Source organism: Oxyura jamaicensis, chromosome 5 (genome assembly GCF_011077185.1).
Source record: "Oxyura jamaicensis isolate SHBP4307 breed ruddy duck chromosome 5, BPBGC_Ojam_1.0, whole genome shotgun sequence".
Taxonomy (NCBI): domain Eukaryota; kingdom Metazoa; phylum Chordata; class Aves; order Anseriformes; family Anatidae; genus Oxyura; species Oxyura jamaicensis.
In genome coordinates this window covers 37,624,131-37,690,601 of record NC_048897.1, presented here as the reverse complement: position 1 = coordinate 37,690,601, position 66,471 = coordinate 37,624,131, and the positions used below count along the sequence as shown (strand labels likewise).

The 66,471-nt window shown below is 42.4% G+C and overlaps 3 long non-coding RNA genes across 6 annotated transcripts in view; 1 reads left to right on the top strand and 2 right to left on the bottom strand.

The window, feature by feature from the left end:
• Window positions 1-12,164, bottom strand: part of LOC118167897 — a 45,805-nt gene extending 33,641 nt beyond the window's left edge. Inside the window, exons 1-3 of one of the 2 annotated variants that reach the window (XR_004751283.1) lie at window positions 11,985-12,164; window positions 11,596-11,809; window positions 8,130-8,243 (exon numbers count right to left, since the gene is read on the bottom strand). This is a non-coding gene — a long non-coding RNA (uncharacterized LOC118167897). Of the gene's footprint in view, window positions 1-8,129; window positions 8,244-8,395; window positions 8,431-11,595; window positions 11,810-11,984 lie in introns of those variants that run through there. The other variant, XR_004751284.1, reaches the window with a different exon arrangement.
• Window positions 12,165-24,505: 12,341 nt separating this feature from the next.
• Window positions 24,506-60,328, bottom strand: LOC118168486. Of its 3 annotated transcripts, none has more exons than XR_004751593.1 (3): window positions 59,925-60,328; window positions 30,639-30,794; window positions 24,506-24,722 (listed from the first exon to the last, which is right to left on the bottom strand). It is a non-coding gene; the product is annotated as an uncharacterized LOC118168486 (long non-coding RNA). The 3 variants fall into 3 exon arrangements; XR_004751595.1 differs by lacking the exon at window positions 59,925-60,328 and adding an exon at window positions 38,134-38,169; XR_004751594.1 differs by lacking the exon at window positions 59,925-60,328 and adding an exon at window positions 31,186-31,244.
• Window positions 39,377-40,628, top strand: LOC118168488. The gene is made up of 2 exons (XR_004751596.1): window positions 39,377-39,718; window positions 40,574-40,628. It is a non-coding gene; the product is annotated as an uncharacterized LOC118168488 (long non-coding RNA).
• Window positions 60,329-66,471: the final 6,143 nt, after the last annotated feature.

Here is a 66,471-nt window from a genome sequence, read left to right as displayed (position 1 = left end):
TCTTTCTTTCTTTCTTTCTTTCTTTCTTTCTTTCTTTCTTTCTTTCTCTCTTTCTCTCTTTCTTTCTTTCTTTCTTTCTTTCTTTCTTTCTTGACTTTCTGACTTTCTGACTTTCTTTCTTACTTTTCTTTTTTTTTTTTTTTTCTAAATGTCCTTTTTGAATTGGTTTCCAGCTGATCAGCCACCATGTGTACAAGTGTGTTGGGTTAATCCTCCCCATGTGCAGAACTTTGCGCTTCCCCTTACTGAACTTCATGAGAATCCTCTCTGCTCAGATCTCCAGCCTGTCCAGGTCCCTCTGAAAAGCAGTGCAACTATCTGGTGTACTAGGCATTCTTCCCAGGAAATAAATTGTGGGACTAGAAGAAACCATAAGCGGATATGCAAAGAGATTCAAGAGGTCTATTACCAGATCAGGAGGTCTATAGAAGATACACACTACAACAGCACCCAGGCTAGTCTGCCCACTAACTTTAGCCCACAAGTTCTTGCCTGGCTCCTGACAGGTCCCAAAGCAGAGTTCAACCCATTTTGGCTGTTCTCTCACAAAAGGGCAACTCCATCTCCCCACCTTCCCAATCTATCCTTCTTCAAAAGCTTGTATCCTTCTATTGCAGCACTCCAGTCATGTAAGCCATACCACCAAATCTCCAGGACCCTAATGAGGTCACACCCCTGTAACGTGCCAACAGAATTCTAATTCCTCCTCTAATTGTGGCTACTGGGGGCTATGACATCCAAAGTTCCAAATGTGCTGCTGTACATATGCTACACTGTGTGTGCTATGAGCAAATGCTCCATACTTGCTTTGGTAGAAGCTCGGGATTTTAGGAACAAAAATGGAAGTTACTCATGTTTTCCAAAAGTTGGCACACATTTTTTTAAACTACTGTACTAACCTAGGTGCGTATCTGCTTATAGTTTTCTCATTTCACTCATTTGTGCCTGGGTGAGTTAGTCAGTTCAAAGATCTATCCACAAAATGCAGCTGCTTTACTGTACATCTGGTTAACAACTATATTACTCCCTTTGGTTTTGTGAATGTGAAGATTTGTACAGCTCTTTCCACTCAATATTCAGGTACAGACTCCTGTAGGAAAAGTGTTTATAAGTTTAATATCTTGTTATAAAGAAAGTAGAATGAGAAAACTGCTCCAGAGAACAATCCTTACAAAGAAACTATGTATCAAAGATGACAAATAAATGAATGTGAGATCACAAGGGAATAATGTGATAAAAAGTCTAAGGCAATCCTTGGATGTACAATCAGGAACACACTGCAGAAGCTACCTTTGGATACATCTTTTACAGGACTGTCGCAAGACTAATTGCATACAGATCTTATGTCCTCATTTTAAGGAGAACTCTTTAGGATAGTACAGTAAAGAGCCACAGAGATGACTGTAGGTCCACAGAAAATTATTTTGTGTAGAGCCAAAGAGCTCTGTCTATGTATCAAAATAAAAATAAAAATAAAAAAATAATATTGAGGTTTGATTTGGTTCTAGGATAAGAGTACCTAAGGAAACCAGGTACCAAAGGGCTCTTCAAAACCAAATCTCTTACAATCAAAATCAAATACTAGAATCTCAGTCCAATGAATTAAAATGAAGAACAAAGAAAAAGTTTTAAGCAAGGAGTAAGGAGTGAACTACTATCGACAGTGGTAGATTTTCCAACATCTAACATTTTCCTAAGAATACTGAACTTCAAGATGAGATGTTTTGATCGAGTTGAAGTTATACTTGATTGTTGGAGGAATAACTTAGAAATTCAATGCTTGTGACATCCATCAGGGATATCAATGTTATGACCAAATGGTCCCTTAACAGAGTAAAATAACTTTGTAATTTCAGAGCTCACAGTCAGTCAAGTCTACCCGTTTTGTAAGAATTTGGACCATGAGTCTAATGAAGTCTTTGCATTTCCAAATATGATTTAAAAGCATTAAGTCACTCCTCAAAGATGATAAGCTCTGGAAAACACACAGCTTCAGATATTTGATCTCCTGAGAAGACAGATACACAAAGAATTTCTTACATAGTCATATCAACATTTCAGACAGGAGTTTTTCAAAAGACAGGTTGTTTGGTTCTTATACTTCAACTCTGTGATTCTGGTGTGTGTCAACTGCATTGTCTGAGCTTTCTGTGACATGCATGCACTGTAGATACAAAACACCTCAGCTCAAGCCTTTCCTCTTGTACATGAGGAGAAAACTGTGCATCAGAAATTGTTTCCTCTATTAGAGATCAACTGAGAGGACTCTGTACCAGAAAAGCCTATTGAAATTATTTTTCCATTCCCATCAGTGGAAGTATTTTTCCCTGAAATCAGTAGCAATGACATTACTGAGTATCAGTGAAGCGTGGCAAGGACAATGAAGCTTTCAGAGAACACTCTTCTTTTAGCTGCACTCACTGGGTAATGAATGTTAGTGTTCTTTGCCAAAGGGCATGGCATTTTTTGCAGCTCTCATTTCAGTAATTCTGCTATGATACTTGTGCTCATTTAAAAAAAAAAAAAAAAAGCAAGACAAGTCAAAATATTATAGGCTATATGAACGGTGCATCCCACATAACAGGATTGACTGAAAAGATGTCACTGAATGCCACTATTTATTAGTAGCATGGCTCCATGAAAGAATTATTATGTAGGATTTTTGTTCACTAATTATGTGCTAAATTACATTAAATTATCACAGTAGTGCCTCGTAATTACAGTTATTATGACAAACACCAAACAAATGAGTAAAGGAGTGACCTCTTTCATTTGAAAATAGGGAACATAAGTCTCTCACCAGTGCCAGCTTTCTGAATATGCAGCATTAGTGTCAATTTTCATTTGTGATTTGCAATTGGAAGGGCTTCTTCAATTAGCTTTTTTAAAGCCCACTGCTCAGTGAACGTCTCCCCTGTTTAGCTTACACAGGAATGGATAACACTGCTCCCACTGGCTGTCAGTCATTTCTTCATCCACCTTCCCAGTGGCCTCCCTTGCCTACGCAGTCTATGGCAAAGCATTCCAAAAGCCTCCTGAAGCCATCTCTCAGAATCTGTTTTTCAAAACCACATTAGAGTTATCCAATGTTAAATGACTTTTTGATTTTAAATGAATTTTTGATTTTAAATGAATTAAATTTTAAATGAATTTTTGATTAAAGTCATGTTTTACCTTTTATACCAATATCTAACTACTAAAAATCCAGGTTAAGTTTAAACTCATATTTGCCTACAGTGCAATTCTCATATCTTCACCTTTATCCAAAATACCTAATACAAGAGTTTGTCACAAATAGGATGCTAACTTAGACAGCCTGTGGATATAATTTATTGTGGTAATTTTTATGTTCCTCTGTCCCTTCAGAACTTGCCAACAAGGTTCCCCCATGCCATATCTAATCCACTGAAGAGTTAACAAGTCAGACTTATAAGAAATCAACGAGGAACCAGTCACCATTCCTACACAGCTTCCACCATTGGCTTGCCAGATATACACAAAACACATTACCTTTCCATTCTATTCAATGACTATTAGTAACATGATGAATAGTTTACTGGCATATTTGTTTCAGGGAATTGTGAAATTCCAATGAATGTGTATTGTTCCTACTGTTGAGATAAGGTTAGGTCATGTGGTAGTTACTAGCACAAATAAAAAGAATGACTATATGTGCCACACGGCAGTTCCTGAATGAATATTCCTTTATTGTAGGCACAGCAATGTTGTTACTTGACTGACCAGTCACCATTAACAACCACCCCAGTTTGAACTGCAGCTACACAGACAGTAATTACTGGTTGAATATAAAACTAACCTGGAAGAAACTTACTCAGCACAAGCAAAAAAAAGGTAAGCTAAACTCATCAGATGACATTTCTTATTAAAGATTTTGCAGAGGATCAACTAGATAAAAATCTAGCCAGGCTGAATTATATGCTCAGAAATAATACATACTACACATGGCAGGGGTATTTTGAATATTAGATTTTTTTTTATTTTTTTTTCTGAGAACCAAAGACTGGATGTCACGCTACAACTACTTTGAAATTTTGAAATCTATTAACCAAGTGCTTTCAACAAATACTCAATCCTCATCTAATTCCAGAGACTGTGAGTACTTCTATGCTTTAACAAAATTTTAATACAATAGTAAATTCCAGTTACAGGGCAAGTTTTATTTCAAAGTACTTTATAATCCATATGCACATGGGCGTATTTTTGTCCACTCTTCAAACACGGTTCCCTTTTAGCCTCTATTGGCTATTCAGACAGCACTGCATCATGGTTTTAGAGCAGGAAATGTTGAGGCTGTGAAACAAGTCTGGCATTTAACAGTATAAATCAGAATTTGGTGAAGATTCCAAGGCACGGTATAGAGAGCTTAAATAGAAAGCCAGCTGCCTGTACTCTCAGAGAGGAAAGACTTTGCTTTCATTTTATTTTTCGTCTACTTTGTTGTTTGTCTAAATGACAGCAACTCTTGAATGGCAGTACCCCTTAAAAACATGTTGAACTGAATCAAAGGAAAGAGGATCCAATACTGTTTCCTTCAGTGCCTGATTTACCCATTCAAGATTCATTTAGCTACAGATCTGACTAATTTTGCTTAATTCATCAAGATAGAGCCCCAGTTCATTGGCTCCAATCTATTTTGATCTACTATTTACAGAAAGAAGAAATCTCCTTCTTCCCTGTTCCTCTGCCCTGTGCTATACTGACAATTTATTGTGATCACATTCTTCAAGTTGTCAGCATCTGTAATATTTTATTTGTTTACAGGAAGATCTCTCTGAAGCAGAATAAACAGAGTTGGCCAGAGCTGACCAGAAGACTAGCTAGGGAATAGCTGGGGTTAAGTGGTACGGTTCCTATGATAATCCCATGTGGTATATTTGATATCTATTGATCATCAGTTTCTCTGAAGTGTGTACCTTTTATCATCCTCACAGAATCCCAGTTGGTACACATTAAAAATGCAGCCCTATGTCACTATTTTGTCTTCTATAGGACTGAAAGGGAATTAGACTTGTGAATAATAGCTAAATCCAACAGCACGCTTCATGGGTATACTGTAAGGTTGTATACAATACTCCTTATGCACATGCATACAGTTTTTCAGCTTGCTTATCTTACGGGTAGTGCCCTACTGCACTGAACTTGGCACACCAAGTCACTTCTCCTTCGAGAGATAATCAATGTAATTTCCCACTCTGCGGAAGTAATGCATTTAAAGATATGTTATTATTCTTGTAATAGAAGACGTAACTGAAAACATACCTGGTATTTCACTATCATAGTCAAGATGAGATGACCCAGTCATAACCTCCGTAAACACCATCTGACTCACCACTTTGTTAATTGGTTTCATCTACTCTGGTGCTATCAGCAACAAGTTTTTATGAAGCAGGGGTCAGAGTTACCATGTCACTCAACACTGTATTGCTGCATTATCCTCATCTAAACATGAATAGGGTTCATCCTTCATAGCCTCATTGGTCTATTTGTTTATTTGCAGACCATAATCAGATTACTCTAGTATGTTGTACTGCATACCTTCTTCCAGACTGGAATCAAAGGTAACTATTCAGCTGTCGTTTTGAATAGCTATATATAAAGACTGTTCTCAAGCATTTATAATTTGCACTTTCTGATTAGTGAAATATTATGAGTTATAGAACTCCCCCCAAACCTACATTTGTTCAGTTTGCTCTGCTGTCTGCTGTCTACATCAATCATGATCTGATTTTTTTTTTTTTTTTGGTGAGGGGTGGTCCTTCATTTGGGGACCCAGGAGTTGGACTCAATGATCCTTGTGGGTCCCTTCCAACTCAGATATTCTATGATTCTATGATTCTAATTTATTTGCTGACTTGAGGAAGCTATGGGTCTTTGGAGCTCCAAAAGCTTTTACAGAAGATATTTTTCTAATTCCATGTTTTATTTACTGATAATCTTAGTCAATCCTGCTTACTATCAGATTTTTTCTAAATACTTCCTTTCAGTATCCATACTTGAGTCACAGGTAAGGAAGGATAGTACATACTGCCCTTGTCCACGTTGTCAAATAACTGTTTGCAAAGAACAGTCCATCACTGACCTCATAAAGTAGTTTATTACTTGAAACGTTGCCAGGAATGTCTTTTTGATACTTAATACTGCAATGCCCCCAAAGGACACTACAGCAGCCAAGAGGCAGGTCTGTTAGCACTCAGCTGCAAAGACTAATAAAGAGAAACAAGTTCATTATTGTGCATCTGTAGCAACCCTGTTAATTTATGACCCTCACTTGAGTACTATTCAACAGGCAGTGTGGTGTCCGAGTTTGTGTGACGGTGAAGCAACAGCCTCCAAAGGACTAACCTATCAGTACTGTGAGGCAGGTTTGTTAACAGTGTTGGGGTCCAACTGTGCCGTGATGCTTGAGTTATCGCTCAAGACAGGAGGTGGCAGGGCAGAATCAAAGCATGCCACAGAAAGGAAAATGGAAAACTCACAGATATCTTTCCCATTTGGTACTATTCAGCTGATAAAGGCCCCAGTCCCCTTTCTATCATTTGCTACCTTTCAGAAAGGTTAAATGTTACGGTTTCCCAGCCATTAGCCCAATCAGCAGATATTTCAGGATAACAGAATTTATTTCAACTGACTGGAGGAACACATACTTCTATGCACCAGGCAACTTCAAAGAATATGATGTCAAATAGGGACAGCCTATTTCCAGTGATTTTGAAAAGTTCATAAATAGTAGGGCTATGCAGTCAAATCCAACTGAAAGCTCAGGAAGCAAAACATAAGGACGCTGTCTGAAAGTAGTGCACTGACAGCTCATCAGCTGAAGCATGCTAATGTGTCTGTGTTTGTCAAATGACTGATGTTTTCATAGCAGAAATGACTGACAGAGTGACATTGTCCATCACTTAAAGCCTCACTACCACAGGATTAGTTTCAATAGCTTTAACTGTTGTTGAAAGCACTTCTTCTGTTCCATTGAGAATGACACTGAAATGAATCTAGTTAGCAGTTTTTAGGCCACTGTTATACTGCATTCAGGATGCATTTTTTGTCTGTTTTGTTGTCGTTGTTGTTTTCTATCAGTAGTTCAAAAGTTGTGGGCTTAGAAATTTCCTTGTCTTTCTCCCAAACAATATCAACACAAGAACTAAGAAAACATAATCGTCAAAAAAAAAAAAAAAAAGGCAGAAAAAAAAAATGAGAACTAAACTCTTTGACAGATTTTACTTTCCAGTGTAATGGTACAGGTCCAAAACAGGTTGAAAGGAACTCCCCTATCCACTAACAAATGATAGGTGAATTACACAGTAATGGATATATTTAAGATTTGAAGTCTACCTGTTCTGGAACATCCCTATCTACAGTGAAATGTACTGAGAATTACTATCACACTTTAGGGTAAGAAATCCAAGAAAATAAAGAAAAAAAAGCTTTCATCCAGTTAAAATTGGTAAGGAGGGTAGTCAGATAAACAAAATAAAACCAGAAAACCACTCTTCAAATTGGCCAGGACACCAAGCCTATTGATTTTGCAGCTGTGAACATGCAAAGCCAGAAAGTCAGCGAGAGAGAGATTTTAAATACCACATCCCAAAGATAGCAGGCTCCAACTGTGCCAGGCCCTACAAACACTATACAGGACAGTCATTCAGGACAAACTCAAGTGCATGACTGCTAGGAACTTACACCTTGAACTTCTTTCTTCCAGTACGGTTCTCACACCCCCACTTTTCCCTTTAGAGAGATTTATATTCCTTCACTCCTTAAGTGTCAACCAGGGGTGCAGAATGAAGAACTGACAGCCCAGATGGCCATGAACAGGACAGCTGATGAATTAGAAGTAGTCTGGCTCTCTGAGGTCTGAGGGACTGGGGAGGTAGAGGTTTGTTTCAGCAGGAGGAGAATTAGACTAATCTTGTAAAACCCCAGTTTAATTTATTACACAGATTCACTTTGATCTTGCATGAAATGCAGGGGAAGCTTTGGGGATGCCAGGGCAGTCACTGAACAGTGTCAAAGAACAAAGAGGAATACCTAACTCTTGCAAATACTGACTAGCTTTGACAACAGGAGAAGTGACTACTCTACTTCTACAGATATTTACGATTACTCACCAGTTCTTTTCATTCTTCGGGTCTTTTTCCTTCTGTGTTCTTGTAGCTTACTCTCCCTCTGTTGGACTGATTCCCAAGGAGTGGCCTTTCTGCAGGTGTAGTGTTGTAACAGCTCTGAAATGTTAGTCACCATTTTATCAGTGTTAAAATGTTCTCAAGACTATCCCTCTAAGAGAACTGCCACTCAACACACTATCTAGTAATTCTCTATGATGCAGCAAGTCAGAAGATTAAATAAAACATTCCATTCATGTTGTTCATCTCACCTGTTTTGTACCCAATACTGGAGATCAGTCTGAGGTGTAAGGTGTTCATGTTTACATTGCAACAGGTCAGTAAATCTGCTCAACTTTCAGTAAGAAATGCCTTTGTTTGTGGTTCTCTTACAATACTCTGAACAATGGCCAAAGAACTCTACAGAGATATTTTTAAAGATTCGGTTCTGATTTAACTGATGCCATTGTAAATCAGGAATAACTCCACTAAGCTGATTTTATGTATGATTTAGTTCACATTTGCATGCAGTAAAGATGTGAGCCTTCTGAGTATTTAGGTAGAGGACGTAAGACACACTTATGACAAATCCCAAGTATGATAATGTACTTACTGGAGATACTGATGCCCATGTTATCTCAACTACATTGAGTAGCCCAGACTAGACTCTAAACCCACTGAAATCTCTTCAAATATTGCCATCAATATAACTGACTCAGGATTTCACAGAATACATATTTATTAGGGACTGCTGCTAAGAGAATTCTCATGTGTTTTAAATCACTCTGCAGTGGTGAATAATTAATACTCAGAAAAGGTTCAATATTTCTTTCTGCAAGGAGGCCAAGTCAGCAGCCTACTGGATGCTTCTCAAACATGAATAATCTCCTGTTTCAACAGCATTGCCTGTGCTTGCAGCAAAGAATTCCACACTCTCTCTTCCCTCCTTGCATCTGTAGTTTCTTCTAAGTTTACACTTAATAATGACACTAAAAATGGGAGTTACAGTTACCATATGTGTCTGCACACCAGAGGCAGCTGCTGTCAGTGTGGAAGCGGGAAGGAGGTCGAGAGATCCTGCATTGCCCTGGAAATTGTGGGTGCCAGGAGACAATTTTTATCCAGGAGAGTTTTTCAAAGAGAAGAGCATGGGAAATGGGAAGGGCAATGAAGAGGAACACTTGAGAGAGACAAGGCAAATATTCCCTAAAATTACAGCCGAATCTCCAGTAAATACTTTGCATCTCTAAGTGCCGCTTATGACCAACCACTTATTTTGCCATAGAGATACTCTGTGAGTGGGAGTAAAGCTAACCTCCATGACTGTGAGCAGAGGAAGGCATTAATATGCTCAGTTCAGATAAATTTTGTCTTCTGAAACTGATTAGGGAACCCTTCATTTGATGAGGATTCTTTTATAATTAGCCCTTCTCATTTAGGACACTGACAGCTAGCTTACTTCCTTCAGGTTCAGAATTAATGCCTAAAGTTTCTGTTTTGTAAGTTAAGCACACTCTGAAAACACAGTAAAAACTCCAGTTAAAGTAAAAAACACTGACTGACTTTTTATAGGATTGGAGAGCACAACTGCGGAGAATCCATGCATAATCCAAGGAGACCACCATGCTGCCTTATAATTGAAAGGTCATTTAATAGGGTTTTATCCTGTTATGTGGTAGCTTTTAAATGACACTTGTGTCCTGTTCAAGGCCCTGTCTCTCTGATATGCTGTATTATACACAACAATGTGATGGTCTCTTTGGAACAGTTAACTGTTTTGAAATATATGCTTTCAAGATAACTGCCCTTTTTGCTTCTACTTGTGGCTCAAGAGACATACAAATTTGAATGCTAAAAACAAACAAACAAACAAAAAAACATTATATGTTGTATTTAAAGGGATGGGAGACTAATTACTTGTGAGAAAATAGAAATAACAACCTGTCATAGAAATCTCATTGCCATTATTAAAAAGCATCACAAAATATTAGTCAGCTTTCAGTGACAGTTCAAATGGTGATGAATGTGCCAGAATTGGCTTACCCTGACAAACTAGACTGTTCAGGTACTGAATCAGAGAAGTAACTGCGGTGTGCACATGTGGGAGGGAGGTGTTCCAGTTACAGAGGGAAGATAAAACAATTTGAACAGCAACAAGAAAAACAGTGAGTGAGGCTCCCATTTAGTTTAATAGGATCTTGTGAATATAAAATTACCAAAATATTTCTGCCCCTCAATACACAAGATATCAGGCTATTAAAATGGAATACACTTTTTTTTTTTTTTTTTCTTTTCTCCACACAGGGGTATCATATAACTTATTGTCCCTTAAATAGCCTAGATCAAGATCACCAGATTTAAACACACAATTTACTTTCAATGCTTTTAGATCATAGATTCCACAGGGCACCGTTCTGGGTATGTTTTATAATTACCTTAACAGGTGTAGCTGTATATACGGGCTCCTTGCTTACTTTGTGGTGTTTTTCTGTTATGTCTAAAAAACAAAACCAGATTGCTCAGTTCCACTTCCTTGTTGAGAATACATCAGACGTTACAAAGTCACGAAACAAGATTTGATTACTGTGCATCTAGAGGGAAGCTGGAGACATCCTGAGGTATTTGATACAACCCATGTCCCTCCTGCCTTGTATGCCACAGTCCTTTCCCATTCCTCTGCCTTTGCAGGCCCAAGCCCAGGTCTGTTTGCCTAGACAAAAAGGCTCTTTGGGACATCGTGAGCTGCGCTTACAGTGCTGCAGTCTGTGTGGTAATGAACAGACTTCCAAGCAAGTAAGTGTGCGTTTGGTTTTCATCTTAAAGACTCTTAACAAAAATCTGAATGATTAAAATGTTTCCACCCTCCCCATGGTAAATATTTTGCAATTTTAAAAAATAATATAAAATTGTATCAAAGCAAAATTGGAAACCCAGAAGAAGCAAAGTAAGTCTATGAAGGAGTTTAGTTTTTTTGTTCCACAGCATTAAACTAAAATTAAAACTCTGCAGGGAACAGTAACCGACATTACTATATTTTTTAATTATTAGATACATCAACATATTGATTATATGAGCCTCAAGTGTATTCAGCTTGGTCTGGCTGTTTGGAGTTCACTGCTACTTAACTTGCAGATTCAATGAGGAAAAGGAGGTGTTTCTGAAGCAGGTGATAAAGCTCCAGTAAATTTAGAGCATTCTGTAGATAAGGTGAGAGCAAACTCCAGAGAAAACGAGAGCAAAGTATAAGGCTAAACTTGGCCCTGAGTTCTGCAATGGGAGCTCAGCACGATGATAGAGAATCATATTTTGCCCCAGGTAAATAATAGTCAGTATCTAAAAAATTTTAAAGCCATTATTCAGAGGCAAGTAATTATTGCCTCCAAATTCACTGGAGTTATGCTTGTTTTATGTGGCTGTATTTTGGGCTGGATCTGTCTTCTGAATTCTTTGTCCAGACCCCTGATGCCCTTACCTATCTGTCAGTCCAGTGATTTAGCAGGTATCAGCTTCCAGCTTGGCAGATTCCTCAGGTCCCAATTCAGTCCTGCCCAGACCTTGGCTCTTGCTCAGTGCTTATCTCTGCTTCTACTGTAGAGAGCCCTGAGGTCTTCCTCACTAAGTCATCCAGGCAAATAAGGGTTCTCTCAGCTCACACATCTGTGGTGTCCTTTGCTACCATGGTAAACCTGGAATCACAGAAACACCTGTCAAACCATGCGTGCATTCTGGGTGATGTATGCTAAAAAGGCAGCACTATGTTTCAGGCTTAAAAGTAACAGTGTGAGGACGTAGGGGGAGAAGATGAAAAAGGCCACACTGTCCTTTACCTTGTCAATTCTGCTATGAAAGACAAATCCTTACCTGATCCTACACAGGAAACAGATCAGCCAGTGAAGTGACAAATGCTGCTCAGATAGGTGGAAGAAATAACCAATGACTAGTGCAAATGATCACAAGGGCATACAAAATGAATTTTAGTAGTAGTCTAAATATGAACTGACATATTTGCATGTTATTTCACACACTCCCACAGAAATGACTCTGACTTTAATTATAACACTAAGATTGCACCCATGCTACAGTGAGACCAAGGATGTTCAAATTTAAGGCGAGAACAGTAGGGTCCCACTGCCCCAAATTCACTTTGCTATAAAGGGAATTCCATGAACAGAATGGAAACTCCTCCTGCAGTTTGGAGATGTCAGCAACATCTGAGAAGCATAATACATTGAGTTAGTCCAAAAAGCTTCATTTTCCTTAAAATTCCTTTTTGTTTTAATTTGCTAATTTTCTCTCTTATTCTGCCACCTGATTTTGCCACAATTCCAGCCAAATTCCGGTTCGAAGAATTCCATTTTGTCTATCTTATTTCTTCCTCTAGAATCTAGAACAGCTGCAGAGTTTTACCTAATAGAAGCCTGCATCTCTGAGAAGGTATCTCACAGGTGAGCTGTAAGAAAATTGCATTTATAAAGAAAATAAGCATCAGAAAAAGGATAGCTTTTATTTTGCAATATATACCATTACTATTTTTCTAAGCTTAAATTAATCAAGTTTACATGGTATTGATTACTGTTACCATAGGACCTGACAACCTTCTTTCCTATTTTATGGCTTTATTTTAGTGGCTCTCAAATCTACAAGTAGTTCCTAATCCTATGTCAAGTGACTTGCAAGTGGTCTATTGAGACACATTAAACAATTAAAACATGAAAATTTCAGTCAAATGTTGCAGATGAGGTAAATGTTATCCAACAGAAACTGCAAGTGTTGGTACTAATTTGGGGGCCAAAAGGTCTGGAGAGTTTTATATCAGTAAAATTCTGACAGCTTCAACAGGATGCTCCTGATTTATGCTGGAATAAATGAAAAATTAATCACCTTTCCAATTTATTACCTGAAGAAAGGCAAAATAATCTATCTTGTAATGTGTGGCTCACTATATTCTCAATCAGAAAAGTCGTCCTTGGAGTAATCCAGTGTAAAGCAATGCCAAACCTCAGCACAGCGTTAAGAAAGAGAAAATGTGTCTGCATTGCTGACCAGATGTTATTCCAGTTGCCTCCCCAATGAAGAACATCTTGCTTTGTTATTGCAAGGTCACTCATGTTTGTTACAGGTTTACATACACTTGTGTGTAGCCAAGGTGTTGGAGCAGATCACTCTTGGTGCTTTGTCCTCAGTGTGGTGAGATGCATCTCCTTTTGAAAACTGTAAGCTCCCTAGGCTTATGAATGTCACAAGGCCAGCTGCAGGAATTGCGGGATCACTGGCACACCAGCATTTCACCTCAACACTTCTGCCCCAGCACAGAAGGCACTTTCCTGCACACAGCTAATGAGCTTCTGGGAGCACTGGGAGCTCCATGGGACCCCTTCAGCTATGGGGCTGCCTCTACACCAGCACTGCTCTGCTGGCACCTGGCTTCTGTGCTCCTTGCACAGCCTGTGGCCCAGGAAGGAGCCACACACTGCCTTAGATATAACAGTGGACATCAGACGTTTTTTTAAAAAACCTGGATGTCCCCTACCTCAGTTGCCTTCCTGTGCCCTTGGTTCATATCAATTGTTTAGTTTTCTTCCTCAGTCAGGTTCTGTAAGGGCCTTCTAGCAAAACGAGTAATTACATATATGTGTGTACAGGATTATAGTGTGAGTGTGTGGAGCAGGGCTGATTGATGCACCCACGCACTGGCCACTCCCTTCAGACACTATTGCCAAGAAAAGAGCCCAAAATGGGGCCTGTTTCTTCATTGCCATGGCAACACCGGGTGGGGAAGCAGCATTTCCTACAAGGCAGCAGTGCTGAGCCTCTGCAAGAGGCTGCCAGGCTGTGAGTGCGCTGTGGCCAGGAGCAGGCCCTGCTGTGTGGCACCCCAGGCAGCCATCACCCCTCACCCTCGTTCCAGCCACCACCACGACCTCCCCTGTAGGCCCCCTGGTGCTCATGGCTGCCCCAGGCATTCTCTGGTGTAGGCCAGAGGAAAGCACAGCAGCTGCCCAGGAATGTGACAGAGCTGCAGGGCCACCCTGCAGGGATGGAGGGGCCCCAGGAGGCTGGCCTGCTGCCTCCTCTACCTGCTCTGCCTTCACCCCCACCCACCTGGAGTTGCTTTATGAAATGGGGAGCGGTGTACCTGAAAGAAAAACAACCAAACCAAATGAAAAAAAAAAAAAAAAAAAAAAAAAAAAAAAAAAAAAAAAAAGGTGAAAAGTGTTGCCAAGGTTTTGAGTCTGCTGTGCCTAGAGGCTTAGCAAGACTGGACTTTCTCTGAAATAATTGGTTTCCTCGCTGCAACTCTGGCAGCTAAGACTAACTCATTTTAAACAGCATGTAGGTTCACTTGAGTTATTTTTGCTTCCTCCTCTTACTTCTAAGTAGAATCTGACCACAGTAACGGAAACTTAAAACCTCATATTTGCTGTGAGGCATGTGCACAAATCTAAAACCTGGGTAAATAAGGAATAAAAGCTTATCCACTCTCTATTATATCAACCCATTTTTGTGTCCTTGAGAGTCTTATGATCACTGTAACAGCATAAGACTGAAACTGACTGTGACCAAGTATAAACACCTTTTTTTTTTTTTTTTTTTTTTAATTCAATTTTTTCTTCCTTGTGTGAACATGTATGGGTGTGGATGGTCTGGTAGTAGTGTGCAAAATGGGTGGTGAATTAAGAAAATACATTTTCACAGCTACCTCAGACACCACTGCAGCGAAAGCCTTCATAATGAGAGGTGTGTCTACAGAAAATGTCCAAGATATCCAGTGACCAAATATAAATTACCTGCTGAAAGCAAATCAGCTGCCTGTGCCTGTCAGTCACTTCTTAGAAATTGTTAACACCCACTGGGGCACCCTGAAGCTGAAGCTAAAGCTCTGCCCTTGTTCCCTCCAGAGGGAACCCACCCAGGAAAGAAACAGTAAGAGGCTTCACTGGACAACTTGGTACCAGGGAATTCAGATGTACAACAGAGATCTAAAGGAAACCAGACTTCATTCTCTCTCTCTTTGCAGTGTTTTTTTGTTAGTTTGCTTGATTGTTTTTTGTTTTGTTTTGTTTGTTTCTCTTCCTAGGCATCTATATTTATTTCTTATTTCATTAAGGTCATTAACTCATTTTCTTGCCTCTCTTTCTCCACGCTTTACCATCCCTCCTTGGCAAGGTCCTTCAGCATGGTCCTGACCCCCTACTGCCTGGACTCTCACCTCCCATGGGGCTTTTGCCCATGTTCTCCTCCAGTTATGCTAGCAACTACTTTCTCCTCAAATACAACTGTGCAAACATCATCTGGAACAACTCCTTTGTTAGAGAATGAAAACACAACTGTAATCTGTTTTACTGCTCAAAACTAATAAACTAGTTCTATAACAGAAACTACAGAAAGCACAAATTTCTAGGGATTTGTTCCTTGAAGTTGGTATATCTCATGTCTTATTAGACATAATAGGCACAAGCTCTGAGAAAAGTTGGCTCTAATTGCAGGAAATTCATATTTGCTTTTTCCTGTGTGAATTCTCTGCTGTATAAATCATGGGCTTCACAGTGCAATCCTTCTTCTCAACGGAGACTTTAACGGTGTCTCTCCCCTCCATATACATGAAAAATCATGTTGGGAATTCATAATATTTAAATTCCATGTCAACCGTGGCACACTGGCTGCATGGATTGGACATGGTTTAAAAAGCTAGTCAAGGTGAATCAAAAGACAGACACCTACCCACCTCAACTTTATTTTCCTTAGGAAATCCAGCTGACATCCAAGGCTGTTGGCTTGCCTAATGTGTCCCATAATAACAAAAGCAAAACTTCCCAGAGTTTGATGAAGGGACTGGACTAATGGCAGTCTTGTGCTGAGCTTCACTGATGGATTGTAACCCTCCCCTCAAAACGTAAGCTATATTGTTCCCAACTATTATGTATATTCTTTGGAAAAAGATACAAAAGTGTGGTTTGTAATAGCACAAAAGGCATCAAAATCACTACAATTGTCTTCTGGTTAAAATGGACAGCACTCAGTTCATAGCATTATATTTTATCCTGAACTTGAAAGGGGGAGAGAGAATCATGAAAGGTACCAACAGTGAATTCCTATCAACTTTATGCATGGCTCTGCCTAGTACATTTGAAAAAGTCATCCTCTTAGATGTCTAAATATAGCAGAAGGGTCAGGAATTACAAAGTGATTTTCTGATTAAAGATGCTTTAGATGTTTCTGAAAATAGATTTCTTATAAACACTATCCTTTGGCAAACAAATTAATGTACAACTTCTTTCTCAAAATGGGCATACAACTAAGAACTGATTATTTAGTCTTTTTCAGAAACCTGTTTTAAAATTTTCATCTTTGGCTTTCTATCAGAAAAGGTTTAGTCTCACAAATCAGTTGATTCTGGCTTCACTGAATCCTAATCATGCCCTGCCTCTGATACTTTACAGTTGTATTTTTGCTGCAGTGCTCCTGTTCAGGAGGACTGTATTTCCTCATATGTTTAAGTTCACTCTACATCCTTGCCCAGTAGTGCAGTTCAAGAAACACAGAGTCAGAGGAATTCTTTCATTGCAAGGAGTTTACACACCTTTTGATTTGAAACAAAAGATCAAGGACCGCTGACAACTGCATTTCACCAAGGTATCTTGTGGCATAAATGTCAAATCTATATAGCCAGATTTTTTCTGTAATATAAGGATTTCTTACATGTATTTTTAAAACTGGTAGAACACTGAAATGCTTGACCCCAATTCCTTGGCATTAGACAAAAGTTTAATATAGTTAATTTTCAACCATTTCTTAATGGCAGCCAAACCACAGTTTCTTCAATAAATAGTGACTATTTCCTGATTTCTTCCATCATCTTTCAATTATTTTTGTGAGAGAACAAAAGAATCAAATTATTTAAAGGCAGTGTACTGTCTGGTAATAGCTGCTGGCTGCTCCTTAGACTGATGAACAACTCTGGAGTGCAGCTAGGCACACAGTTGCCTGTCATGACTTACAAAAGGCTTATCATAGAACCATACTTACCAGGAATCACAGAATTTGTATAGACGAGTGGGATTTGCGGTCAAAACTTCCTCGCGAGGGGGAGTGGAGAGGCTGGTGACCTATTCTCCGTAAACACCAGTGATAGGACCTGCAGGAACGGGGTGAAGCTGAGGCAGGGGAAGTTCAGACTAGATATCAGGAGGAGATTTTTCACTGAGACGGTAGTTGTGCACTGGAACAGGCTCCCCAGTGAAGTAGTCACTGCACCAAGCCTGTATGAATTTAAGAAACGTTTGGACTGTGCACTTAGTCACATGGTCTAAACTTTTGGGTAGACCTGTGCGGTGCCAGGAGTTGGACTTGATGATTCTTATGGGTCCCTTCCAACTTGGAATATTCTATGATTCTATGATTATTAGAGCTGTTTAATGGTATCTCTTAACTAAGACAGCTGATGTAATTCCATCCAGTTACCTTTGCATTCAGGTTAGTATCCTGTGGTTGCATGAAGTCAAAAAACACATCCAGTTTATCACTGGGTATCTCTTGATCAAGCATATTTACCATGCCTACCATACTTCCATAGTTCTTCCCCAAATCACAGATCCCAGACAATGTTCTTGTTTGGTGCCATACTAAGAACAAATTGCCCTGCTAATCAGACTCCTCTCTTTATATAGCAGGGTTAGGTTTTTGCTTTATCATCTTTATAAGAAACCACATTTAGGCTATCAATGAAGATTCCCAAGGGCCTTTCAATAATCAGAGCTCAAGTTTCAGTCCTTCATTTTCTAATCATGGCCTTGCACTCAATATCAAAGGCAAAAGATACTAGAGTAGGTGTGGATCATATCGCTTCTGCTCACACCTTCTTTGGATGCTTAGCAATTATGATTAATCCCTTGCACCCCAATGTAAGTCCACATTTGGCTAAGCTACAGAAATAATCAGTTAAACACATTAAACATCTTTTTTTATAAAAAGGCTTCCTATCCTGCTCAATGCATTATTGAGAAGCACTCGTAACAATACTGTGTTTAGAATAATATACACTGACGCAATGTAGAAGAGACTACTGGAAGTCTATGAAATTCTGTTGCTTGAGTGCAGGAGGATAGACCCTTAAGTAGGTTTCACTGTATGGCACCAAGCTGTCACCCCAGTTTCAAGCAGTGTTCATTAAATCCTTTCAGATGGATACACAATGAACAAGTATTTACTACATTTTAGGTGGGAATTGTAACAGAAATTTGCTGCAAAAGGAATCGTGCAAGCAGGTTAGTCCAGCAGATCTCACAAAGGAAACAGCACGCTTACTTCCGAATCAAATAATCCCACCTTGTATAGGTGACTAAAGATGACTTAAAGATGTCACTGGTAAAAGGAGAGCTACCACTATGGCATTACACTGCTTCCACATCCATGGTTCATGTGGTAACACCTGGTAACAGCTGGACTGGAGCAGTGAGTAGCTTTCCAGTCCTTCTTGGGTACTGGGCACAGGCAAGTAAAGCTAATAATATTAGTTTTGCTCCCTTCCCCTCCTCCTTCCTTTCTTCTACTACAGAGTCCAGATAACCAGGACTCTGGCCAAGGGAAAGACATCTGCATTCAGCAACAGCATTGACAAACCTTTTCGCCTTTTGCTGACAAAGAGTGTGACCAAGAACAGCAGCGAGTTTAAGAAAAATTCCCATGAAAACTGCATAGATGCAAGCAGAAAAATGAAGAGCATTTTCTATCTAGCACACATTCAGCTCCTCAAGGAACATAACACCACACTGATGTGTTGTCAAATGTGGCAACTCCTCTGCAGAGATACTTGGGTAAGCTGAGTCAGTAAGTTTTATTTAACTGTCAGCCCTTTCTACTGCACTGTATCAAAGTCAAGAAACAAAGCTTTAACCTCATCTGACTCTCAGCAGACGCTGGCTTATGGGGCACTTCCGGCAGGGAGAACTTGAGAGGGTTTAGAGAAGAACACTAATGAAATTAGTAGCATATTAACAATGCCTGGTTTTCAGAATAAGCTGAGCCCATTCTAAGAAAGTGAAGTCCCTTCATGGAGTTGGACAGGAACAATCAATGACGTTTGGTTTTGGAGTTTTTCTCTCTGCAGGTCTATGTGCTTGCAGCTGAATTCTGAATGTTTGCATTTGGTTTTTGATGCCAAAATATAAGCTCACTTCAGTTTACTTTGTTTACATTTGCTTTCCAGGCAACCTGTTGAAACTCTCTGCCTCAAACAAAATAGATGACAGTGACAGTCACATAGCCAGGCTTTCCTGCTGAGAGGTAGAAAAATAGACTGTCCCACCAGTGTTTGAATCCATTTCTAGTGATGTATTTATAGGTGAAAAGGCAGAAAAACTGTCTCCACTCAAAAATACCAACTGACTATAAAAGTTTACAGCTTTCCATCCAGGAATTTTCCCCCTTCTTCTAACTACACTGCAGTTAGCATTATCTTGTACTGTCTCTCTCTACATGTACCCATTGCAAGGGTTGTTGCCAGCAACTAAGAAATCAAACAGTCTGACAGACTGTTCTCCACCCCTTTCCTCTATTAGGAGAGGAATGCTGGTTATAGATGGGTTAATTATTACATTCAACATTATCCTTTGGGAAAGCAATGACAGGGCACTCTCAAGACTGTTACTGCAGATAGACCCTTACAGCTCTTCCACTCACCCTACAGCTAGAAGCCCTTGAGTGGCTCCCTCCTGAGCAGCCTTTCTGAAGAATTTTTCAAGTGCAACTTTCTTCATTTTGGTGAAATCCTTTTCTTTCTGGCTAGGAAAGTTCTGAATTTCATTTAGTTTGTTTCTGTGTTCAGCTGTCTTAGGCTTCTAAACTGATAGCCTGCTGCTGCAGGTGCCATTTTGGAGACTAGATTCACATGCAGAAGACAAACTGTTTTCTCCTGAAAATTGTTCTTGCTCACTTGTTATTTATCTTCAGGCAAAAAAATAAAGTAATTCATACCACAAATCTGCAATTTTTTATATACATGAAAGACACAACATTAATCTTACCATGTTTCAACATCTAGATATGGATAACTTGCCTGCCTCAAAGGATTTTTGAGGTGTTGTGTAATTAAATGCATTACCAACATTAAAATACATTTTAACTTAAGCTGTCTCCAGCCTCTCTGAGTAGGATTGTATCATAACTAAACCATTCAGACACAGTCATTCCTTGCTTCAGAAATGATCTCTGGGTGATAGTTCAAGAGAAAGGAGAAAAACTAACACTCTAAAGCAATTTTATGTGGCTACGCATTGATCTAGTACAAGCTCAGTGGTGTTTTAAGACTGATCCAAACCTACCTAACTATGGATATAATAAATGATTATTCATAATAAAATGTTTTGCATACCTTCACTTTAAACAGGCATTGGGCACACATGCCTGCTTTGTTTTATGTTACAAGGTGGAGGACAGCAGAAAAAGAGGTCCTCCTCCTTAAATTACCGCATTGCCATTAATACTGAATGCATGGGGGTTACAAATCGTGCTCACCCTACCCACCAGCTGTTGTCTGTGCCCCCACAGCCCTGTGGCTATGGATGTCTCTGTGCTGGTCCCCTGGCAGAGACCCGACTCTACCTGGGTCTTGCGCTGCCGAGGCCGTGCCGGTGTGTCAGCCATGCCAGGCACAGCAGGCTGCACAGTCCAGCTCCTGCCCAGCCACACAAACACTTGGTATGTCTGCTGGTAAAGCACCTAGTGCAACCAGCCCCACTGCAGCAAAACACAGACATGAGCCACAAGTGCGCCCATCTCCTCCACACGTTTCAGCAACTCAGGAGCAGGCTGGGCCCTATGTAATAATAAAGTGACCCTGTTGCAAACCTTGCATCAATTCACAACTGGAAATTGCCATTTCTCCCACCACATTTCTGTCTGTGGTGGGCTCCCTCAGTGGGAGGGGGGGGGGGAGAGGGGAAGAGGGGCGATGCGCAGCCCCCTGCCCGTCACTGGATCCCAGCAGATCACTGGAGATGCCTGTTAGGAAGGCAGAGGGAGGCAGGAGGGAGGGCGGCTATGTGGCTATGTGGGGAGGCCAAGCCGGGGTGTGTTAGTGGGGGACAGAGGCCGTGGCGTGTTCCCCCTGCTGCCACGGCCGCTGCCTGCGCTGAGTCACTGCGCTCCCACCCCTGCACAGACACGTTTCTGAAATAGATGACTGGGAGTATGTGATTTCCATACCGATGAGGCTCCCTAACAGCACTCCCCAGCTCCTCTTTCCCCTCATGTTAGCAGGAATCTAACATGAAATGGATTATTAAAACCTGTGTAAAAAAGCACCTCAGGAGAGGCCACCACCTCTGCCTTAAGCAGACGTGGAGGGCAGTGAGGCACGGATGTGGCTGCCAGTTCTGTGGCCTCCTCACACAGGTCCCCTGCCTCTGCAGTGCAGCAGGGCTGGCAGAAGCATGGCACTGCTTCCTGGCTGGCAGATTTTTTAAAGTAGGTTGGAAATGTTTTTTTGCCTTCCTCCATTTCCTTTTCCAGCCCAGCACCTCCAAGGGTACCTCAGCCTGTGGGGCCAACAGCCCCACAGAGCCCTACAGAGAAACCTTACTGCCATGGCCACTAGCCTCCCACACCAGCCCCTCTGACTCTTCTGCCTTGGTTTAACCTCCATTTCTTCTTCTACTCCTTCCTTCCTTCCTTGTGGAGGAATGACAACAGCTAAATATTAGTATTTTAACACCTATTTTTGATCTTTTTGACAGCAAAAGAATTACTGTACCTTCTGTGGAAAGTTTTACAGATCCTTGTTTGGTTACAAAGGACATCTACAAAAACACAATCGCAGTGAGATTTCATAAAAAAAAAAAAAAAAAAAAAAAAAAAAAACAGTTTTATTGGTTTTCTTGCACAAAATAAGCTTCTACATGCTTCTGGCTTCCTGCCATACATAACCATTAATCTGAGTTTTTCCACTGCTTATGGTACAAGTTCTTGCTCACAGAAATCAGATCCTTGGTTATGTTTTCCTTTTGGCCACTGCTCTGTGCAATTGCTTCAGTTCCTTAAATCATCTTGCTCAAAAAAGGGGCCTTGATGCTAAATGTCAAACAAATAACGAGGCAGAGGACAGTATTTTAAAAATTCTCAGGTGCTTGTGAATATGAAGTAGCATCAAGGAGAATTTTCAGAGAGAAAGTGCTTAGAGAGAAGCCTTGCTCCTGGCTCGTAGAAAGCTCAAATGCTTTGGTGGGACACAGAGGTCAGGTGGAAGGTCTCCATGTCCTGCTAGAGCAGGCAAAATTATTAAAGAAAGCTTTCTGGTGTAGTTTTGACAGTTATGAATAGGAAATGCACTTCTGTGAATATTCTGTATCACTTAATTAAAATGAGCTATTTTTGTGAACGATTTTGACCATGAACCTTTTCCTTGAATATTCATTGACAATGTGAGGAAAGGCATGAGCAGAATTTATGGAAATTCATTTAAAATCTGAATGACTATGCTTGAGATTTTTTTATTATATTCATTAAATATTTGTTACGTATTTTTTATTTTTAATGTTGGTTTGATTATCTAAAGATAGAAACAGATGCATAGACACTCACATCACATAATAACTGTTCAGTTATAACTATAACTAATTATTCACATTATATGAGAGATCCCTCTAGATATTTTCTTAAGTGAGTTTGCATCAGTCACAATATGAAAACCATTGGCAATCCATTTGAACGGTAACAGTTTCTGCCCCAGGTCTGGTCCCAGTGTACATTTCTAAAGGCACAGAAGGACCAGGGGTGAGTCACTAGGAAACAAAGAACAATCCCCGCTACATACTCATGCTTTATGATGCCCAGCAAAGATGGCAGGAATTAAAGGAAAAGCACTACAAGGAGAAAAAAAAACTGTAGCATATGTTGCTCAGGAGACTGTGTGCCGATTTGGGCTGTGGAAACTACTCTAATGCATGCCTCTTCTGGTCCCTGATACAGCCTGAAATCCTCAGGCACAGTGATGCCTTAAACTTTCTCCAGATCCCTAGGCAATGAAACGATTACCCTAAAGCTTCTTTGCCTCTGGAGATGAACCATGGTCCCAGCCCAAGAATCTTCTCCTAGAGCACTGGAATAACGCTTAGAAGAACTAAGCAGAAATCCCAGGGCATTTGAACAGATCCTGGAGGACTCAGACATTGAGTTAGGACAAAGACAAAGCATTCTGATCTCACTCTATTAAACTGTACTCTTTCAGAGCCTGAAATAGCAGAGCAATGCCTGCGGATACAATGGTGAAGCCTCTACTGGGATTACAATGCATCGGTTATTTCATTATTTCTAAAAATATTTAAAAGAAGACCAGTCTCAACACAGCTTGGTACAAAAAAAAAAAAAAAAAAGGATTATATTTGTGCTTTTATCTTATTATATTAAATGTGTTGGTATATGTACATATTGTCTATTTTTCTCTCATTTCATTATTCAGAGATTATTAATCTCTTTAGGTATCCATATAGTACTCAGGACTTCACAGGATTATTTAGGCCCATGTGCATCAGGCCTGGGTTTATAGGAAGCATAGCCCAGGGATGCTTCTGTGAGCTAGGGTGCTACACAGGGTACACAGGGTGCTAGCATTGCATTTGACAGTAGCCAAAGGGAGGACATCTTGGACATTGCTCATTTACCTAATTTCCAGAAAATATTTTTCATGCAGAACAAGAATTCAATACAAAACTAAAGGAACATAGTAAAATAAAGCACTAAAAGAGGGACTTCACCTGAGAATATCTCTCATTGTACTCTCATCGTTGGTTTCTTTACTTTTCTAAAGACACAGTAATATTTGTTCTTCTCAGTGCCTGCAGAGGTGGCCAAAGCCATTAGTGACAGTGAAGGGTGTCCAAGGGAGGTGCCATGGGAGGGCAAAATGTGCTGTAGACCATTCTAGTCCTGGTAACTTGCCAGCACACAGGTCAGGAATGGGTCTGAAGTCTGTGCCTGTGATGTTAGTACTGCTGTTCCCTTTTAGATTTTGGGCCACACCTGGTCCCATTCCCATATGATGAGTAGGAGTCCTTTCCAACAGAAAGCAGTCATGGAGGCAGACTTGTGCTTTGGTTTCTCTGCATGGAAAGAAAAGAATAAGGCACAGAAGAATCATAGAATATCCCCAGGTTGGAAGGGACCCACAAGGACTATTGAGTCCAACTCCTGGCTCCACACAGGACCACCCAAAAATCAGACCCTATGTCTGAGAGTGTTGTCTAAACACTTCTTGAAATCCAGCAGGCTCGGTGCCATGACCACTGCCCTGAGGACCCTGTCCCTGTGCCCGACCACCCTCTGGGTGCAGAACCTTTCCCTAACAACCCATCCTGCCCCTTCCCTGTCCCAGCTCCATGCCATTCCCTCGGGTCCTGTCGCTGTCCCCAGAGAGCAGAGCTCAGTGCCTGCCCCTCCGCTCCTCTTGTGAGGGAGCTGCAGGCCGCCATGAGGCCTCCCCTCAGCCTGCTCTGCTCTGGGCTGAGCAGCCTGAAGAATGAGATGTTGAACTCTGTGCATTTCCCCATGTTTCCTGGAGGGCAGGTACATGGCATTAACTGTCATGCAGGAGGTGGACTCTTCATCCTGAAAAGCAGAGAAGACAAATTACATTCTGACATGAATGACAAAAATATCCATGATTGTATTAGACAGAATTAAAAATACATAAAAGGGTAATTAATTCCCATGTTTAAAATACTAAGTAAGAGTAGAAGAATCCTCTCTTATTGGCAGATTATTCTATAGCAAATCAATACATTATCCTGTGACTTCCTCTGAGGGAACTGATCTTTGGATGGGGATATTCTCAGAAGCAGGGTACTGGCTAGTATCAGCTCTGCTGAAGAGTGCAAATCCTTATTTCTAAAATGGAAGGGGGTGTCACTATTTATCTATGATTTCTGTCTATATTGTACTGTTCAAAAGTCAAACCACAGACTTTATCAGGCTGATGAGCATGTGTTCAGACAGGCATGCTGGTTGCTACTTAAAGCCTTTCAATTCCCAGGGATGAACTGAACATATTTACCAAGGTTAAACAGGTTTGACTGCAATCATTCTGTCTGTCTCTAACATGTTATATGATTGCAAAAGAACACAGAATGTGAATTCTTATGTATTCTAGCACCCTAGCTATATATATATATATTCTGAGGCTCAGTAAAGCTTCTCACAGATGGAATCAGACAGGGAGAAACACACAGAAATTTAGAGCAGCTTAAGTTCCTGCCTTGCACATCTGCAGCTCTAGGTAGTGAAGAGACTGAATTCTGAGCCTATTGTCCATCTCTCCTGCACCTGCTGCCTGTCAGAGGAGCTTTTGGCACTACACCAGCACCTCAGAGCTTTCTCAAAATCGAGGCACGCAAGATGTGAAGTCACTTTGGAAAATCTTGGCACTGGAGGAACCAGAAATATACCAACATATAAATGTAGAAAAGGAATAGACCTGGCTGTGCTGTACAGAAAGCTTCTGCTTTGAACTAGAAGGTCCTTTCCTTTTCTATCAAGATACTCTCCAAAACAAGTATAGTTAGAATGACTTGTTACATCTCTAATATGGTTGTACAGAACATTTTTATTCAGCTCCCTGATAAAATCAGTGTTTATCTGATAAGGATACCAAATAACCTCATCTAAGATCCATGCTTTATCATTACAATAATATCTATCATCTGAATTGTGTATTGTCCGCTGCATCAAATAAGTACTTTACTATTTTTTAAATTCTTATTCTCACAAAGACCTTTTAAGGGAAATGAAAGCTGTATTTTACTAATGTGTAGAGGTTAAGTATTATATCCAAGGTCACCCAATTCTGTAGGTGGCTGGGAGCATTTTGATGATCTAAGTTAGTGCTCTAATCAGTGAACAGCTTTTCCAGAAAAACATATAGCCTCCTAAGTTGTGCAGAAAAATAAGTGTTAAAATGTAGTAATCTGCAAATAGCTTCAGTTGTTGTTCTCCTTCATGAGTAATCAAAGCAGGTAAAACAAAGGTAAGTTCCCTACAGCCAGCTTTCAATGAAATCTGTTTTAGGAAAAATGAGAGCTGTCAAAGGAAAATGAGACCTATGCAACTTCTAGGAGCTTCTGGAAGCTGTGGTTGTATGCTTGCATTGTGTGTTGCTATAGTAATGCCCCTTTCCGATTCAAAATCTGCCCTGTGCTAAGATCCCCAGCACAATAATGGGCTTTGTGAATGCTAACCCTTTGTCTTTCCATTGTACAAATAATCGGGTAGCCCAATGCCAGATGTGCTGTACCTAGCATCCTACTAAGAACAAACCGAAGACAGAGAAGTTATTTCCTTCACAAACATGGTATTTGAAAACTAGGAATTTTTAGGAAGAGAGGACAATAACCAAAGATCAGTGGCCACTTAGTGCCTCACTTACTCAGATAGTCCTTTGGGACATTTTCCATTTCCAGACAACACAAACTGCATCCTGTGACAGGCGATGATGGACACTCCAGATCGCTATAGCTACCTGGCACTGCCAGCATGTTCTTACTCATCGCTGATGGTTTGCATAATGTGTTACCGTAGCACTGCCAGTGAGCACTGCAATAAATGGCAGAAAGAAGACTTCACTGAGCTGCTCTGTGCCAACAGGGAAGGTGTCTCCCCAGACCAGCATGGAATCATCTATAGCCAGACCCTCTGACCAAAGAAACTCCGCTATGACTTTGGTCCTGTTGCACACACTTATTATAATTTGTTTTTGTTTGTTTGTTTGTTTGTTTGTTTGCTATTAGGCCCTTTTGTGATATTTAGGCCCTACCTGGGGACTGTTGTTGTCTTTGATGCCTTTTGACTGATGAGGATCCCTGCTGAGGGATATTGTGAAGGCACTGTGTGCTTTCCCTCATGATGTGCACTTCCAAATGTGTTGTGATGTAGGGCTGGGTTTGGTGTTAGTATATGCGCTGTCCTTGCATAGCAGAGCTGAGCATAAGGCACAAGAGGATCTTACCAAGTTTTGTGCTGTTCTGGTGAGGATGGACCACGATTCCTAAAGTAAGCTGTCCCTGGTGAGCAAATATGCAGGATAAAGTACAGAGATTAGCTCACAACAGAAAATGGTACTTCAGAGAACTACTGGATAATTAGTAACTTGGAGGTTGTAGACCTCATATACTTTCCAGATAAAAAACCCTAACCTTCTGGGTTCCTTCTCTCTATGGATAGGTTTAGCCTCTTGTGAACAGCTTGTACCAACAGGGAGCCTGGCATGGAGTGCTAAGAGAAGTATCTGTATCACATAGTGGCACTGTGTGTATGCTGTCCATGCACTTTGAAGTTGCCATGTTAGCTGCAGGATGTATCATGTCTCTTCTATGGCTCCTAAAAAGCTCTGGCTGATACTTGAATTTGTTCCTGTGGAGGCAGGGATTACATTACCAACATTATTCTTAGGTTGCCCCCAGTGCGATACCCACTGTTCCCACTAATCCCATCATTGGCAAAAGCTGTAGATAAAAACTATTTCTCTCATGGAAGTGCCAGGAAGAAATGTCCATGGAGGCCATGGACAAACTTAGTCCTTGGTCCTGAATTTCAGATGCTCGAGTCCATGAGGCTTCACAGGTGGGGGCTAACCCCAGCAGGCTGAGGCCTACCACCACGAGTGAAAGAACTGGTTGCTATGGTCAGTCAAAGAAGAACTTGCATTTACATGTTTCTCTTCACCACAAGGATTTCCTTGTCACCTGGATTTCAGCACAACATTGGTGCCACTGTCCTTCTCTGCTGAAGAGACTGTCACTTCTCCGCTGAAGAGCAGGAGCTTTTTATTAGTGGAAAGTATGCCATGCTGTGCCTTGGGACAGGCTGCAATACTGGTGGTGGGTAAAACTGCCACAGGGAGACTGTTACCATTTTAAATGTGACCTGTCCACTAATACCAGCTGATAGAAAACCACATGTAATATTCGTGGGTGGTCAAGACCACAGCTGTGCATTTCATAGGCTGTAATGCTTTACTGCTGTCCAAATACTCCGTACAACTTTAGGTATTTGACAATAATCGTACACTCAGACTCTGCTAATTATCTACACCTCATTCTTTCAAAGGGCTGTTCGCTGTGAACGCCATGCAACAAAACACATCTTCAAGGAGGTGAATAAAAATTAAAAGATTTCGTATTATATCGTTTTCCTTAAAGTGAATGGAATTGTGCATGTACTGAATGCAAGAACATGTCTCTGCTCTATCTTGTTTCCGTTATTATTTTTGCCTCTCTTTATTGTAGCTTTTTTTTTGCTACAAACTGTTTGCCTTGTACTTCTGCCTGTTGTTGAGAAGAAAGTCCTGACAATGCAGCCTAATACTTCAGGATCTTTCTAGGTTTATAAATCCCAGTTTATGACAAGGGCACTTTACTAAATAATGTAAAAAAGAAAAAATGCTGTCAAATGCCCTTAATAACTGGGTATGTCCCTTTCAACATATTTCTTTCTATTTGTCAGCTGGAAAGGATAAAATATGGCAGATTTTTTTTTTTTATTTGACACACAATAGGCTCTGAGTGACTTGTTATGTAAATTACATTTCATTTAAGTTCAGCTTTAGAATAAAGAAAGACTAGTAACTATTTAAATGAAGAAGGAAACGTAAAGGTTTTTGGGAAATACTATTCAATGAACAAGACCCCCTAGCAAAGAGAGTATAGTATGGTGCAGGGGGAGCATTAAAAATCTGACCAGAAAGTCTATCTGGGTCATGTGTTTTTAATTGAAAAATAAAAATTTGGAATGTAACAGAGAAAAATGTCTCCTCTCAAAAAAATAAATCCTCACATCACCCAGTCCAACCATAATAAATTAAGCTAACAGCTTTAGAAATATCTCTGAGTCTGTCATGAGGCTGTGTTACTAATAGGTTGTTGAGACAGGCTTTTTCTGAAAAATCTTTCGTGAACCTGCTGCACAAGCCCTTTTCAAAATAAGAAAGTCTACTTCCCTGAGGACATAGGTATTAGACAGCACTGCAAAACTGCACATTGCACTCAGCATTATCCACAGCCCACTGACCCTCCCACCCCCCTGCTTGCTTCTTTGTGCCTGCTTAAAGCTCTCCCCAGGATGTCTGTGCTGATGATGGGAGACGAGGGGAGGCTGGAGGAGGCATGATGAAGGTTTTGCCCCAAATTTGCTATTTTTTCTGCCAGTGGTTCATCTGATGTTTACTGCAAAGGTAGCACTGAGTATGTGAGGCTCTACTGTGTAGGATAGACAAGGCTCCTGGTACAAGCAATTGGCAGAGTTTTAGCTTCATTAATCATAACCCATTCATGTCAGTAGTAAAACTCTTTGTGACCTCAGTGGAGCCAGATTTCAATCCAGACAGACTAAGCCTGATCAAAGCAAGTCTACATGAGACAATGCTTAAATCATCAGCAGAAACTAGCTGACCATGAATCCTTCTTGACCAGATGAAAGAAATAGCGACAAATTTTGAGTCAATGCCTGTAAAGGCAAGGGTTCAGTCTTGTGCTCTGTTGCACTGGGAATTCATGAATTTCCACTCAGTCCTGCAAAATGAATCATTGTGTGGCATTAGGCAGATCATCTAACTGCCATCTAGTACAAGTTTTCCACCCATAAAGTGGGAACAGTTAAATCTGAGCATGTCATTTATTGCTCAGAGAATCAACAACATGGCTTGAACCTTGTCTGGTGTAGATGACAGGCTATACAAGATCTCTTCAAGCTAAGCCTTTGGTCAGTACCTTGCTGTTGAGGTTCAAGTTCTGCAGAAGATACAGCTAAATGATACCTGTGGATTTGAATTTGTAGAGAAGGCAGCTGTGCACATACGCAATATCAGAACAGAATTCAGGCCACATTATGTTAGTATCTTCAGCTAATCTGGTCTTCACTTAGCAGTTAATAAGAAATCATTCTGGAAAGGTACATGCTCATTGCTATTGGCATTCAGATTCTTTTCTTTCTGGTTCATTTTGCCAGCATAGCCTAAATGTTTGAGACTGTGCATGCAGGAAGGAACTGCAGTTGAGAAAAATATTAAAAATACCTTGGCAAGCCCTGACTTTTTTTTTTTTTTTTTTTTTTTTTTTACAGAATTGTCAAAAGTCAAAGAAGATTATGAGGTTAAATTGTGGATTTTAACCTCAATTCCTGTCTTTATTAACACACCAGTTACAGATTTTTGCACTCTAGTGGTCCATGGTCCACTGAAGTGAAAGCTCTAATGGTGTTCAGCTGAAGCCCAGCATTATATATTTTCTACCCTTTAAAATGAAAACATGTCACTCTAAAGCAGTCAACATTCTCATCTTCCCATATGCATCTGTTTATGAATAACATCCTCCCCTTTGATAGCTTAAGAATGAGTGTGAAATCCCCAGTCACTTTCCTTTGTTTGTTTGTTTGTTTGTGTTTTTTTTTGTGTTTTTTTTTTTTGTTTGTTTGTTTTTGTCTGAATGAGGCATTTAATCTGGCATTAAATATACAGACTCAGTTGCTCTCAGTTACCTGCTGGTATAAATTCTTCATATCTCACTGGATCCCAGGGACTGTTTTTCCTGCATCACAATGGTGTGATTTCACTGATGTCAGTGCTGCAGCAGCAGGGCCATCAGGAGCTCTGCTGGCTCAGGTACCACATGTGAACAAGGGTTTCTCTCTGATCTAAATCGAACACAGACCACAATTAACACCACTGACAGCAGCTAGATTATACATGCACAACACCACCTCAGTCAGTCCCTCCAGTCTACACTGTGCACGTAACAAAACAGCTCCATCAGTTGTGTTTCAGTAATGTATTATTAAAATGCATTCTACAGTGTATAAAACAAATATGAAAACAGAGCAGGAAGTGCAGGGAAAGATTTACAACAGCTGAATATTATCATTGATAATCCTGGTCCTAAAAAATGATGGAAAGATCTCTTTCCTTTACAGAGCTTTAAGCCCTCCATCTTACCCCTCCTTTGCCAACAGCACTAAAAAAGTGAGTGAATACCCAGAAGTAGGTCATGATTGCTAATATCCAAGGATACCAGGTTTCTGTGGTTACCTTAGCGCTCCCTCCCTTCCTCCCTCTCTATCCCTCCCTCCAAGCAAAGTGCAGCCCCCGTACCGCTGCTCCACACCATTGCTGCATCATTGACTGCAAAACCACTGCTCCTGATTTACACCCGCACCTCAAAGAGTCTGCACCCATGGTGCCTGTGCAAAGAAAGCCGGGAGCTGTGGAGCACCGGGGCCAGGTGCCACGCTGTGTCTGTCACGCTGTCTGTCCCCTGCCATGCTGCATCAGCACCTTGGCTGGGTGACAGACAGGACGTGATGGCAGAGACCGGCACCCCAGGACCTACAGCACCTGGTGGGGTGGCAGGTGGGAATAGGTGGTGTGATGAGTAAGAGGGTACCCCCTCGTCCCAGAACATCATGGAGAGTCAAACTGAGAAATTAGGTGCCATGCTACCGCATCACTGCAGCCCCGATGCCCTCATGCGTGGCTGAAGGGGATGTTTCTCTAGCACGTCTTCCAGCTAGGATGACACAGAATAGGCTTAGGCTGCGGACACAGAAACAGAGAGGCAAGGCTCGAGGCATAAACACAAAGCAAATCACACCGTGGCAGCTGTGTACAAAACGGGCCGGCTGTGCATTTGAAAGCGTGAGAAAGGAGCAGGCTGTGCACAGAAAGGCAGGCTTCTGAGATGTGACAATTTTAGCACTGATTCATCATGGGGTAAATTTGCCACAAGTGGGGCTGGGCCACAGCATTTAAAGGGCCCTGCACTGGCTCCCATTTGGGCAGGCTTTGTACCAGGCTTTTGCTCAAATGGGATATTCTTTTTTTTTTTTTTTTTTTTTTTTTTTTGACAGGTCTCATGGGGTTCTAGAAATTGCTAAGACAGACAGCCTGGCAGCTGCAGCTCATTTTCAGAAGTTCTATAAAGCACAGTGACTATTAAACAGTCTGATTCTAAATTTGGGACTTATTTACCCTTATTTTTTGTTGATACCAAGGTTCTTGCCCACCAGCTCCCTTGTTAAATACTCAGGGTGTGCCCTGAGCAATGGAAGGCATACTGGTCAAAACAAATGTGTTTGCATCCTTACGAGCAGAGCTTCTGCTGGTACATACCACTGTGGCCCGGGGGTGGATATTTTAGCAGCATAACACTAGAAGCAACTGAATTCAGTCATGATTTGCAAATATTCGTGTAATGCTTGTTTAATCCAGAAGAGTCCAGACATCATCTACTCTATACCAAGCAGTTCCCATCACCCTACTAGACACCCTCTGACTGTACTTGCAAAGAACTCTCTCAGTTTTAACCATTTTACGTACCCGCTGAGTGCCACATTTAAGCAACTTTCCACTGTCAAATTAACACTTCTCTTCTGCCCAATTCACATGAAACTCGCATAACCCTCATAGCTGCCTGTTGCTGTAAGCCCCCAAATTACCCTTGGAAGTCAGTCCTGGTTGAAACTGAAGCTGTAAGTGTTTTAACTTTTAATTACACTCATTCAACATATGCATTGGCAGACCTCCAGGATTTGGGCCCTGCATGCTAACTGCTCTGCAGAAGAGAAGCTGGTAAAGAAGGAAGTCATCGGATAAAGTGGCTATAGTAAAAATACCAAACTCTTGTGCATACATAGGCTATTCATTGAATTCTAGACAAAAAAAAAAAAAAAAAGGACTACCAGATTATATCACAAACGGTATAATCTGCACACAAACATATATATATACCATATATATAGTATAAACATAAATATATATGTAATCTATATAGTATAATCTGTATCACAAACAATATAATCTGCACTGAATCACAAAATAAGTTTTAAAAAATGTGTTTAACTGAACATTTTGGAAAGGAGTTTAGCCGTGATCTGACATATCCACTGATGGAGAATTTGGCATGAAACTTAAAGTTTGTTCCAGTCATAAATCATTCCTACTGTTAAAAAACAAATTATGCCAGATTTTTCATTTAAATTTGTCTGGTCAGCTTCAGTTTGCAACTATTGTTTCTTATTATGCTTTTCTCCGATAAATTAAAGAGTTCTTTAGTACCTAGTATTTTCTCACCATGGAGGTACTCACACTGTAATCAAGCCACTTCTCAATCCTCTTTTTGATAATCTTAACAGGTTAAGCACTCTGAGTCTCTTACTATAAAGTATTATCTCAAACGGTAATTCTAATTTTCTCAAAGCATTTTTGGAAGTCTTTTCTGCAACCTCATCATTTCTTCAATATTCTGCTGAAGATGTGGACATTAGGACATTGTCCAGTAGCCCACTAGAGGTGTCACCAAAGCCATTTGCAAAAATGACTTTACTGCAAATTGTTATTCCTCTCTCTACTCATCCAAGAATCACATTTAGCCCTCTTTTTAAAATTAACATGTCAGCCAATGAGTCTCCAATCCAATTCTTTATGGAGTTTTATTTGTAAATTGTCTAGGTATACTGACTGAAAGTGTTAGCTAAGTCATACACACATCTCCAGCTTCTGGAAGTCAAGTAACCACTTCAAGGATGCATTTTTCCATCCACATGCCTATAACATACAAGAATACAATTGTACGTGCCTGTCTGTCTGTCCCTTCTCAGCCAATGTGTCACCTTCCCCCAATGCCTCAGAGCATCCCAGATCTGTACTTCCAACCCTCAACTTGCAGTCTTCAGTGATAATGCAGCTTTTCAGTTTGCATGGTTCTGGCACAACAATGAGTCTCTGCATCTCAACCAAGACTTCCAGAGAGGAGGCCATGGGCTCCCCTTTCACAGAGCACAGAACAAAGTCATGCGTGTGGAGGGAGCCACCTTCCAGACAGACATGGTGAGGAGCTGGACAGAGGGCCAAAATGCACAGCAGTCGCAGCAGATGATGAAACCAGAGGTGGCAGCCATGCAGGCAGGGAGGAACTGCTGAGCTGGCTGCCTTTTTGAGCAAACCCTCCTTTTTTCACCAACATCAGCCTTTGTTTTTCAGCTTGTCACTTACTGCCATACCTTTTCCTCCACACTACTTTCACGTACAAAGTCTTTTCTCCTACTGCTTTTTATTCCCAGTCGACTCATTCCCACTTAAGTTCACTCTCCCCTGCCAAAGCTCTTTAAACCCTTCCTGGAAACAACATTTCTCCTGTTGCTTTCCCACCCTGGCTCTTGTGTGTCACCCCCTTGTGACCTCCTCCTCCAGGACACTTGAACACCTCTGGGGCAGCGACCGCTTGGAGCTGTGTTCACCCACCCTTGTGCAACGCGGCTCTGGTGCTTGGTAATTTTTTTAGCCAATACCCTAATAGAGGTGACTAATTGTGGCAGCACTGTGATGTCTAGTAGGAGAGACTGATGAAATAATTGTGTAGCGGGGATGAAGCAGCCGGGCTGATGGTGAAGCAGAGCAGGCATTAGCTGTGCCAGGCTTACATAACATTGCAGGCTGAGTGAGAAGCACCCAGAAGGAATTCACTCCTTATCTCACCCCTTCCTCCCCCTTTATTATAAAAAATAAAAAATAAAAGATTTCCTTTATTGCTGCTGCATGGCTGGGTGCAGGTCCCTGGGCTCTCGGTGGGGCAGGAGGCACAGCCCAGCCGCCGCTCCGCACTGGCGCAGGACTCGCTCCAGCTCTGATCCCACACGGTTTGCTGGGCACGGAGTCAGGTGTCACTGCTAAAAAATGGTTCTCTGCCTTCTGATTCATGATGGCTTTTTTTCATGTCTTGCAGTGGATGAGAAATATAATTTGAGTTTCAATATATGGCTGGGGGTGCCTTTCTTCTCTCGTTAATTAGTTATGACCCTCGCCTGGTACTGACGCTTATGTCGCTTTAGATGGCTGATATCTGCTAACCACCTTTCCGAAAGATTACAAAAGAGCCATGAGAATGAGAACGGGGGGATGGATAGATGGATGGACGGATGAGGGATGCCTCTATTACAAGGAGCAAGCACAGAAAGCTTGGATTAGGGTGAACAGCTGGTGCATATTCAATAATCAACTGCTCTGAAAGAAAAGCCTATTTTTTCTCATCCCATGGCATTAGAGAACAGGATACCAGAGCTGCCAGCCTTACAATTGAAATCTGCCCACACAGAATAGCAAATTCCCCTTGGCTTGCATTTAAATGCTCCTGGCTCATTATAACTCCATACAGCCTTTAATACATACATGTGGTCGGCATATTATCCTGCAAACAGAGCGCTGCACTGCTTCTCTCAGCATGTCGCTGCCTTCATTTCAACACCAAAGGGAGGGATGGGGCGGGGGGAGAGAAAGGAGGACAGGCAGCTTATCGAGTTTACAGCTGCTGCTGAGAATATTGGTTTGATCCTCGCTGCTGGTTAGGATTCGTTTCCGCAACAGGCATGAGGTCGGGGTGCTGAGCATCGTTTGAACGGGCTCAGGAGGTCATTCTTTGGGACGGCCCCTTGGGAACAACAGAGCCTGCGAAGGAGCTGGCGGGCCGCAGGGAGCCGTGCCGGTCAGCACCCTTGGGTGTCAGCATCCAGAGGGGAGGAGCAGAGTTGGTACATAAGCCTCTGACTGAAAAGCAGGCAGGGCTGTTTTTGGCTGTTTATCCCCAGGTACTTTGGTGATGCTAAACATGGCAGGGCTAGCAAGGCTTCCTCCAACCCTACTACCTACGTTGGCAGCAGCAGCTATAGTTCACTCTTCTTCCACTTCTTGACCACATGCCTCCATATGAGCCCAGGGAGCAAGCCCTGGGGGCAGAGATAAACCTGGTGCTGTGCCTGTGTGGTGTCTGAGCCCTTCTGCAGACCTGCCCAGGTTCCTGGGGATGGGCTGTGGTCCAGAGAGCAGAAGTCAACCTGCATGTGACGGTGACAAATGGGACACCAGACAGCTGTCAAGCAGGAACATTTTTCACTTCACCCTACCAGATGTGAACAAGAGGTGAGAGGCTCTATACATCATGCTTGATCCCACGAGCCAGACAGTCTCTTGGCTTCTCAGGAAAAGTAGAAGAAATGTTCTAAATGCCCTCGGTATTTCGGATCATCAGGATAACAACAATGACCAGAAATGGTCCAGCAACTTTGATCCATAGCAGGGTTCTGAATATTCAGAGAGAGAGCCCAAAAACTTGGACCACAGTTTCCCATTCGAACACCCTATTAATAATCATGTCATATTCCTGTTCATTCAGTGGCCTGGTTTTTGAGGGAAAACACTGCTCATCCCTGCTGCCTGAAATGCAAGAAGAATGGAAGGGTCTGCATTAAAATGTGTCAGCCTGAGTCCCTCCTGTGCTTCTTGCAGAAAGGAAAGGAAGATATTAATGCAGATGATTTTGTTACATAAATACATGTTGTATCAGGGCCATTTTTAGCATTTGTGGGGGTGTGAAGAACTTCTCCAAGCTGCGTATCTATTTCATAGGATTCAGCTGAACTGAGGAAAAGGACAGAGAGTTTTAAGGTAAACTATCAAGATACATTTTATTTAAACCCACGCAATTCTGTACAGGGCTCCACATGACAGAAAAAAGATTTCTCTAGCGCCTTTCTGGCCTTAGTAGTGCTTTTTAATGCTTTGTAACAGAAAGACCTCTTAATATAATTGGATGAAATTAAGGACAAATTTGTCATCAAATTTCAAATAATAAGTCTGCCATTTGGCTTCAGAGATTTTCAGTTTCTTTAAATTCCACATGGCTACAGCATTCAATTAAAATGGAATTTTAAAATCCAGAAACCTAATTTGCAGTTTAATCTCAAAGTAATTTAGACTTCAAATGGATATATTTCTAGTCAGGAAAGAGCCCATTTTTGTATGAAGAATAAAATCTGGGGGCATTTTTAGCAAACCAGGTTCACAAAAAAAAAAAAAAAAAAAAAAAAAAAAAAAACTCTTTATTTATGAGCAGTTCTCTGTCATCCCTCCCACCTCAGCCTCGTGCTCCTCCCATCCCTGGGCTGTGTGGCTCACGCTCTCCCTGGTGTGCCCGTCAGTGCAGCAGGCAGACAGCTACCTGCAGCCCCTGGTATGGCCGTGCCAGCTAGGGATGTGTTACACCCACCCCAAAATGGGCCCAAGTTCAGCTGCGGGCATAAGCTGAGGGTGGCTGGGACTGGCACGTGCAAAAGTGGATTTTGCAGTCCTTCCACATTGGAAGTGTCCAGCAACTGAAGCAGCAAGGAGATCCTCAGAGTTTTTTTGCCTGTTCTGAAAAAAACATAAATCATTTTATCTCCATGGTTATTTGAGAACATATTCCTTCTGGACAGGGACGCAGCTTTGGGGGACTGTTTTACTTAGAGGAAGACATTGTCAAAGAGAAGTTTTCATGGGATTAACTAGTGCCACAGTTTTTGTTTCTCAGGCTACAAAGGATCATGTTGTTTTGAAAGGACAAGTAAAGCAAAAGACACAAAAATCTAGCTTTATAAATCATCTGAGCTTGGCAATTTGACTGATTTCTGAATAGAGTCTACACTCTGTATTTCTTAGATCTCACCATGCAATCCACATGGTAGATCCCTGCTGGGTCACTGATAGCTACAAAGTGCTCAAAACTAGAGGGAAGAGAAGGGGTTACCTAAAAATAAATCTAATTTAGCACTTGGCGTATTCACAGCATCCTTGACCCAGAGTATTTTACAAACATGGTAAAGAATGTTAGTCTCATTTCATAAAATCAGACAAAGATAAGAGTCCTTTTTGGACACTTCACATTCTGGACACTTCACACTTCAGGAACTCAAGTTTTCTGCAACAGAGGTCAAGTTTTTCAAACTACCCTAAATTCACCCTGAATCTGCTGCCCCCTTTAATTTACTCCTCCAAGAGATTCATTCAAAGCCACCCTCTGAACTGGTGGTTTAAGTGGAAAAGAAGTCAAGAATTAATTTTGGTATTTGTGGTGCTTTCTGGTGAAAAGACAGAGAAGACTCAGACCCCCCCATATGCTCCCAATTTGCCCCTCCGTACTCCACCCACTCATTCTGTTAATCAGTTTACCGTGGATTTACTTTAGAGGGACTCAACTCCAGCTCCTGTCCTGCTGCTAAGGGGAGAAAGATTTACAATTATTGCTCAGCATTCATCAAAGAAGGAGACAAGATAAATGCAATATATCATAGTGGTAAGGATTCTTGGATGACCCTGTAGACTCTGGGGCCCAACTTCAGTGGCAGTATTAACAGCAGGAGGTGATTCAGGAATTCACAGAGATTTCAGAGAGGTCATAATCTGTGGGGAGCAATAAAACTGCTAAAACTATCCTTTGCAGAGGCTGACTGCCCCAGATCACGTTTTCTCTTTTTGGAGAAAGAAATAAATGAAGATCTTTGGGATACGCATCTTGAGACAAAGAGTAACATCCATTTACAGTAATGCAATCAGCATGAGAGAAAACCAAAGTAAAATAAGGAAGGTGTCGTCATTAGGAACACTCGAACCTGGTACAAAATAAGATATACATTGGAAAGACACTTCCATTACCAACTGTGAGGGCAGCTGAATGGATGGGATAATACACTGAGGCAGGTCTTTTCTACCTTTTGTTTCCATTAGAAACATAGTATGTCTATAAGACATAGGTTTTCTCTAAGTGCTTGCCATCTATCTTTTACATGTTTCCAGTATCAACAGAACAACATCACAGAAGCTCTTTTCAGCTGAGACTAAAGAGGAGTTTGCAAAATCAAGACCTCACCAAGCAAGTCACAGTGGCAAGCAGGTTAAAAATTAACTGGAGCTGCAAACAATTAAGCCATTCTCTCCAAGTGCTACTCTGCATTACAAAAGAGAAAGTAAGCAAAATACAGAAAGGAGGGAGAATGCAGTTCAGTGCCTTCAGCATGTGGCTGGGAAGCAGGAACAGATCAACACTGGCCTTCGTGAAGGTTTCACTGAATTCAGTATCTGTAGCTACAGTCCAACGATCCAACGATCCCGGACCAGCCAGGAGCCAGCACTGTGGACATGACAATACCCCCAGCACCAGGCACCTCACCAGTGTTCTTCTAGTCATGGCAGTAATGGAGGCATCTCTGATGGGTGAATCAACATGGCTAAAATTCATATTTAACTGTGGAAATACCTATTTCCTTCCCACCTGAGAAGTTTAAGTTAGGGCTTAAGTCTTTGAAGCTCTCCGGTACCTCTAAGTAGGAGAAAGAAATTGGGTACTTCAGGAGGTGCTTTTGGCTTTGTTCCTACAGTCATTTTTCTTAGCAACAACAACATAAGAAGAAATCTCCATCTCCTCTTTCCCCAGACCTGTACCCTCGCAGGGGAAGCAATGGGGTGAACTAGATTGCTGCCCCTATCTGGGTTAAAAGAAGCCCTGCCAAAAACAAATAAACAAACAAACAAACAAAATGCACAGATATTGGATAAACCTAATCAGCTTAGTGGAGGGAATAAGAAATGCTCTGACAGTGGGATCATTTGTTCTCCAGAGACATAAATCATCCTCGTGGGTTTATACTAAGAATACAGAGGTGAACTGAACCCATTCTGGAGAGCCTTGAAAGATTTCTCAGGGGCCAAGAAAGTAAGAAGAACAGCATGAGACACCAAAGGGAAAAAGAAACAGCAGGTAAGTCAAAAATTCGTAGTAGAACTATAAGAAGAGGAATGACCTCCACTCTTCTTCCCTCATCTCTCATCCTTAGAAGGAGAGGGTAAAAAAAAAGTTTACTGTGTTATCTTAGCTCTTTTTCAACAGACACAATGGACTGTGTTTTGTTGCTGTAAACCTACTGCCACCAATGGTCCTATTTGTTCTAATGCATTGCTTTGCTCACAGCACTGTACAAAAATCATATGATAAAGACAAAGGCACAGACACAGTATTTATTTAATCATGTTAATACATTGCTTACCTACTGAGTGATGTTTCTGTGCACACACACACGAGTTCAGAACTGAAACTTCCCTTAGATAAATGTCCTCCTCTTTATTCTCATATATATACACTAGACCCTTAACCTAGACATTGATATATACATATAAACATACATCATGTTGTTTTGCTAGTGCCATACATGGCTGTATGCACGCATCTTTGCCTGCTCAAACAGGATCTGCAGCCTAGCTGTATTTGATAAATATTGCCTAATTCTGTTTGATAAATGCTCCCTCTAAGACCTTTCCTCTATAACATGAGAAGTCAATGCCCTAATTTTAAGTTACCCTTTGAAAGCGAGCCAATATTCAGATGGATATTGACTCTGGGCCTGCTGGTTGTTCTGCAGCAGTGTTTGGAAGGCTGCTGTTTTAATGAATGTGCTAACATTTGATATACACACTAACAAAATCAATAGCACTATTTTTAAAAAGCGTGTGGCTTTCCTAAGTACACTGTCACTACCCCGTTGTGCAGAAGTTTACTAGAAACCTCCCCGTATGACTAAATTGATGCATCTGTCTCATTTCTCTACTTGCTTGCCAGGATGTATAACACCAGATTTCAAGGACTTTCAAAGTCAGCCTCTGCAGCAGAAAAATAATAATAATAATAATAAAAAAAATCTGTGCTTACTTAAGTTTGAAGTAGATGTGGTAACCAGTACTTGAAACTCCCATGTAAGTGTCAAATTTTCCTCATTTCTTCCCTGCTGTTGTCACAGAAGAGACTTAGGGAACCTAACACAGGTTTTCACATCAGAATTTCCTGGTTTTGTGGTTTCTGAAAGAACTGGGTGACTATGGGCAAAGAATAAAATGTATTTCTAGCTATTGTTGAACAAAGTCATCCCTGCTCTTTTGTCTTCAGTAGGCAAATAGACTGAGGTCTTTGAATCTAAACCTTGAATCTGCTGTAGCCCATCTACAGTCACCCTGTTTTCCTAGCAGCTACTGAAAATACCCAATCTATGGGAGTGAACAGGCTAGAAACCTCTGAGGGAGTCTGTGAGAAGCAAACCCAGATGAAAGCCAGATGCTGTGTATATTCAAGCACTTTGAGTCACGTTGACTTAACTCTAGCTCTGAAAATGTGTCTTCTCTTTAAGGAACTGATTCAATGCCATAGTATGTGAGCATATATTTGAACTGGAGACTAAATATAGCACTAAAAAAGTGAGCACTTAGGGCAAGATAGAAGATCAAACAGGTTAGACTAATAATAAGTTCAAAATGCCTTCCTTCTCTGAAAAGTTTCATACTGTAGGATTATAGAACTATGTGAATCAATCAAAGTTAGTTATTTCCATCATTTGAATCTTCACTGCTACTTAGTTGCCAAAAATGGCATCACCCTCCTCAAAAGGAATAGCAATTGCTTTGTATGCATTTCTATGTGTCTGCATTTCTATGTGTCTGTATGTGGCTGGAGAAGAAGCAAAGAAACTACACTAGAGGAAAAAATGAAATTTTAAGTGAAAAAGGTTTCCTTTTTCTTCCATTTAGAGCAAGCATTCACCATGAGAGGGAAAATATGTTTTATATATATATATATAAATTTTACCAAAGTACATTTCAACAGTGAGGCTCCAGAAAAAAACATAATACTGGGAAATTCCTACAGCACACAGGTAAAACTGGTAAAAGAACTGTAGATTAGATAAGGCATTCTTATCAGAGATTCAGGGGATATTCACTAAGTGAAAAGGCTGGTAATATGAAGCTTTCCAAATTAAAACAAAGACAGCAGAAGTCATCGCTACAGCCTGTTATCCAAGTAAAGAGTTGAATCAAAGTGTAGATTCAAAGGCAGACTGGGTGTTTTAATGCATTAAAAGTGTAGAATAAGCACAAAACTGAAGAGTTTTGGGGGGACATAAATCATGTTCCATGCAATATCTCCCCACAGGGCATCAGGCAGATGACCTCCTGCAGATAAATACCTTCTGTGTTGTTGCTTCTTGCCTTGCCCTCCTAAATGCCTGGTGGCAGGCCTGGCCAGAGGAAACACTGGGTGATAGTCACCAGTTCATCACAGCACCTCCTACCTCCTGAAAACACTCCTCTGTCCTCGGAGAAGGAGATAACTCAGACTACACAGACAGTTTTAACAAGGGGTTTCATGCCCCTCTGGTGAGGAGCACCCAGAGGCTCGGGGCCGTGCTGCTCTCCAGGCTGCCCACACCCCACAGAAACAGTGGGGGCACGCCAGTGAGCCCCTGCCACAGCCAGACTGTTGCTGTGTGTGTGCAGCCCATTGGCAGCTGGCACAGCTAGCAGGGCAAACCACGAGCTTCTTGAGCTCTCATGAGCTGCTTGGACCGTACTTGGGTGAAAGCCTGTGCTGAAATCTTCTGCCTTGCTAGGGAGCTGAAAGACATGATGGTGATGCCATTGCTGCAGCAGTCAGCTTGGGCCTGCTGTGATCCTACGTATCTAAATGTCATTACCCCCATTTTAAGGAGTCACTTGAGATAAACAGTAATAAAATGAATTATCCAATGTATCTGTATTGAGGGAGGAAATGATGCCAGCATTTCTGAGCCCCAGTGAACTGCTGTTACCCTACCTTCCCTCCCTCAGAGGCATTGCAAAATTAGACTGAAGTGGTCTTTCTGCATCTATAAGTATCTGATACTGGGAATGCAGAGAAGAAAAAACTATTCTCCCCTGCACACACAAGCAATATCATGTAAACAGGGAAGAGTGGGAAGGCAATCTCCACCGCAGGCCTTTCTAATAAAACTGTGCTTGTGAAACTACAACCCAACAAGGCAGGAGACTACAGAAAACCATCTATAGATCCACAACTCATTTGGACCCCACATGATTCAAACTGAAACACTAGCCACATACAAAAAGCCCCCAGGCTGGTGGCTGGAAAGGCGCTATGCCATGATGCTGTGTGAACAGCAGAGCAGTGGGATGGTCAGGTTTCAAGGCAGCATTGACCACATCTGGGCAAAAGACCCCAGCAGGTGAGGGGACACCTGCAGAGGCAGAATGTCTCAGTGTGGTGGCAGGTTGTAGCAGCAGCAAGGACTGCAGACAAACATACCTATAGCTACACCTGGATCGGCTCACTGAGTTGCAAACATTTGCTGAATTCTTCCCCGCACTCTTCTGTCTCATATTATTTAATCTGCCTCAGTAAATGAAGCCTTTAACAAAAAAGTCCAACTATTACAGACTGTTCTGTGGCCTGGGCATCACATCAGGGTGTCTAGCACACACATATTAGGTTAGCTTCTGGGCAGGGATTCATCAAATCTAACCTGATTGAGAAGCAACTAATTTTTTTTTTAAGCTGACATGCCTTTCCACATGTAGGCAATATAAATGTGCACATTTCTGTGCAGATCAGTAGAAAATATCACCCAGAACAGCAGCCCTGCTGACTTTTCGAGCTCCTTCCACTCCTCAGGCGGTTTGTTCAACCATGATTCATTTTAAGCAGATGATTTCCACCATGCTGGACATTTTCTTCCTCTTTTATTATAAGATTTTTCCAACTATTGAGGATGTCTTAGCAACATGCAAATTTTTTTGTGTGTGTATGGATACATCCTGCAGGTTGTAATGATACCACTGGATTATTGTAACCAAAGAAGTTCCAGAAAGGAAAGAGCTTCATTATTTATAGGCTCAGGTCTTTATGAGAAGTACATCACAGCTGACAAGCGTTTCTCTAAGACCTGGTACTTTACCATTGCTACAAGAGAACTAATAACACCAGAAGGCATTAACGCATCTTACCCAAAATCATAGATCTGATTAAAGCACTAAGAACATTTCCTTCAGGATCAGTTAACACACTCTGTAGAGTGAAACACCTGATAACAGCAGTAACAGCCATCCAATACAGCGAGCCAAGCCTCCAGGCCTGATATTGGGAAGAGCTGAGGCATTCTCTGGCCCAAACTAATGCAGATTCATGTATGTGTGTGTAAAAAAAGTCAGCAGGAAGCTGTATGGGCACAGAATACAGGTAGATCTGGAGTGTGTGGAAATGGCCTGGATGTTGTGTAGTATTTCTATAATAATCAGACAAACAAGATTGTGTGTGCATTTAATGCAAATAACATGTTTTTGCTTAAGAATAAACCTTGTCCAAAACATTTTTTTATTATTATTTTTTTTTTGAGAAGGTGTTGAGAGGGAACAGCCTGTAAGGGCTCTGAAGACTTACCAGTCATTCAGAGGAGAGGAACCACGGTGCCCAATGGATATCTGGTCACATCCTCCTGCCTGTGCTGCACTTCCAGCTGGCAGCCATTTCACCTGCTACTTGATGGTGAGAGGGTACCCAAACTGTTGTTAGGTTCTGTGGGATGGCTGGGGCATGCACTGCCTTGGAGTGGGCAGGACAGCAGGATGCACCCCATGCCGCAGTGCTGGTTGTTGAATCTAAAATCTACAAGGAAGAAAGAAAAGCCCTGGGTTTCTGCTAGACAAGGCATTTTAATTTGAACAAACACAAGTGACAGATGCTTTGGAAGTTTCCACTTTGTATTCTGCTTTTATCTTAAAGTCTTAAGAACTTATTTTTCCAAAAAGAGAAAACCCAGAGAATACTGATCAAGAAGGGGAAACATAAATGTTTCTAATATCCCCTTCACTCAGCTGTTTATACTGTTTTTACACGGGCATGTCTGTAGGTACATGTCATGTCTAATGGACAGATTTCACCAGAAGGAGCTAAACTTCATCACTGTGGCAATTAAGGAAAGCTCCAGCAGGATCATCCCAAAGCTGAAGCAATCCACAGGACTCCTTAAATCTGTTCCACACAGCCTGTGAGCAGTGCATGGATGCTGTTGCTCTTTAACAGCCTGAACCCATCTAATGGCTGTTTCCTTGGGCATAGCTGCTCTCTGGACAGCTTTGGAAATGCTCCTCTTTGTCCTGGCCAATAAAAATAATAAAAAAAAATAAATGAAATTTAGAAAAAGCCAACAGTGAATAGTTTTGTGGCAGTTCAGCATGCTGAGAAGGCTGGGCACCAAAGCTGGTTAGCACTGGAGTGGTCTGAGGAAGGAGGCAGGGCCCCGTGGCAAGGGTGGGAGGGAGAACATGACCATGGCAACTGGCTGAGATAATGGCAGAGGTTGTTGTGGAATCACAGGCTGAGCTGTGAAAAGCAATACTTTTCTTTCTGTGAAATGAAGGCACTAATGCCAACTAATAGAGCTGTGGCAACTTTTCAGGTGTTTGCCAGTGACCTAAACATCTACTGCTATACTGCAGTAGAAGAAAAAAATGATTTGGTCTGTCTAGCATCTAAATTACTTGTTTTCTTGTTAACTGACCAACTTCTTGAAAGATATGCTTTCTTCTCACAGAACAGCATATTGTGAAACCCTAGCAGTTCTTCTGCAAGCTGTAAAATACAGTCACTGCAAGTGGGCACCAGTGCAAATGAAGCAGCCAGTGCCAGGAAGCATTGCACCCCCTACCAAATAGCCCCTCTTTGTATTACCTATACATTCAAACCTGTTCTCTGCAAGCTGCATGTCTGGTACAGGTTCAAATCAGACACTGACAGTGCTGGTGGTACTGCAGAGGAAACCTGCCACTGTGCTGTACCACCTCAGAGCACCCCTGCTGAACACCAGAGGACCGGACTCCAAAAACGATGGGTACTCCCAGCTGGCAGCAACACCAGGGCATTATGCAGGCATTTGGACATCCCGTGGCATTGCAGGACATCCCATGGCACCTCCTTATCTCAGTGAATTTAACCTCACAAGACCCTTCCCTATTGCATCATAGATTACCCTGAACAGAAGCCAGGTGTGTTGCAGGCAAGCAGCCTGCTAAGGCACGAGTGTGTCAGTGGCCCAGCAGCGAGGGGAAAAGCTGTGTCCTCCTGCAGCCCCTGCTTCTCTGCCCTGAGGGGTCAGCCCCGCTGCTGCTGCCTGCACACTTCAATAGCCCCATTCAGATGTACCAGAGCAGGATTTGCCCTTGCCCTGTTCTGCCAAATGGATGTAACGGCAACAGAGAAAATGCACAGAGAGGATTTTCCAGCCTGTCATCAGAGCAGAAAAAATGAAACAGGAAAAAAAAAAAAAAAGGGGGGGGGGGGGGGGGAGAAGTGTAAAAGAGAAAGTCAAAATGAAAGCAAACAGGGGAGGTTGAATGGAAATACATCTCCTAAGTCTTCAGTCCAGGTTCCTCCCTATTGCAGCAACTGTCTCATGTAAATCTCCTTAAGCTCAATCTCACACTTATTTGACTTCTTTTGAACCCCCCTACTCCCATTGGAAAGCTATTTTGGAAACCCACTCCTCTCGTGGCTAGAAGCCTTTTAATTTCCAGCCTAATTTTATTCATAGCCATATGTCCATCTGTTCTTGTGCCAGCTTTGTACCGTAGCTTAAATAGTTCTTCTCCCTCGACAATGTTAACCTCTCAGTTCTGGTTTCCTGCTTAGCTTAAGTTGATCCTATGTGTGAGCTGCTGCCAAGCAGGCATTCCCTCACCTGCCTCCACCCGGTGGCATGGGCCGATCCTGCATCTCTGCCCGTAATATCATGGTCACACTGCCTCCTCCATGCTGGCACCAGTGCTGCTGCTGACCAGTGCTACCGCTAGTGCTTATGCTGCTGCTGACCAGATGATCAGCCAGTCTAGAAAGCTCACCTAGCTGAAAATTAACTCAAAAAAGATCCCTCCCGGATCCCACTGTTATCCAAGCATTGGCCCAAGGAAAAATACAAAGCACAGGAAGAGAAAGGTCAAAAATATGGTGGAAAAAAAAAAAAAAAAAAAAAAAAAATAATAAAAAAAACAGCTTGGCAGCTTGGATATTGATTGGTTTAAACTGGTGGTAAATCCATATCTAAGGACAGCAAAAGTTCATTCTTACCCTTTCACATTGCCAGGTAGGAAGTCACACTTCTAATCTCTTCTTGTCAGGTAGTTTGTCTGAGCCCCAGAAGGGCTCTGCATTTGCTCCTTTTGTAGTCAATCCCACTGTAGCATGGGATGAACAGACCTCACGCTATTCTGGAGAAGACCTCAATGGTGTCCTCTTCATTGGCATTCATACTCGCCTTTCTGGGTTAGAGAAAACTAAGCTTATTTGTTCTCAGATTGCAAGTTGTTTTTTGTTGCTGTTGTGCTGGTGTTTTTTTGTTGTTGTTTTTTGTTTGTTTGTATGTTTTCCATTGAGAAGGAGAACAAAAAGATAGGAGAGATCCAAGGAGGAGGACAGAGGAAGAGGACGTAGCCATTATCTGGGATAAAAGCAGGGCCCAAAGTCAGTCAGTTTGTCAGTTTGTCAGTCCTGGGGCTTCATGGTGCTGAGCCCTGCCCAAACATGCTCTCCGGACCTTTACTGTCCCCAGAGAAGTCCCTGTGTAATTAAAAGCCTTTCCTTGGGCTGTGGTGTGAACAGGGAGGTGATGCTGACAAACCGGGCAATCGCAGTGCCTTGGCTAGTGGCTCCCTCACACCAGACAGATGCTTCTGTCCTTAAGCACAAGAACTGTCTGACCTTTCACACTTGCAGTCAGGCGTATGTTTATGCATGTTGTTGACATGGAGCCTCCAAGTCCCTTCAGATGGTATTTTGTAAAATGCAAGAGGTAAACAAATGAAACAGATCTCTGAAGAGTAATAGGAGGAAACAGAGAGAGAAAAATTTCTCTCTAGAGAAAAAAAGAGAAAAGGAGACCAAGCATTCTTAAAATGATTTTCCATTTGACCTGTGACAGATTCTCTGGTCCTTGCTGCCTGGTCCGTCATCACCCTCTCCCACGCCCGCCGTGGTGCAGCACGAGTGACATTTCTCCCTGGGCCCTTTGTTTTCAAGAAGGATGTATAGTTCCCTGAGCACCTCTGAGAATTCAGCACTGAATCACTTCACACCTGATGGCAAAAATATGCACAGACAGGATGTTCCTCAGCCAGAAGGGCGTCCCTCTGCCTAGCAGCTGAACTGTGTAAATCCCATAGCTGCTTTGACGCAGCAACCTGGCCCCAGGAGCTATAAAATCAGGCCTGCCTGAGGCCGCAGACCGGCAGCACAATGAATCTGCAGCCTCCATGTGCAGAAGCTTCCTCTGGAACACGTCAATCACACGTGAAAAACACAACCACTTCCTTCCTTCCCCCTCACAACACGGCCTGGCCCAGGGCCGTGAGCCCAGCGGCCTCTGTCAGAAAGGGGCATGCAAGTGTTGGGCAGGACTCCTGCAAAGAGACAAACTTCCTGGTGGTGCTGTGATATCTGGGCTGGTTAGACCTATACAGGAAATTTACTGCACATCCACAGACCACCTGGGCCTCATGCATGTGTGTCTCACATGAGGGACACCTCAGCTATCTGCATGTGCTCAGTGAAGTTATTCAGTGTCTGTCTGCAAACAGTGGTTAGACATCTGAGATTTCTGGACATCCTACTCCAGGTGGAAAAAGAGGGCATGTCAAGGGAAGCCTGGGTACAGGGTGGCCCTGGACAGCCAAATGTCTGCATTGTCTTACTTGACTGAGGTTTTGTCCTTTGGAATATGAGAGATCTTCCCCTTAGATTACCTTTGCCTGATTACAGAAGTAAGTATTATTTCATTAAAAAAAATAAAAATAAAAATAAAAAAATCAGGAAATCAGATAGGAAATAAATAGAAGTTACCTCTAATTCTGTTTTAGAAAACCCTACAAATATGAAAATGACCTAATCCTTAGATTAAAGCCATATTAGCGGAGCAGAGGGATATATAGTTGCTCTGCTGTCTGGATTATCTGATGGAGTAACACTCAGAAGTACTGCTTGCCAACCACACACATAAACCTGGTTTATCATATCCTCAACAAAGTAGATTATGTTTTTGTGGTGCCCTCATCCATATATGCAATCACCAGGACTGTATTACCTTCCCCAGTGACCTTCAATTGCTCTTCCAAATTAAACAACCAGGCGTTAGTCCCCAGCTTCAGCTAAGGTAATTGGCTGCGGTGCGAGAGGTGCAACCCAGCGCAGGGCTTCGTGGTGGCAACAAGGTCACTTATCTCAGAAAGGCCCCAGCAGAAAAGACCTTCGCCTTGAGCCTGCCATGGGTCACCACAAAGGTTCAGTGGCTCTGAGAGCTTTGTGATGAACTTTAGTCCTTCCTTCCTAGAGCAATGTCAGGCACCAGAGGGAAAGGGAAACCAAACAGCAGAGTTTCCCCACTGCTGCTCTAATTAAGCAGTTCATTAGGTGTGAGCGGAGATGGATGGGTTGCTGCAGACTGTGGGTTCGAGGTCCTGGTCCTAGTCAGAACAAGGGCAGTGGTACAGAGTTAGGTTCAGTTTGAATGAAGCTGGAAACTTATGATTTGACCTAGTAGGGTTTTCTCCTGTGCTGAAGGACTTTATCAGTTTTACAGGTCATATGCACTCTTGTTACAGCAGCCAGTCACTTTGCTCTCATTTGGCATTTCAGATTGTCAAATCTGAGGGACTTGTGACTTCTGTGTTTTGATCTACCTTCCTTTGGCAACCTGTGCTCCCAAGGCAAACTTTGAATCCAAAAGAGATTCTCTGAGACCCTTCCTGCTCAGCTGAGTCCTGAAAAAATGACAACTAAAAATGCTCACTATTTTACAACATTTTATAATGTATTCTTTAATATTTAATAAAGAAGAGGCATGTATTTTAACTGAAGTAAAAAATGTTGAATATTGATGTTCACAGAAATTGATAACTATCTTATAACAGAAATTCCTAGGTATATTAAAGCTCTAGCCATATTGTCCCAGCTGTGTTATCTGTAGAGAATGTGATACAGCTATGTAAAACTTCTGTGGTGGCTAAGTATATTCAATTATCACTGCTAGTTTTGTACCCCCTGCCCATACTCTCCATTTGTCTCAGCATTTGCTAAATATTTTAAGCTCGTTAAGTTAGTTCATGCATGCATTACAAATAAGCACTTAGGGGAAAAATATGGCTATTTTATCCACCTTGATGTATGGGCATAAACATAACACAAATCTGCGTACAGCTGTGAGACATCGTCCGTTTTCCTCTTACTCCCCCCTTCAGAAAACACACTTTGGAAAACAGGTCATGCGAATGCAGGGATTTCTACAGGGAGCCCGCAGAACAATGCACACATTTGCCAGCACGTAGTGGGCTCCCATTGTCTTGTCCTCACACACATAATAGTAGCTACTGCCAGTGGGAAGGCTAAGTGGGGAACAAGTGGATGGACAGTAGAGATGACGTTGGTAGAAAGTGCAAGAACCTCCTTCTGCTTCTGTTTCTTTCAGGGGCTTGTGCATAGTAATTCCTTTCCATTGTGATACATTTAGCGTATATATTCATGATATGCTTGCTAAAGAAACCCTGGCTGTTGTCAGCAGAGAGGCTGTGTAAGTGCCTTTATTCCAAGAGCCCCTTGGAGTTCAGACAGTATGGCATCCATGAGTGAGGAGCATCAACTCTTATGGTAATGAAGATTACAGTGAAGAATGGATGGGATGAAAGCCCAGTGGCTCACCCACTGACAGCAATTCAGAGGATTTTCCCTTACAACACCAGAGTACTCAGCTATAGCTAGGTTTCACCAGAGCTTTCTCTACAAGCCACTTCAGAGGTTTCACAACCAGGCTGGAAAAATTTACATGTAGATAAAACCTTCCTATCAGGCCTCCAAGCAAATGTAAAAATGGGCCCTTGTTTTTGTGTGAAAGACCTGGAGATAAGACAAGTAAAGCCCTGCAAATACATATACAAAAAGCTACACAGTTAGAATCTGAGTTGGTACACATTCAAAGAGCTGCACACAAGTCAAGTAGATTAAGTTAGTTTTCCCCAGCTGATAAGTAGGCTTGTGAAAGTTAACAGATCTTTTCTTCCTTCACTTTTTAGCCAGTTTATAACAATCTGCAGCAAAAGAATTATTTTCTGTTAAGTTCTGTGGGATGACTCTAGAAGATGATGGAGAAGTGATCAGCTCCCATTCACTTCCAGAGGACTTCTTCCCCAAGAATTCAAAGTGGCAATCAGCAACAGCAGTAGTTCTTCCATCCCTTCCCCTCTCAGTCTCCTCCACAAGCTCTCCACAAGCTGTGAGATTTTGAACACTCATCTTGCTACAAGTGGAGAAATAAAAGACACTGCTAAAGTGCCACTTTTCAGACTGTTCATCAGTCTTCAGTATATTTTTGGTCTGGGAAAAAAATATATATATTCTTTTTTCCCCTGATCTTTTGTTTTCCTAATGCTTGATAACAAGATCCATTCCGTGTTCTTGTACCAAGAATTCATTGAAAACTATAAGAGGCATCTTCCTATTTATAACGTTGTTTGGAGAGTGTGGATATTAGTAGCATTAGTAGTGTTTTTAACCTGCTTGTCCTCACCAGCTCCTCCCTGAGCTCATAGTGATGGAGCATCTTTACCACCCTGCTCCCAGCCTTTGCCTCCAAAGGCAAGGATCTGAAAGATGGAGAATCCAAAGTTCACAGAAGGGCTATGATGCCTTTCTTCCTGCAAGATGGCCCCTCAGAGGAAGAGGGGAGATCATGGGGAAGCTAACAGCACTGCCAACATGCTACCTACCGTGAGCATTAAGCCTGTCTTAAACAGAGAAAATTAATACCAAGCACCTCATTTAAATGGCATCTCATCTGGGACAAAAGCCAGGAAATATAAATGTTGGTTTGGTCTGCTCATCTCTCACATGACTGTGCCTTTTTATTTTTATTTTTTCCTGTGATGAGTGGTAAGGATAGAAAATCAGCCCCAGCTCTGCATTTCCTGGCTTTTTTCGGTTTATGTCACACCCATAACATTATTCAAACAGGGGGGTTTGTGTGTAACAGATATATGTCGACAAAGCCCCGTCTAATGCCTTTTAGGTTGCTAGGAAACACAGCTCTGTAGCCACCACAGAGATATCTCCGGCTAGGGGTTTAGATAAGCTCTGACTTGTTTTGATTAGGTGAGCTTTATTACAGAAAAGACAGCAGCATGCTTGACATCGTGAAAATATGACCTGCTACAAAAACAATGGTGCAGAGATCATATATTGCTCACAGTCGAGTCCCAGGGAGGACACTAAGAATTCATTTCTAGCCCCACCAAATCACTTCCACCCAGAAAAATCCACACCTCCTAATAAAGGTTTCCCACGGTCCCCTAGGACCTGGGGCGGCCACCGCTAACACCTCCATGTCAAAAAGTGCTGTGGTGAGAAGTCATTATTAGTTTGGCTTTAATTTCATGTTTTGGGAGAACAGTGGCATTTGTGGTCAGGTGGGTAGAGCAGATAACTAACAATTAAATTACCTATGTTCTTCCCTCAGCTCTGCAATGTAATGGTTATGCTTAAAGAATGAATCTGAGTGAATTATACCCATGTAAGATATTTATGCAGCCCCATTAATGGAGGGGGCAAAGGGATGTGAGCCTCTCCAGTGTTGTTTGTGGTGACTTGGGGTCTGCTCTGCGGCACTGAGGCTCTTCTCTCTTTGGACTGAACACATTTCTGCCTGCTCATTCTGTGCTGATGCCCTGCCCCTGCCTACATGCCCAACAGGCGTTTGGCCATGTGGTGGAAACACTGTGCCTTCCTGATAACTGTTTTTCATCCTTCACCTCCTTACGGATAGAAAGTTTTCCACTTGATCTACCCTACAGCAATTCCAGCACCTTACTTCTTTTCCTGCCCGTTGTTCACAGGTAAATAATAGGTTATTCCTTCCTCTCTGCAGCAACCTTTTATATGTTTGGAAACAGTTATGCTTTCTCCCTCAGCAAACTTTAAGCAAAACAACCTCAACTTTCTTAGTCTTTCCTCAAAGACCATATTTTCCTGAACCTCTTTAACTCCATGCTCTGTACCCTCTGAAGGCAGGGCAGGTATTCGACAAGCTACAGATAAAAACAATATCTAGGTGAAAGCTCCAGCCTGAGTGCAGGTTTAGTCATGCTGCACCTGTGAGTTATGCATTTCTGTCCATGTTGCTGGCAATAGCTTGGGATCACATAAGCTACCCTTTAATTAGGAAGGGATCAAGCAGACATATCTGATGATATACAGGCTTGCCATTGGGTGGTTGTGCTGAGCTCATGAGCAGCTGAAACCGTTTGACAGAGACCTTGGGTCCATGCTGAACTGTAAGCACTCTCAGGCCTTTCAGCAGTCTAAGTTTACATATACATATTTACGTTTAATAAGGTACACATCTCCATCAAGTACCCTCATGTGACAGATGCAAGTTGTAGTAGTCAGCAGAGGCAATCTAGCTGAATTGCTCATGGGGTCTGTAAAGGCTCTCCCTAAATTTATGCCCAATTACATGAAGTTTCATTCACTCAGGAAGTATAATCAGCCCATAATTGTGGCATTGTTAAAGAAATCTCTACGCATCAATCTGTCTCAGATAAAGCTATTACAGGAGTTAAAAAGTGATCCAAAGGGTGAAAACAATCAGGCTCTTTCCAGCTAATTGGGAAAGCAAGTTTCAGAATAATAAGTTCTGTGCCAAGAACTGTGCAGCTGAAGTGTTTCAGTTGGGAGAGCTCAGTACAAACAGGTACTTTCCAAACCATTCAGTATATAGGTTAATATTAACATCAGGCATTGCACATTTAACTCAACAGCCTAGGAAGTAATGATCTGGTATGCTTCCCTGCTCCTGTGGCTAAGTCTTGGATCTGCGTACAGTACTTGAACATATCCTTATGCACTGCAGTCCTGTTAGAGAGGATACAGAAAGCCTGTTGACACTGTCTTTGCAGCTGAAACCTGGAGCAAATCGTGGTGTCCTGGCTGACTTGGACAATTTGGCCTGTCTCCCTTGGGAGTGTATGAGCTGTGACCACATTGCAGCAGAGCAAAGCTGGCATCCTAACAATCTTCACTGCTGTCTGTGATTGGGTCTGGAGCATCCCTGTGCCCCACCAGCACTGGGGTCAGCATAGACTTGCCCCATGCACAGCAGAGAACCACACTGGCCTCTTCCTCAGAAGGTGACCAAGCCCAGTAAATGTGTGCAGAGGCTGTTCAGCAGTTGTTCCAAAAACACACTGCCTGATTCTGCTGCCATCACTTCCTCAGCACACAGCGTCAGAGCCCCACCACAGAAAACCTCACCCTCTGGGTTGCAGACAAGGCCAGCTCAAACTAGGGCTATGGATGGCTACACACAGATGCCTGTTAGAGCCAATTTTGGCCAGATGGTGTTTGTGCACTACTGTTGCCCCAATTATGTGCCTGGCTCTTAGCTGCCAGCCAAGCTGTGACATAACACGTTGCTACATGGAAGTGCACTTGGGGCCTGGGTGTTGCTGTTGGCAAACAAGGATGGGAGACTGCACGTGTGTGTGTGTGTGTGTGTGTCCCTGAGCTGCCCATCTCTGCTGAAGAATTCCCAAATCGTGCAGCGTATCTTTCCTAAACATTGTTGTACCTGAACATGACTGTTTACTCTCAGCTCTTCAGTAAACATGACTTAGGCAGGACACCTACGAGAGCCAGGGGCAATACCAATCTTGCTCTTGGGGGCCCTCCACTTGTCCTGAGTGGTAATGAAGCTGGAAAGTGTGAATGTATGGCTCAAGAGAGTCTCTCAAGGCTTGTTAAGGTCCTGGACCTCTCAGACTCAGCATGACACTTCAGTCCCAGGTGACAGTGCAGCACAAAACACAGGTATGACACTGAAGACCCAAACTGGCATAGTTTGTGATAGAGGTATGCATGTCAAGCTGCATGGTATGGTAGTTGACATGTGCAGCCTTTGTTTTGATGAATCTGAAGTCAAATGACACAGAGCTGCAGGCCAAGCCCAGCACACCAAGATGGCCTCCTACATCCTCCTCTCTGCCTCCTGCAACACTCCCTGCAGCACAGGCCTGGGCCTCAGCCAGTTCAAGGCATGTGGGCGCCCTGGGAGTCCTGAATTCCTTTTTGCACCTGACAAACTTTTAGGAGAATATGGCTTTAGAGTTCCTAAGACTTGCAATTTCCATACCAGCTAGGAGACTTGTGAACATAGCCAAATGACATTTGTGCCCATGTAGCAGCGTGCATGAGTATAAGCCCATGGACACTGGAGAATGCTCTTGAGGAACTGTGTGGGTAGTGTCTGTGGAGTGCAAGCCTTGAGAGAGCAGCTCTCCCAGATACATCCAGGTTTCTTCAAGGAATAAACTATGCAGCTTGCTGGGCTGACATGGCTGCAGTGTAGGTGACCAGGCGATCAGGGCCAAGGAGCTGATCTGACTACACATGGACCGTCTGGATGCACTCAGAGCCCTGGATGATGTTCATGAGGTCTGAGAGGAACAAGGACAATTTTTCCAACTGTGCTCTGTATGTAGGCAGTTTTGGCAACTGCTCCTACAACAATAGGTATTCAGAAACACCCCAGATTCACTTGTCTGCTTCATGAAATGAGAGAGGAGCCAATTGGAAGGGCATGTCACAGCCAAGGCTGCTGCTTTGATTGACTAATGACACGTTGTCCAGATTTAAGCCTCCCTGGTTTGCATATCTTGTTAGAGGAAAATCATGACTCTGGACTGACTGGAAGCAATGGAAATGAGTTATTGATCTGTGTATTATCTGTATACAGATGGCATTTCAGCCTCATATGCTCTGGTTCCACAAACATGTGAGCTATCCGAGCTGACAAGCGGTGGTGGTCTTGCAGCCCAGCTACCTCCTCACATCTCTTTCTTTATTGCATTCCCATTCCTCACGACTCACTTCCCCCTCTTTCCTGTGCAAGTTTGGACATTCATTCATTGGTCCCATCCAAGCTCATGCAGCTCCTTAAGCCAGGAGAAAACCATCAATTTTATTTTTGCTGCATTAGGTTTCCCTTGGCTTAGCAAATGGATGTAGATCACAGGTGGATCTGACAAGTGCCAGAGCAGACACACGGTAAATGGCAGACGTGCACAGCTGGAAATGCAGGAAGGCAGGAGAGAGTGGTACCTCCTCTTCCAGTGGCAGTTAGCCATTAAATCAGCTCATTCTATCCTGCAGGATTGCATCTCTCTGTGATTTGGCCACACACTGAACAGATGTACTGATGAGAAATAGTCCGAAGGACATTGAGCAATTTCCCTGCCAAAAATTTAAAACAAAAGACCACTTACATCTCATCCTTTTTATACCAAAATCTCTCTTCAAGACAACAAAACCCTAAACTCAGTAATAAGACAGGCTCTGCCACAGTTAAAATACGAACATAAACAACTGACTTTCTTTGCTGTTTGTCCTCCAAAACAATACACTCATTTATATTCCTTGGGACTCACAGAAACACAGAAAACCAGGGTTGGCTGTGTACTCCCAGCTGTGTTTCCCAGTCTCTTTACCCATCACCTCACCTAAAGAGCTCAGACAGCAGAGAGGTCTGTTGTCAAAAAGATCACAACATTAGTAAGTGATTTATCATGCCCATTGATTCAGCTCTTCCTTCCCTAACTTGAGTATTATAAGCATGGCTGAGTAACAGGACAGATACCTTCTGGATAGTTTTCCTGGGCCTAAAAGACAGTATCTGATGCAGAGTAAATGACTAAAATTCAGCTAGAGTCAGTGGAGAGTTTTCCCAATTGAGAAATGGAGTTTTCCTTAGGGACGCTAGCCAGACCTGTTAAAATTTGTGAAAGCATATCTGATTTACACACTTTCAGTGTGCTATTACTTCTGCCATGAGGTTGAACTTTTTAATGAGATTAATGATCCATGGGTCACAGTGATTGGAGATTGATGAGGTTCTCACCAAAATCAATTTACTGTTTCTTCCTACCAGGGGTTGCTGCCACTCTGCTGCATCCCAAACTGGGTCACAATTAAGACGATGTAGTTCGATCTGGCTTTCCCTGACCAGATGCTTCAATTCAGTGCCTACAGTTTGTTACATATAGTTTTCTGATAACCTCAAGGGAGCCTAATGGTAGCAGTGCATTAACCCACTGATGCTAATCTGCAGGATTGGGTATCAGGATATGCAAATGAATTAAACTAGATCTTCTTTTCAAAAGGTATCATACGATGTCCCTTGAGCTTTATGTACTTTTGGACACGATTGGATGCATTAACATTTAATTTCTGCCAGGTGGGGTTCACCTTCCTCTGAGGTAAAGAGCTTACAGAGTGACACAGATCTTGTGCCTGCCTTCTTGTTCTTCTAACAAGAAACACAAGATCCAGTTTCTCTCTCCTCATCCTTCCCCCACTGCTTTCCTCCCACAATGTTTTAAAAACCTGACAGTAACGTGAAAAAAGTTGTTGTGCTCCCATTAGGACTCTGTTCTCACTCAGTGACTCCCCAGTCACATTTGCTACCTTGATGTGTCAGTGTGGTTGGGATCTAAACAGCAAACCTTTCTTCTTCTTCTTCCTTTTTTTTAAAAAAAACAAACAAACAAACAAAAAAAAAAAAACCACTACTTTACTTCATCCTGGTAGTGCCCTGAAACAGCTATTTTAGCTTCTTTAGCTTCTTGACCTGAACAGAAGAACAACTAAGTGGTGATCTTCACCAGAGTCCCAGTCCAAGGCTTGTGCAGATCCTGTTGACTGCTGAGGCTGTTGGTCCATCCAGAGTGAATATTTGCCCTGTGCAGGCCCTCAGGACAGTCTGTAGCTCTGCAGCGCTCCACACTATTTGATTTATGGAGTTCCAAGTGACCTGGGACATAACCATTGCCAATAGTTAAGATCATAAATTTTAAAGGTCAGTAGGGACCACTAGCCTTCATTATACTGGAAGCCAAATAATTTAATCCAGTAAATCCTGCCTCAAATCCATATCTTGTGGTTGAGCTGGAACATATATTTTCAGAAGCTGTTCCAAACTCAATTTAGAGATTTCATTTTAATGAGGTATCCCACTGAGCTCTCTGCATCCCTGTACCTCTCCATGTGTGCAGCACTGTGTATGATGTGCTCACATCTCTCTTCTTACAGTAATTTTGCTTAAAACATTGCTTATTTTGGTTAGAGCAGAATTATTTACTGGGTGCTACCAATGTGTTCTGCCTTGCTTAAGTAATGGTTTTATGATGTAAATTAGACAGATAATGCTATTCATAAACCATACTGCATGATCAGATGGCAGACTAAGCTTAGCGAGATAGAGATTTCCTTTTTAATTAAAACTGCGACACTTCTGTGCAGTGGATTAACACTGAAAGGGTCACTGGAGGAAGTGAATTAAAGTAGGATTTGAATGATGAGAAAGTGACCATTTTTGAGCAATTTAACAGCATAACAACTGTGTCTCTTCCCAACATCTTCCCTGAAGGACTCCTAAGACTATATTACCTTGAATTAACCCTTAAGGTTCCTTAAAGATAGTAACATATTTTATTATGAAAATTGGGACATGGAAGGTTAAAGTGAAAATGAAATCATCTTTGGCTTCTCTTTTGCAACATTCATCTTTTGAAGATGAGAATTTGAGAATGTAAATTTGTTTTTGGAAGTACCTCGTACCCAGGGCTCCCACCAACGTCTGTTGGATTTGGGAGATCTTCAACAGCTTCAGAAATTGAACCCCAATCACTTGTTTTAGGTAAATTGTGTTTTTCCCTCAGACAACGTGTGCACTCGGCAATTAAGCTGCAATACGAACACTGAGTTTTAATTCCCACAATACCCAACCCTGCTGGCTGGCTGGTCCCAGGAGGCTGTCAGTAACCAGTGCATCCGCAGATGTCACACTTGCACTGAAACATCCTGGCTTTTTGATGAAAGGAAGCCTGGAATATTTTATTTTGCTTAAACACTCTCAAACTGAAGATCTTGAATCATCCTGATGCGAGCCCACCTTCATACAGTCCTCGACATGAATTTCTCCCAGTTAGAATTAGCTGCTGTTCAGCTGACATCTGTTAACAAAGCTGAGTATAATAGGTGGTTAACTTCAAATCTAAAACTTGCACATGAATCCTTTTGCTAAATACTCTGCAATTAGACATAAGCTGAGTAAGGCAGAGGCTGCAGTATTGTATCAGTAGGAAGCAACTAGGGAGAAGAAATCCAAGCCATCGTTGTTCCATTAAAAAAAAAAAAAAAAAAAAAAAAACTGAAATATTTCCCCCTATATTCCTCAGGTATGTAAGAAATTCTGAATCAGCTACTCACAAAGAATAAAATTGTTATCATTAAATTTCCACATGCCTGTTTACAGCAGTTGATTAGAAGTGTCTAAAAATTCTTATAGCAAATATCAGCTTTCTTGCAGAAAAACTGTCTGTTGATCTGTTGAAAACAACAACTCCAGTGTGGTTACAGACATTATAAAACAGACTGGCTATTTGGTATTAAACCTAAGTAAATGATTTGTATAATCAAATATTTCTGTGCTGGCACACATACACCAAAAAAAAAAAAAAAAAAAATACCCCAAAAAAAGAATTTTTGGGAGGATAAAAAAAAAAATGAACTCAATTCATCTTCACCTTACATTTGCAAGAAAGTGACTTCATCCTGGTGAAGCTTCTATAAGAGACAAACTATAGTAAAACCAGAAAGCCCCTAATACTCAGGCTGCAGGCTCCTTGGAAGGGAACTGAATTTACTTTGAGTACTGCCACGGCAAAACAGCATCCTCCTCCTTATAGAGGATCTCTTGATAGAAGTGAAGTACATTTATAATAATAATAAATAAAATTATGCTTACCCCATTGAGAATCTCAAAGGAAATTAATTTTTAGTTTTAGAGAATAACTGAATAAAAACCACACTGAGCAGCAGCATAGACCCTTCTCAATACTAGTTAGAAACGGTGCTGGATATCCAGACATAGAGGAGCTGGAAAGAGAGCCTGAAATGGGCATGTTTTTTCCCCAGCCCTCTTCGAATCCTGTGTTACAAAAATCACTGAGCTTGCAGCTGCAGGCAGGCAGCAGGACCCACGCCTCTACCTGTGATCACCTACCCCCATCGCTTTGTGCCAGCAAACCCTGCAATGCAGCAGCGAGTACTCTGCACTCGGGTAAGTGTTTGCTTGTCTCCCGATGTCTGTGCCAGTGAACGTGTGCAGGCAGCAGGGAGCTTTAATAAAGCAAACTCTGCAGTAGACTGCAGAGCGGGCTGATGAACAGTTTCAGTGGTGCTGGGGTGTGCCCAAGCTCTCTGCCTCCCCTCCTCCATGCAGCCCTTAAGCCTGATAGATTAAAGCCCTGGCCAGCATCAGGTGGTTAAAACACAGTTCATTAGCTCACGTTGCTTGCTGCCTGCCTACCGTGGAAAGGCTGCAGGAGCTGCTCATGATGATCACACACTGAATGTGTTTACTGGAGTTCAAAACAGCTTGTCTCCCTCATGCCAAGACCGCCCTTTAAAATGATATTAATTAAGCAAGCAGCTTTAATACAACAGGCAAATGGCATGTAATCAGTGATTATAGCAGCAGGGAAAGGCATGGTTTCACAGAGATCAGCAAGAAGGGGATGGAGGCAAGACCAGGTCTGCTTCACCAGGGGCTCAGACAGCACTGCTCCTTCTCCCTTTTCTCCCAGGTCCTGCCAGTGGCCTCGTGCCAAGGTCTCAAGAGGGACATCTAAGCTGGAAAGAAAAGCAGGTTCCCTTCTGTACCAAACTGCTGGGGAGGGAGATGCGTTTCCTAAACCCCTTTTTGGGACTGAGGGAAGGCAGGGGTGATGCAGCTGCATCAGGACACGGGGGGGGGGGAAGGGTTGTAGCAAGGTGGTGGTAGGGGCCGGCCGTAAGTTGTTTACCAGAACAAGATGGAAACCAAATTAATAAATTGTCCCAACTCGTGTCCCCACACTCCCACTCAGTGTATCTGCTTCTTTCCCTTCTGTCTTTGCTCCTGCCCTCCCACATGAAAAGCAAAATTATTTGTTTATCTTCCTTGCAGTCCTTTATAATGCCTTAAAAAAAAAACATTACCCAGGCTTTTGGGCCAAAACCCCATTTTATAGCTGTAGAAAATGCAGCTCAGAGAGGCAGGGTGACTCAGTCCAGATTTTATAGCCAGCCCACATCAGAACCAGTTTTCAGGGCACATTTTCTTTGGCTCTCAAAATGAACCTTGTTCCACCAGGACCAGAACTTTCCGTGGAGCCCCAGCTGCCCATTGCGCTGAACTTTCTATCTTTACCCCCTCCGACAACTATTTATTCTTTGTTCTTCAGAGTCCTGGATGTTGTGGGATGTAAAGCAGAGCGTATAGCATTGTTCGCTTCAGCTTTGTGCTGGTGAAAGAACAAGCACAAAGGAAGGAGAGGAGAAAAGGGGGTGCCTTCTTGTATAAAAAGCCCTGAAATCCCATATGGAAAAACTCTATAGAAGTGAATAAATGTGATTCTAAAAGCCTATTGAATTTGAGAGAGAATGATCTCCTTCCCTGGTTTTCAAACATCATATAGACTGGTGTAGCATTCGAGCACCTAGAGAAAAGAGACCAGTCTCTTTGCAATTCTATGGAATTATCTGTATAAGACTATTGCTTTCATTTCCACTAAGTACCTTATGGGAAAGGCCTAGGGAAAAGGATGAAAAGATAACTAGGACAACAATTTTGGTTAGTTTGTTTTGGATTTTGAAGCAGTTGCAGAATAGCAAGCAGCACTATTGCTTTCTTCTCCTATTTCTCCATGGTATTACATTTGTTTGTTTATAGGCTTTTCTGTGGCAATTGCCACTACAGTGTCAGGCAGGGAGTTTTTAAAATAATGTGAATGCTTGCCTAGATGTTTTTTGAGATGACTGACTTGCCTGAATATTTATCTTCACTATACATGGAGGAGGCTTTGCTCAGAGGAAGGAGAAGTGAGTCTTCATGATCATTTATCTTGCTCGATGAAAAAGCAGTAACAAGTGAAACTGTGGTAAGTGTTGTATCACCCAAAGCCTCTCAGGGGAGGAGAGGGCTGCAGAATGCAGCAGTGCCAGCAGAAAGGCTTTTTTTCACAAAACTGCTGCAGCAGGCACACGCAGTCAGTCTGCCAGGGAGGGCCACAGCTGTGCCAGATGTGCAGCAACACAAATGCAAAGAAATTCAACATAGCATTCAGGTAGGCTGATTTCCCACACAGAATTCAGAGAAACTGTTCCCAAACCCTCCTGCTCATATGTGCATGTGTAGGTATGTTATGTAAAGGCTGTGCTTACCCTGGAAGCCCAGAGGGAACATTAAATGACTGCGTGCACTGTTGACGACGGACACTGGAGTACCCAAAGGCAGCTTTTCTGTGGCAAATTTATGTCATATTTTATCTGCTACAACATCTGGGCCAAAAATTGGAGCTAATGATCTAATAAGACAGCTCAGCTATGAACAGTCACTCCAATGTCCTGACCCTGATCATCTTCCATTTTTTTTTCAGAAGATAACAAGCTTGGCCTACTCACTTAAGGACTGTTCGCTTTGGTTATCCCCAAGCCTTGTGGTCTCTCTGGGCACCAGTCCTCATCCAGAAACAGTTCTGAACAATGTGCCTGCAGGTCACCCGTGGCTTTTCAGAGAGCTACCGGCCAGGGGCAGGGTGGGAGGGCATGCAGGAATGCTCGGGAATACTGCTTAAAATAGCTTGTCCTTTATTGCACCATCTTCCCAGCTATATGTGCTGCTTTCTCTGAGTGTTCCTTTTGCTGCTGGTGGTAGGAGGCATAGTTCTGTCCCTCCAGGGTGACAGGCAGGCATCCCAGAGCTGCCAGGCTCATTCCTGGAAGAACACCTAGGCCAGGAGATGCCACGCAGGTGAGCAGAAGCGAGAGGAAAGGGGAGGTTTCCCTGCCTCTGCCTCTCCCCTGGCCCACTCATGCAAAGCTGGGAACAGTCAGCCTTTCATCTCCACAGGCCTTTGCTTATCCAGCCATACAATGGGAAAAGCCATCACTCTTGTCTCAGAGGGGTCAGGAGGCTTTACTCATTTGTACTCATAATGATTGAATGCCATGGTAAAAGGGCAATGTTTTCATTAATTACTATAGTCCCCTCACTGTTTGGAGGGTAAGGATGGTTGCAGGGAACATGGCCAAACCTCGGTGGGTTACAAGACCTTTGTCCATGTGGTGGTTTTACCGTGCTAGGCAGTTGAACACCACGACCGCTCTCTCACTCCCCCTCCTCAGATGAGGAGGGGAAGAAGTAAAGGAAAGAACAACTCACGGGTTGAGATAAGGATGATTTAATTAAAGAGAATATATATATATATATATATATGTTATTAAGGAAATATTATTATTAATTAAATCAACTAAAGGGAAAAAAGGGAAAGGGGAAGAGGGAGGGGGAAAGGGAATAACTAAACAAAACAAGTAAAGGCTATGTGGAAGTGCAGAGGAAAGAAATTACTCTCTACTTCCCACAAATGAGTGATGCTCAACCACGTCCTTGAAGCAGGGCCTCAACGCACGTAGCCGGTGTTGGGGAGGAGGACAGACATTCTCACAACCAGAGCCCACCCCTCCCCTCTTCTTCCTTTTTCCACCTTTTATTGCTGAGTGTGACATCATATGGTATGGAATATCCCTTTGGTTGGTTTAGGTCAGCTGCCCTGGTGATGTTTCTGTCTCACTTTTTTGCCCACCCCCTAGGAGGGTCAGAGAGAGTCCTGATGCTGTGCCAGCACTTCTCAGCAGCAGACACAACACTGGTGTGATACCACTGCTGTTCCAGCTACAAGTGCAGAGCGCAGCACTGTATGGGCTGCTGCAGGGAAAGTTAACATCCCAGCCAGACCCAGTACAGTCCACCACAAAGCTGCTCCCATGCGTGTCATGGCACAGCAGCCTAGACTTGACGCAAAACTGTAGTCAAAATAAAACAGCACACCGCACCGTTTGCAGCTTCTCAACCTTCAGATGACATTTTTTGTATGCTTCTACATGGTTTCCGGTGGGTTCTGAGTTTTGTGAGAGGTTTCCCTAGCAGACATAGCCATGACACAGAGGAGGAAAGGTAATAACACCGTAAGACTGAGTTAGAGCATGCTCCGTAAGTGGGGCTGTTGCCCCATACTTCACAGGGTTTCCTCTCCCCCTCATCCAGGCAAGGGAGGCGAGCACAGCACGTGCGGCCTTCCCCTCCCCAGCCCCTTTTGGGGCTGCCTGCAGTGCCCAGGCTGGCAGCTGCCTCAGGTGGCTGAGATCAGGGCTCCTCATCCAACTGAGTGCCCGATGTACCTGGGCTTCAGTGAGTTGGCGCTGTTTTGTAATTAACAATGCATTTTCTGGGCTATTAATTAACCCTCTTAACTTAATCACTCTGGCTATTAAGGAGAAAATTTGAGCAAAAGTTTCTGGAGTCTCTCCTGCACCAGGTTTCCCATTGGCAGTGGCAAGCAGCTGCACCGTCCCCTGGGGGCAGGCGGGTGGCTTTGGGTGCTGGCTTCAGCCTGGACTGGTACTATGGTGTTGGTCACATTGCTACTTCATCCCTCTTACCTGGATGGGTTTTGTGGAAGGCACTGACAGAGCATTTGCCAGCTCCTTCCATGCGGTCTGGCAGAGCCGCTGCCCATCACAGCATGAGCTTCTCTCTCCACCTCTTTGCCCCTTTGGTGCTTTGCTATCTGCTTGCAAAGGCAGGGCTTTTATTATAAGCATGCGTATTATTGTTTCACCCTTGGCACCCTCCAAAGGATGTCTGTATATCTCATCATACAACCTGACACAATATCCTCCTTCCCAGATGGTCCAGATACTGCTCTGTTTCATTAACATGTTTCTCGCTGCTGCCAAAGCCCAACAGAGTTGTAGAAATGGTGGCTAGAGAGTGCAAGAGGCAGTAATGAGATTTTTTTATGTGTGCCTTTATGGTATTGAAGAGCTTTTTGTATCATCTCTCTGAGCATCGCTCTCACTCAGGCTGCTGCTGGTAACATGGTCTGTCTGGCTCCCACATCAGGCACAGCACATCTTGATTTCCACTTAAATCAGTCTCCTACCATTTTAACCCCAGCAGCCTTTGAAATCAGGAGGCCACCGGAACAATAGGCAGAATTTATATGGCAGTTTTCATCTTCACAGCAATTTTCAAACAAGAATGAATCAATCTTTAATGCTCTCCTATGCAGGACATGACAAAAGCCTGCAAGGCTGATTTTACAGACTGGGAACCTGATGCTCAGAAACCTGAGGGACCTGCTGAAAGCCATGAGAAAAAAAAAAAAAAAAAAAAAAAACATAGTCTGAACTGCACAAAGAACACATGAGCTTGCGATGCCCTGTACCGCTGAATTTTACATCTATGTCATGTTCCCAGATGACATATTTAACATACTAGGCAGCTTATTCTCCATGTCCTACACTTCACCACGAACACCAGAACCAGGACATTCGCTGCCACCTGAGTGTGTCAGTGATGCTCACTGATGTGGCGTGCTCTTGCAGTGGAAAAGGAAGTTAACTATTGGCAGTTACAGGGCGTGTACTAAACCAGTGCCTGGCGATGCCGAGTGCTGTGGCTGAGTTCAGGACGTACTCAAGGCAGTACACAGGGAAGGGTCTTTGTGTTGGAAGTGATTCCTCAGGCGCTGGGAGCACTCCCTTGTCATTATAAAACGCTACCCAGTAGTTTCCCCAGGCTGCCAAACCTGCTGCTTCATGCTCCTGGCCCTTGGTATCTCTCCTGTTCATGGAGCCGAACAATTTGCAGCTTCATCACTGAACTATGGCACATCCTGACTCCTCTAATATTAGCAGGTAGCTTTCTCATCTTACAGACCAGGGTACATCTGCACCTTAGAGATTACTCTAGGGTTAGGTTATCCTTATCCACAGAATGCCTTTTTGCAGCATAACCATCCACTTTGTTCTTCAGGATTAAAGACAGATTGGGAATACGTGATTTATATTGTGTATTACTGACCTGAATCTGCTCTGCTATGATAGTGGGTCTGACAGTTTGGCTGAGCTAGTAATGTGATTACACAAGAAATCAGACTGATAAAATATGGCTACCAAATGTGAAGGATGGCTGGCAGTTCTGGAAGGTAAATATGTTTTAAAACATGGCAGGACCCTTTTGACTATAATTCCAGCTCTGATACTACTTGGAACTTCACTGCTATGAACTTGGACAAAAGTTGTTATGCTTTGCTGTAATAGCTGCTGAAAAATTAGTTAATCTTTCTACAGTTCGGAGATAGGCTATGAGGTGAAAATAATGAGTGTTTTTAAAGTATTCTCACCATGTAAAATTAAGAGCAGACAACAGAAAAAAATAGCTTTCAGGTCAGTCATTTCGAATCCCTATAAAAACAAGGACACAAACCCAAAGGAACCTCATCAGGTAGAGGTCTGTAACACAACTTCTGCCTTTACCTAACAGTAAGTAAAAAGAACCAATTTTAACAAATGCTACAGCCTTTCTCTAACCCCCCCCCCCCCCATATTTCCTCCATATTCCCAAAAGGTGGGGATCAGGAAGAGCTGACAACGTTAAGAAACTGCAGGTGCATCTTAAATTCAGGCACAAGTGGAAATTGTCTGTGAGGGGCTCTGTCAACAAG